This window comes from Miscanthus floridulus, chromosome 4 (assembly GCF_019320115.1).
Source record: "Miscanthus floridulus cultivar M001 chromosome 4, ASM1932011v1, whole genome shotgun sequence".
NCBI classification, from domain to species: domain Eukaryota; kingdom Viridiplantae; phylum Streptophyta; class Magnoliopsida; order Poales; family Poaceae; genus Miscanthus; species Miscanthus floridulus.
Window position 1 is genome coordinate 7,939,315 of NC_089583.1, and position 69,147 is coordinate 8,008,461.

Consider the following 69,147-nt stretch of genomic DNA (forward strand, 5'->3'; position numbering starts at 1 on the left):
GTAGCCCCACGTAGCCAAGGCAGTTAGTTTAGGGATCGAGCAAGATGGAGCTCGTGGATCCTGGCATCGGTGCAACCCGCATAGCCGAGGTAGTTAGTTTAGGGATCGAGCGAGACAGAGCTCATGGATCCTGATGTCGGTGCAGCCCGCGTAGCCGAGGCAGTTAGTTTAGGGATCGAGCGAGACGGAGCTCATGGATCCTAACGTCGGTGGAGCCCGTGTAGCCGAGGTAGTTAGTTAGGTGACTTGAGCCCCTGAGCCTTGTTGGGCTTGATAGGGGTCAGTTTGAGTTTTGTGCGTTACCCTGTCCTCGGTTTCTCACAACCGAAGGGGCTGAGCTTTGTCGCTTGCCTCGATTGCTCGGGCTCGAGTGACGCGCTCGGTGAGCTCGCTAGCGGGTATGATCGAGTGGAATCTAGATCCATCGTTCGTGACAGGGTCGGCATAGCCCTCTTGTGACATTCCACTGCTCCTTAACCTGTAACCCGGTAGATGCCTAGGTCATTCCAGAGACAGGCCTAGGTGACCCGCTGGCCTCTCCTCGATGGAGATTCTATGAGTTTGGCGAGGTTTAGAATTGAACGAGAAGGTTGAGATGACCCTGTCTGCTATGGGGCAGACTGGGCAAGGGCCGCACAGGGCTCATCTGCATTTTCTCCCCTGGCTCTGTTTGACGCGAGGCGGTGAAAGGTCCTAATATGGCTAGAGGGGGGGTGAATAGCCTATTTAAAAATCTACAAATCAACTAGAGCAATTTGATTAGTATGACAAATAGCGTAATGCAAACTTGCTCTAGCTCTACAAGGGTTGCAAGCCACCTATCCAATAATTCTAGATGCAATGAATACTTAGGCACACAAACTTGCTATGTAATTACTCACTAAGAGCTCTCAACCTTGCTACTCTAAAGAGCTCAACTAGATGAATGTAAATAATAAAGCAAGCTCTCAATTCTAATTATACTAAAGGGCTTGTATCAACTAGTTTGCAAGAATGTAATTGAGTGAGTAGAGTGATTATACCGACGTGTAGGGGATGAACCAATCACAAGATGAATATATAGCCAATCACCGGGAGAATGCCAAAGAAGTGAGACAATCGATTTTCTCCCGAGGTTCACGTGCTTGCCAACACGCTACGTCCCCGTTGTGTCGACCAACACTTGGTGGTTCGGCGGCTAAGAGGTGTTTCACAAACCTCGTCCACACGATCGGACACCGCAAGAACCGACCCACAAGTGAGGTAACTCAATGACACGAGCAATTTACTAGAGTTACCTTTCGGCACTCCGCCGGGGAAGGTACAACTCCCCTTACAATCACCGGAGACGGCCACGAACAATCACCAACTCGTGCCGATCCTCCACCGCTGCTCCAACCGTCTAGGTGGTGGCAACCACCAAGAGAAACAAGCGAAATCCGCAGCGCAACACGAATACCAAGTGCCTCTAGATGCAATTCACTCAAGCAATGCACTTGGATTCTCTCCCAATCTCACAATGATGATGGATCAATGATGGAGATGAGTGGGAGGACTTTGGCTAAGCTCACAAGGTTGCTATGTCAATGAAAATGTGCAAGAGTTATCCTTTGAGCCGGCCATGGGGCTATAAATAGAGCCCCCATCAAATAGAGCCGTTATACCCCTTCACTGGGCAAAACGCGCTCTGACCGGACGCTCCGGTCATACTGACCGGACGCTGGCCCTCAGCGTCCGGTCGCCCGATGGACGCCACGCGTCACCGGCTTCGAACGCTGTTCGTCAGATTTCAACGGCTACGAAGTTGACCGGACGCTCCGGTCAAAACTGACCGAACGCTGAAGCCTCAGCGTCCGGTCGTTTCCAGTAAGCTCCCCGAGGCATGTTTTTTCGACCGGACGCGTCCGGTCCACCTTGACCGGACGCAGACCAGCGTCCGGTGCTCAACCCTAGCGACTGTGCCGTCTGACAGCTCGACCGGACGCAGCCCTTCAGCGTCCGGTCGCTGAGTGACCCAGCGTCCGGTCAGTAGACCGACGCCAGCATCATTTCGACCAACTCCATTTCAACTCTAACTACTTCACCCTTACTCAAATGTGCCAACCACCAAGAATTTTGCATCCGGCGCAATAGAAAATAGACATTTCATTTTCCCATCTCAACCCTGCAAACACCTTGCGCACATGTGTTAGCCTTTTTTCACAAATATTTTCAAGGGTGTTAGCACTCCACTAGATCCTAAATGCATATGCAATGAGTTAGAGCATCTAGTGGCACTTTGATAATCAGCATTCCGATACGAGTTTCACTCCTCTTAATAGTACGGCTATCTATCCTAAATGTGATCACACTCACTAAGTGTCTTGATCACTAAAACAAAATGGCTCCTATATTTTATACCTTTGCCTTGAGCCTTTTGTTTTTCTCTTTCTTCTTTTCCAAGTTCAAGCATTTGATCATCACCATGCTATCACCATTGTCATGATCTTCGTCATTGCTTCATCACTTGGAGTAGTGCTACCTATCTCATAATCACTTTGATAAACTAGGTTAGCACTTAGGGTTTCATCAATTAACCAAAACCAAACTAGAGCTTTCAATCTCCCCCTTTTTGGTAATTGATGACAACCCTTATACAAAGATATGAATTAAAGTTCATTTGAATCCATGTTGCTTGCCCAAGCATATTTACCATGTGTAAAGGATATGGACAAGTTTCATGAACTCCATATGGTAGCAATTGCTCCCCCTACATATGTGCTAAGAGTTTGGATTGTAGCTTTGCACATATGCTTAGATAGGAAATATAGGAGTCAATTTCTACCAAATGATGCTAAGGTATAAGAGATGGACCTTTGAAGCGTGATACCAATCGGAGTGCACCAATATACCATCCTTAGCACCATTAGTAACTAGACATACACAAAAACTAGAATACCCCATGAGATCAACATTAAAAGCAAGGGTCTAGTTTTCATAATGTGAGCATGAGTCTAGTTACTTTTAGCCTATGCATGCTAGTTTTTCATTTCATCATTCAAACCTATAACTAGCATACACCACACAAGCATGGATGTTGAAACTTAGAATTTGTACCATGCGAGCAAATATATGAAATGTTCATTCAAATGCATCATACAAGTTTATGAGCTTGCTCCCCCTACTTGTGTGCTCAAAATTTTAATTGATCCCTTTCCTTTAGCATATCTCTCCCCTTATGTCCAATACTCCCCTATCACTCATATCTTTGTTTCTCTCCCCCTTTGTCAACAATTAGCACAAAAGGTGAGCTTAAATTATGGATAGGTTGGGGTGAAACCATGTGAAATAAGGATCATTTACTCAATTTTGGTTCAATCTAGATTACTTGCAAAAGATATTTAACTCGGTTTGATCCAAGGACAAGCTTCTTCACACCTCCAAATAAGGGTTATCTTGTACCATGTTGAGTTAAACACTTATAGCTCATTTTCTAAATCAAACACTAGGTTTACAAGCCCACAAACATGTCATATGCTACCACTAGATCATTTCAAACATACAAGCAATAGTGGTACCATATAAGCATCAAATTCATTTGATTTTCATGAATGAGCCTAGGACATGATAGGAATGACTAGATGCACTAAACAAGTCCTTAGTAATGAATGGATGACATGTCAATCAACTTTACCTTGCTTTGCTCGAAGGAGAGGCATGTCATATAATGGGGGTGCATCAACACATATTGGAGAAGTCAAGTATGTTCAATTCATTCCTTAGCTTGCAAAACCTCTTCTCATCAAGTGGCTTGGTGAATATGTCGGCAAGTTGATCTTCGGTGCCCACACTCTCTATGCAAATGTCCCCCTTTTGTTGGTGATCTCTTATGAAATGATGGCAGGACATCAATATGCTTTGTTCTTGAGTGTTGAATCGGGTTGTTGGTGAGCTTGACGGCACTTTCATTGTCACATAGCAATGGCACTTGCTTGAACTTGATTCCAAAGTCACTTAAGGTAGCCTTCATCCAAAGTAATTGAGCACAACAACTACCGGCCGAAATGTACTCCGCTTCGGCGGTTGAAAGTGCTACACTATTTTGCTTCTTTGATGACCAAGATACAAGTGATCTTCCCAATAGTTGACATGTGCCCGATGTGCTCTTTCTCTCAACTTTGCATCCCACATAATCGGAATCTGAATATCCAATCAACTCAAATCTTGCTCCTTTGGGATACCATAATCCAACATATTGTGTATGCTTCAAGTACCTCAATATTCTCTTTGTTGCCTTCAAATGACTTTCTCTTGGTGAGGCTTGAAATCTTGCACACATGCATACACTAAACATCACATCCGGTCTTGATGCGGTCACATAGAGTAGACTTCCAATCATAGACCGATACATCTTTTGATCCACCATGTTGCCACTAGCATCACTATCTAAGCTTCCACTTGTTCCCATTGGTGTACTAATAGCTTTGCTCTCATCCATTTCAAACTTCTTGAGCATGTCCTTGATATACTTGCCTTGACTCACAAATGTGCCATTCTTCATTTGCTTGATTTGAAGACCAAGGAAGTAACTAAGCTCTCTAATCATAGACATCTCAAACTCACTTGCCATCATCTTGCCAAACTCCTCACAAAATTCTTGATTTGTTGATCCAAAGATGATATCATCCACATAGATTTGCATGACAAACAAATCATTTCCAAGTTTCTTGGTGAAGAGAGTGGTGTCAACCTTTCCCTATCTTGAATCCCTTAGAGAGTAGGAAATCCCTCAATCTCTCATACCATGCTCTTGGTGCTTGTTTCAATCCATACAAAGCCTTTCTCAACTTGTAAACATGGTTGGGTTTCTTTTCATCTTCAAAACCGGGAGGTTGCTCAACATACACAAGCTCATTGATGTACCCATTGAGAAATGCACTCTTCACATCCATTTGATACAACTTGATGTTGTGGGCACATGCATAAGCTAGCAAGATCCTAATTGCTTCCAATCTTGCAACCGGGGCATATGTTTCTCCAAAGTCAAGACCTTCAACTTGAGTATAACCTTGAGCCACTAATCTTGCTTTGTTCCTTATCACTATCCCATCTTGATCTTGCTTGTTCCGAAAGACCCACTTGGTTCCAATCACATTATGACCCTTAGGCCTCTCAACTAACTCCCATACTTGGTTTCTTGTGAAGTTGTTTAGCTCTTCATGCATAGCATTGACCCAATCAACATCATTCAAAGCTTCATCTATCTTCTTAGGCTCAATAGGATGACACAAATGAGAAGTGCTCACAAAATGATGCCAATCTTGATCTTGTTTGCACACCTCTTGAAATATCACCAATGATAGTGTCCAATGGATGATCTCTTGCAACATTGGTTGGTTGAAGCACTTGCACTTGATTGCTAGCATTTGATTGATCACTTGATTGAGATGATGAACTAGCCATTTGTTGATCTTGCACATTGCCATTACTAGTGCTTGCTTGGATTTGATCATGAGAACCACTAGCTTGCACATTTGAGTTAGAGAGCACTTGATTCTTGTCATCTTCAATATCAATCACCTCTCTAGGCCTTATATCACCAATGTCCATGTTCTTCATTGCATTGACCAATTGAGTGCCTCTTACATCATCTAGATTCTCATCTTCCTCTTGGGAACCATTTGTTTCATCAAATTCCACATCATGAACCTCCTCAAGAGTACCACTAGCCAAATTCCAAACTCTATAAGCCTTGCTAGTAGTGGAGTAACCAAGCAAGAAGCCTTCATCACATTTCTTTTCAAACTTGCTCAATCTAGTGCCTTTCTTCAATATATAGCATTTACATCCAAAAACCCGAAAGTATGCTATGTTGGGCTTTCTTCCATTCAATAGCTCATAGGGTGTCTTCTCCATCATGGGGTGACAATAGAGTCGGTTGCTATAATAGCAAGCCGTGTTGATTGCTTCAGGCCCAAAATGAATGACTCACATTGTACTCACTCAACATTGATCTTGCCATATCAATCAAGGTTCTATTCTTTCTTTCAACTAGCCCATTTGATTGAGGAGTATACTTGGCCGAGAATTGATGTCTAATTCCAAATTCATCACATAACTCATCAACTCTAGTGTTCTTGAATTCACTACCATTGTCACTTCTAACTTTCTTGATTGTTGTTTCAAACTCATTGTGAATGCCTTGACAAATGATTTGAATGTTGCAAATACATCACTCTTATCAACAAGAAAGAACACCCATGTGTATCTAGTGAAATCATCCACAATCACAAATCCATATTTATTTCCACCAATGCTAGTGTATGTGGTTGGTCCAAACAAATCCATATGCATCAACTCAAATGCCTTAGATGTGCTCATCATACTCTTCTTAGGATGTGTATTACCAACTTGCTTTCCGGCTTGACATGCACTACATAGCTTATCCTTCTCAAATGTGACATCTTTCAAGCCTCTAACTAAGTCATGCTTAATCAATTTGTTCAATTGTTTTCATTCCAACATGACCAAGCCTTCTATGCCATAACCAACCCATGCTAGACTTAGTGATCAAACATGTTGACAATTGAGCTTCTCTAGCATTGAAATCAACTAAGTATAGATTCTCATATCTAAATCCTTTGAATATCAAGTTTGAGCCATCTACACTTATGATCTCTACATCATCCACACCAAATATGCATTTGAAACCAAGATCACACAATTGCGCTACCGACAATAGGTTGAAATTCAAGCTCTCTACTAGTAGCACATTGGAAATGCTCAAGTCATTGGATATTGCAATCTTACCAAGTCCCTTGACTTTGCCTTTGCCATTGTCACCAAATGTGATACTATCAATCCCATTGCTCTTGCTTTCATTGATTGAATTGAACATTCTTGAATCACCGGTCATGTGTTGTGTACACCCACTATCAAGCACCCAATGCCTTCCTCCGGCTTTATAATTTACCTACAAAAGAAGATCAATTCCTTTTAGGTACCCAAACTTGCTTGGGTCCTTGTAGGTTAGTCACCAAGGTCTTTGGTACCCAAATGGCCTTCTTCTTTGGGCCCATAATTAGTGTACCAATAAACTTAGCCTTCACACCATTGGCACCCTTATAAAGCATGTAACAAGAATCAAATTTGATTGAGGATACATTAGGTAGCTTGTTCTTGTTAGTCTTGCAATTTTGCTCTATATGCCCAACTTGCTTGTATCTATTGCAAAATCGACCATTGCCCTTCACAAAGCTAGCTTTGGGAGTGACAAAGGCCGCCTTGCCTTTCTTGGGGGTATAGCCTAAACCCTCTTTGTTGAGAGAAAACCTTTGGCTACCCAAGCACTTTAGCAAGCGGGCATCTCCACCATAGGCATTGCCTAAGGCACGAGTGAGCTCATTCACCTCCTTCTTGAGGGTTTCATTTTCCACCATTAGTGATGTATCATTCATAGGTGGAGTGGTAATGGTTGTGCTACAAGAAGTGTTAGTGGGAGCAACAATAATGGGTTCATGAAAAAATTCATCAATAAGATCACATGTTAGTCCCACATCACATGTTACTATCACTTGCTCCTTCTTGGCTTCCTCCTTCTTGACTTGCTCAATGAGAGAGGAAGTGAGCCTTTTCAAGCTTAGAGTGAGCTTTGCCAAGCTTCTCATGGGCATCCACTAGCCCCTCATGAGTGGCATTGAGCTCATCAAAGGATTGCTCAAGAAATTTTACTTTCTTGCGCAATTCTTTGCACTCCTTTCTCTTCATCTCATTGCAAGCGTGCACTTGCTCACACATGTCCATGAGCTCCTCCTTGGAGTACTCCTCATCTTCATTCATCACTCCTACAAGAATCACTTTCATCATCATCACTCTCATCATATTTTACCTTGGTAGGCTTAGCCATGAGGCATGTTGATGGAGTGTCGAAGATGGAGGGCTTGTCGTTGATGGCGATGCTTGCTAGTGCTTTCTTGATTGATTTCTTAGCCATCATCACTAGAGTCATCACTATCCGATGAGCCATCACTATCCCAAGTGACCACATAGCCTCCACCCTTCTTCTTCTTTTGAAATGTCATCCTCTTCTCCCTCTTCTCCTTCTTTTCTTTCTTGTCCTTCTTGTGTTTGTTCTTCTCATCTTCATCATTGTCACTATTGTAAGGACAATTGGCTACCACATGATCGGGACTCTTGCAATTATAGCATCTTCTCACATATTCTTTGCTCTTGGTATGATCTCTTCTTTTTCTTGCACCATAGCCTTTCTTCTTCATGAACTTGCCCATCTTGCGCACAAAGAGAGCCATAGCTTCATCATCAATATCACTAAGATCCTCATCATCACTTGACTCTTTCTTTGATTTGCCCTTGTTCTTGTATGATGATGAGCTAGCCTTGAATGCTACACTCTTCTTCTTCTTGTCCTCATCTTCCTTCTTGTCCTCCTTGTCATCCCCCTCCCTTTCCACACGGTATGTCTCTTGTGTCATGACTTCACCTAGTACTTGGTTGGGGGTGATCTCCTTTAATCCTCCTCTTATGATTAGCATTCTCAACATTTCAAACCTTGGAGGTAGACTCATCAAGAACCGATGAGAGACATCATCATTCTTGATCTTTTCTCCCAAGGCCTTCAAGTCATTGACAATGACTTGCAAGCGATGGAACATCTCCGGTATGCTCTCATCATCTTTCATCTTGAAACCTATCAACTTGTCCTTGAGAATATATAACTTGGCACTCTTCACCTCCGGTGTGCCCTCATAGGTTTCCTCCAATCTCCTCCACACTTCATTTGCTCTTTCACAATCCTTGATTTGCTCAAACACCTTTGGATCAAGGGCATTGTATAGGGTGTTGAGAGCCATTGTATTGCATTGCTTGTTAGACGTATCTTGGTTGGTGGGATTGTTGGGATTAATGATAGCATAATCATTCTCGGTTACATCCCATACTTGATCATTGATTGAACCAAGATACACACTTATCTTTCTCTTCCAATAATCATAGCTTGTGCCATCAAAGAATGGTGGTTTGCCCCCCACATGGTTGAACACAACTTGAGCCATAATTTGACACCGGGGTTGTTAAGCCTTCAATCAAACGGTGACCACGGCTCCGATACCACTTGAAAGGTCCTAATATGGCTAGAGGGGGGGTGAATAGCCTATTTAAAAATCTACAAATCAACTAGAGCAATTTGATTAGTATGACAAATAGCGTAATGCAAACTTGCTCTAGCTCTACAAGGGTTGCAAGCCATCTATCCAACAATTCTAGTTGCAATGAATACTTAGGCACACAAACTTGCTATGTAATTACTCACTAAGAGCTCTCAACCTTGCTACTCTAAAGAGCTCAACTAGATGAATGTAAATAATAAAGCAAGCTCTCAATTCTAATTACACTAAAGGGCTTGTATCAACTAGTTTGCAAGAATGTAATTGAGTGAGTAGAGTGATTATACCGACGTGTAGGGGATGAACCAATCACAAGATGAATATATAGCCAATCACCGGGAGAATGCCAAAGAAGTGAGACAATCGATTTTCTCCCGAAGTTCACGTGCTTGCCAACACGCTACGTCCCCGTTGTGTCGACCAACACTTGGTGGTTCGGCGGCTAAGAGGTGTTTCACAAACCTCGTCCACACGATCGGACACCGCAAGAACCGACCCACAAGTGAGGTAACTCAATGACACGAGCAATTTACTAGAGTTACCTTTCGGCACTCCGCCGGGGAAGGTACAACTCCCCTTACAATCACCGGAGACGGCCACGAACAATCACCAACTCGTGCCGATCCTCCACCGCTGCTCCAACCGTCTAGGTGGTGGCAACCACCAAGAGAAACAAGCGAAATCCGCAGCGCAACACGAATACCAAGTGCCTCTAGATGCAATCACTCAAGCAATGCACTTGGATTCTCTCCCAATCTCACAATGATGATGGATCAATGATGGAGATGAGTGGGAGGACTTTGGCTAAGCTCACAAGGTTGCTATGTCAATGAAAATGTGCAAGAGTTATCCTTTAAGCCGGCCATGGGGCTATAAATAGAGCCCCCATCAAATAGAGCCGTTATACCCCTTCACTGGGCAAAACGCGCTCTGACCGGACGCTCCGGTCATACTGACCGGACGCTGGCCCTCAGCGTCCGGTCGCCCGATGGACGCCACGCGTCACCGGCTTTGAACGCTGTTCGTCAGATTTCAACGGCTACAAAGTTGACCGGACGCTCCGGTCAAAACTGACCGGACGCTGAAGCCTCAGCGTCCGGTCGTTTCCAGTAAGCTCCCCGAGGCATGTTTTTTCGACCGGACGCGTCCGGTCCACCTTGACCGGACGCAGACCAGCGTCTGGTGCTCAACCCTAGCGACTGTGCCGTCTGACAGCTCGACCGGACGCAGCCCTTCAGCGTCCGGTCGCTGAGTGACCCAGCGTCCGGTCAGTAGACCGACGCCAGCATCATTTTGACCAACTCCATTTCAACTCTAACTACTTCACCCTTACTCAAATGTGCCAACCACCAAGAATTTTGCATCCGGCGCAATAGAAAATAGACATTTCATTTTCCCATCTCAACCCTGCAAACACCTTGCGCACATGTGTTAGCCTTTTTTCACAAATATTTTCAAGGGTGTTAGCACTCCACTAGATCCTAAATGCATATGCAATGAGTTAGAGCATCTAGTGGCACTTTGATAATCGCATTCCGATACGAGTTTCACTCCTCTTAATAGTACGGCTATCTATCCTAAATGTGATCACACTCACTAAGTGTCTTGATCACTAAAACAAAATGGCTCCTACATTTTATACCTTTGCCTTGAGCCTTTTGTTTTTCTCTTTCTTCTTTTCCAAGTTCAAGCATTTGATCATCACCATGCTATCACCATTGTCATGATCTTTGTCATTGCTTCATCACTTGGAGTAGTGCTACCTATCTCATAATCACTTTGATAAACTAGGTTAGCACTTAGGGTTTCATCAATTAACCAAAACCAAACTAGAGCTTTCAGGCGGCCTTGAGCCCTTCATGGGCCGGCCTTCAAACCCCAGTCGGTCGTTGCTCATTTTGAATGAGGCAACTGCCGCTTCGTGACGCAACACGAAGCGTTGTGACGCGTTTAGCCACATGTGCGATGCCTTAGTTCCCGAGCCCATTAACGCAACACGGAAGGCACGTCGAAAACCCACTTGCGTGTGGGGAAGGCCCGAGGCTATCTACAGAGTTACCCGACTGGGAGCTTGGCCCTTACGAGGGATTCCTTACGAGGGGCTCCAACGAGGACTAGGGGAAGCTTGTGCGCTTCTCGATACCTCGGTAAAAATATCGGTGTCGTCGACGGGAGTTTGCATCCCTACCTTGCTCTTTAGCTTCCGCATTTACATTGATTGTATTACTCTTTTTGCGGTAGAGATAGCAACACACTAGCAAAACCATAGTTGCACATTTAGATAGTTTATCTATTGCATAGGTTTTGCTAGGGTTAGAAATAGAGGCCATAGTTTAGAGTTAGATTTTTAAGTTGCCTAGTTCACCCCCCCTCTTAGGCGTCATGGTCCCCTTTAGGGAGGACACTCAAGATCTTTCTTACAACATCGGATAGTTGTATTTGTGTAAGTCCAAGCCTATTGACTTCCTCTATAAGAACATTCAAGTGTGAGTACATTTCATTAGCACTCTCTTTAGGAAGCATCTCAAAAGAATTAAGCTTTTTTATTACAAGATGATAGCGTTCCTCACGCTCGCTCTTAGTTCCCTCATGGAGCGCACAAATGTCCAACCATAGTGCATGGGTGTCCTTATTGTTCCTCACCTGGTTAAACACATCTTTGTAAAGGCCTCTAAAGATGGTGTTTTTATCCTTTGCATTCCATTTTTCATAGTTCACTTCATTGCCTTGAAGATGTGTGGGATCCTGGGGTTTTGGAAATCCTTGTGAGGCAGCTCTAAGTATTCCAACATCTAGAGCTTCTAAATACGCCTCCATGCGGATTTTTCAATAAGAAAAATCATCTCCCTCAAAGATAGGAGGAGGACCATCCCCGTGAGACATTTTTCTCTAGGCGGTTAAGCCTAAATACTTGAGCACAAGGCTCTGATATTAATTAAAATGATCAAGATGCCCAAGAGGGGGGAGGGTGAATTGGGCTAATTCTAAAATTCTTTGCAATAGTTAAACCCTACACTTAGCCCACTTCACCCCTTATGCCTAGAAAGTGTTTCTAATGTTCTACCGCATAAAAGTTTTGTAACCTAAGTTCCAATCCTACTCTAGCATGATAATTCTATGAATGTAAAGACAAGAATTGAATTGCTCAAAGTAAATGCTTAAAGTAAAGAAAGGAGGAGGAACACGGTGATGTTTTACTGAGGTATCAGAGAGTCGCCACTCCCCACTAGTCCTCGTTGGAGCACCCGCGCAAGGGTGTAGCTCCCCCTAGATCCACGCAAGGATCAAGTGCTCTCTATAGGTTGATTCTTCGACACTCTGTCACGGTGAATCACCCACAACCGCTCACAACTTGAGTTGGGTCATCCACAAGCTCCGTCGGATGATCACCAAGCTCCCAATCACCACCAAAGGTGTCTAAGTGATGACGATCACCAAGAGTAACAAGCAGGAACTCTCACTTGACCACGACAAGCCTAATGAGAAGGGTGGATGCACACTTTCCTACTCTTGCTTTCACTAATGAGGCCTCTCTCTTGGATTCTCAAATCTCAATCACCTCACTAGGACCTTGCTCTCCTTTGGCAATCTCAAGGATGTTTCTCAACTGTTGAAATGAGCAAAAGTGATCCCTTAAGTGAATAGATGAAGTATTTATAACCCGTCTTTCAAAACAAACCGTTATGTGCCTCTGCGGGGTGATCGGATGCTCCGGTTAGTTCTCCCCCATCACCGAGCAGTTAAGTTGTGACCGAACACTAACCAGCGTCCTGTCACAAAAACTGCTCTCTGAAACCTTACTGATGTTGATCGGACTCTAGCACCCAGCGTCTAGTCACTTTGCTGCTCAACGTCCGGTCAGTAGCCGGAACCTGACCAGCGTCCGGTCAGCACTGACCGATCGCGTCCGATTAGGATTCTCCCTCTCTTGAACCTTACTAGAGTTGACCGGACTCTAGCACCCAGCGTCCGGTCACAACCAGACGACTTCACCTTGATTAAATGAACTGATCGAACTCTGCTCCAGCGTCCGGTCACACCGAAATCAGCGTCCGGTCAATATTTGACCATCCATTCACTTCCAACTCAAAAACATATGTGAATGAAGTTTGCTCCAATTGATTTAAGGGCTATTTAGGAGCTACCTAGTGCTAGATTTGATAAGTGTGCACCACACCTAACCCACTAGACTCACCTAGATCAAGCTACTCGTCCATACCCCCGTTAATAGTATGGCCAAAGAAAAAATAAAGTCCTAAACTACTCTAAGTGTCTCTTCAACACCAAACGACACTTAGAACTAGTCCATCCTTAACCTTTTCATCCATCCTTTGAAAACCGAAACGGTTTCCATCGTAGGGGCATGATAACCATGATTGCCCAATCAATTGTCATTACCATGACCTAACTTAATTGCCTCTACAAAACACACGTTAGTCATAGTAATCTCGTATTGTCATTAATCACCGAAATTCAACTAGAGGCCTAGATACTTTCATCACCAAATGATGGTGGAATTCAAATAGAGGTACCAAGGATGTAGATCTGTAGCTACACAACCTTGAGAATAAACCCTTCTTAATCTATAGCAAGATCTCCTCTCGGATCTCCCTCTTCTCCGTCTCTTTTTCTTCTCTCTTGGAGGCTCTCTCTAGTGCTCGAAGGGGCTCAACTGAATAGTTGTTTCCCCATCCCTTCTATTGCAAGCCAAGTTGCAAATACTAGATGTACACGAGATTGGTCCACTTTCTTGAGCTACATCTATAATGTGTGGGCCTACTCACTAAGAGCAATTGCTCTCCTCAATGCCCACTCATGAGGAGGATTTCCCAACAGTTAGTTGGCAAGCAACAAGTTGAGCACACGAGGCTATACAGTGGCGGGCCTAGATATCAAGTGAATGTAAAGTGGATTATGAAAGAGAAAATGAGACATTGGTAAAAACAACAATAAAAAAGTTTTTATAGACAAATAAAGACAACTATTGTATAGTTTGACTATTACAACTTGACTAGCTTGCCAAATACTTGGCTCTGTTACTGGACTTGCCCTTACTATCATTTCTGCATGACTAAAGAATGAGCCATATTTTTTACAGGTTTCAAGGATGTCAGCGAAGGTTGCTGCGGTAGCACAGTGTTAAATGCCGCCATATTCATTGCATATCAGAGTGCATGTCCAAATGTAATTGATTATATTTTTTTGGACGGCTTCCATTCTACTGAGAAGGCCTACAAAATTGTAGTGGACTAGTCCATTACGCCCGCCCTCGCGCGCGCCGGCAAATCACCTGGTTACGGCACAGGTAAAAAATATGTTTAATCTTTGCATGCAGTGCATACATATCAAAGAATGGATGCAGCATAAATTTGTTTGTGCTGATCATCAGGTAATTGAAATAGATGAGGAACTTGTAGCTTGCAATTGTTAATTATGCACCTTCCTTAATACGAAAAACAGATAATGTACCTCTCTTCAACAGTGTGATGGTACTTGATCAGCATCTGTATTTTGCCAATAAATGTCGAAGATAGCCAATGACAGGCAACACCATTATTGAACCACCACCATTTAGACCACCAGAAGGCATGCACAGGCGAGATGGAATAGGAACTAGACTGGAACAATTTTTTAGCTGAGATGAAGCCCAGGGAGCATCTAGAAGTTGTCATGCTGCATAAACCTCATAGGATATAGCAGGTGATTAGATCGTAAAAGTTAGGCGGCCATGTAGTCCCGATAATTTGTAGAAGTTGCAGTGATCGATATATAATAAATTTTAGGTAAAATGTAAATTAAGCATGTATGCATGAAGTAGGCAAGATCTTTTGTAGCCTGCTGAATATCACTTTGTGCCTATTCTTTTTTCAATCAATTTGCAGATAAAAAAACTTTATGACCATTTAGAAGTTGTCAACCTGCACAAACTCTTGATAACCAACAGTAGGTGCTGAAAGCATCAGAATGGATGCATCTGTTGTACCAGCTCGTAGAACGTCTATTGATTGACATGTGATTTTCAGAGAGCATCTGAATTTACAGGTAAAATGGAGGCGTACTTCCTCCATTTCTGTTTTACAACCTGGGATGTAAGGCAGGTATCATATGCAAGCTTGAACTGCGCGGCTACGCCATATCTATTTTACACATCCTAAAAATACCTATAGATTTGTGAAATGGATTACAGACTAAGGAGAAATAACTGCTGTACGTACGGGTCTTTATTCTAAAAATAGAACGCGCGAATAAACCAAAAAGAGGACAGGAAGCAGATGGCAACAATATGCATAGCACAGTCGCAGCTCGTTAGATTAAGCAAGAAAGAGGGCATTACAAAATTGGACAGGTCAAGAGGTCTCACAAATTTTGATTGAAAATTAACACAAGAGTAGGATGCATATCTGAACTGATAAGGAAAAAAGCAGGCAAGAAGGTCCAGCTCGGCATCGATCCTCACTATACAGGCTGCAGTAATGTGCAAATGCTAAACATAAGCTACATTTAAACAGGCCGGCCAAACAACCTGCAGTCTCATTTGACGCACGGAAAAGGATAGAGAGTTACACATGGAGCAGGGCGTAGACCTGAATTTTATGGAAGACGTGATCATGCCGTGGCACCGCACCGCAGCGGTGCTGTTTTGCACCAGCCTATACAATTCAAGACGAATACAAAGAACGATATTGGTTACAAAAGTTTATCTGTGCATATATACTTTGGTAAAAAAAACGAGACCTCAAACTACTCAACCTGCATGTGCAAATAGGTTTGAGATTCATTCATGAGCCAAAAGATCAGAGTGAGGCAGTCCTCTATGGGTTCTTGGACCTGCACACAATAGGAGCAAGTGAGGTTGTCAATCAATCACTTATCCCAGCCGGAAAAGGGAGTAAAATTGGGGAATCGAATGTCGGTCACATGGATGGTTACCATACCTGAGGCTGCCTGAGCTAGAAAGGGCGAGGGCAAGAGGGAAAGGAGGTGGCAGCATAGGTGGCCATCGACGCCGTTCAGGGGAGGAGATGTGATGAAGGGGCTGATGTAGGTCGGCGCCACCGCCATTCGAGGGACCACCTGGCCGTCCTCCACCCCTGAGACCTGAGGAGCAGAATGGATCAAGATTGAACAGACGATTGAGATAGAGAGGGCTGTTTGAAGTGATAATGAGCATAAAAAATCACAAAGATCACATCAATGTAGAAGCCGCAGGATCCCTCATATAGATTGGTACCACCACATTATTTTTACTGGATCATGCATTGACCTTTTGTTTTGTTTCAGTAAGTTATGCCAAAACATACATTATTGCCAAACCATCAAGATTGTTGTTGCTGACAAAAGCAGGGACGCTTCACTGTTAGTAAATGCTAATGCAACATCCCAAAAAATTGCTTCTAGTAAGAACCTGCTATGAACAGGATAGTCATACATGTAAGTAAGTTCAGTGGATCTGATTTTTTTTTGTGCAATAAAAAGTTTCCAAAGCTTCCATGCACATATATCATGTTTTGACAACTGAACATATATGATGGCACTTCTTCCAAATCATTTTGCAGTGGTCAGAAGCGCCATGGCAGACATGTCATGCCAGAGGCCTCGTACATGGCAACCACGAGAAGCAAGGCAGGCTTCTGTAGAGAAGCAACAGGAGAAACAAAATGACAGAGCACAGAGCAGACCAACCTGCACGGTTGCCATGAGGAACGCAAGAAAGCAGTCAGGCAGCCGAGGGGCATCCCGATGAATAAAACAGCTAGGTCTTCACTGTGATGTGGCACACGTTGACAAAATTCATGGCAACACATATGACTATTTCTTCTTTTACTGGCAGCTGCTCCAGCACCTGCATATTTACCGACTACGTATGGAACCTGTATTAATTTCAGAAGTACTGTAATTTTTAGGAATACAACTAACCTAATGTGCTCACGCTATCTCAAACAAATGTGGCCTATACTATCTACAATATCTGATAAAGTAACTTTGGATCATTCATTTCAAAGTGAAGTGCACGAAGAATTCCAAATCCCAAGCTCTCTGGCCCTGTAATGTAAGTAGTGACATTAAGAACATGTGAGGAACCTAACCAAATAAAAAAAATGCAAACCATCCCTGCTATCATGGATAAACAACAGCACAACACAAACATGTAGGAAGTCACTAAGATAATGTAACAACACGTACGACAAGCAATGCTCTCAGGAACCAAGTAGTTAATCTTGTGCTTGAAGAGTGAATATAAAGAGAAAAGTATAATGGGGGATATAGAGGAGGAATACGAATTGGATGTTACCTTGCCTGCTAAATGAGAACCTGAAGCACTCCAATTATATTTTTCCCAGTCGCATATGGTGGCCATAAAAACAAACGGAAGTATTAGGCCAAGTAAAATACAGTTAGAAAAACAATGGGAATCATGGCTCAATATGATATATCATGTGCAACTAAATAAAATTAATTGTAAAATAGAAGAGAGGAGGCAAGGAAAATAAGAAAAGAGAATGCTAATCATAGCTGCAGCGGCCATGGTGGTTATTTATTTTGAGAAGCATTCATACCCTTGCAAAGTGGTGGCATAGTAAGAACTCATCCACATTTAAGCATTAGCTTACTGTGCCAAATATCTCATATTTACGTAGATCCCCATAAAGGCAAGGGCACCTGTATCAACTTACATAGCACGGCAAAAACATATATCCTCTAAAAAAAGAAAATATGAGAAATCTACGAACAATCCAACCTATGTATATAATAGAGAGGGCACTGAGTAATTTAGCAGGTCTACATAGAACCTAAATTGAGTTGGTAACACATCCAAATGTTAAACTATTAGTAGTAATCAAACACGATGCGTGGACGAACAGTAAAGAGGAAGAACACATAGTGTCAGCCGCCGCCGGTATAATCTAGCTGATGACCACAGGGACAGATACGCGGGAGTACAACATGGAATAAAACCTGAATCAAAACGAAAGATGAGAAGCGTGGGGAAATTACCAGGGGTCGGCAATGAGGAACACGAGGCAGGGGCGATGCTGGATCGGAGAACCTTCGAAGACGGACCAGCACCAGCAGACCAAGACGGAGCAAACGCAGGTCCTGGCCCCCGGCGCGTGGAGCTGGCAAATGATCCCACCTCCGGCACGAACTCAGGAAGGGCACAGGTGAGGGGACCCTGAGCATGGCGCCCGCGATACCTAGGGTTTCGGCGGACTGTGCGCTCGGGTCCTGCACGGGGGCAGCGAGGCCCCGGCTGCTGCGCGTGCAGCGCGCGGGTGGCGCCTCGCGCTCCGGCGATGCCGCGAGGCGAGGAGGGAAGCAGAGAGGGAGGAAGGGGCAGCGGCGGTCGTCGTGTCGGAGACAGCGCGACGCGAGACGTGAAGGAGAGAGCGATGGGGAGAGAGAGGAGGGGGCGACGAGAAGACTCAGGAAACAGAAGCGGAAGCACGGGGAGTATATATTTGCTTTTGTGGATTCGGTGGATAAGCCGGAGAATCCGAGAAGAAACGATGAAAAGCCGGATAAGCTAAGGAGAAGCACGAGGAGCCGCTTCAGACGAAATTTGATTCAATAGATCTGGACCGCAGGACCAAAGATCGAACGGACGAGGGAATTCCAGGTGACGTGGATGGTCTGAGCGACGGCCGAGGCTCGTCGGCTTAATGATAGTAAATAAGCTCGTTCAGGAAGCTTCGAAGTACCTGCTGAGGTGAAGAAATTGTTGTTGCACGCTCTACAATAGTTTTAATGCTCCCATAGAACAACCTGACCATTTCCACATTTCAATGCCACTTGCCAAATGTACGAAACATATAACATTTGACATGTTCGACTTACTCTATATTCAGCTTGTTCAGCTTCTTTTTTCAGCCAAAACAGTATTTTTTCTCATAATAATTCAACTGAAACAATATTTTTCAATCAGTTTCAACCAAATTTCAGATCAACAAACGGGACCATTTACTCCTGAACACCTAATGAAAGGCTCCCTCCTCCGCATGTCTACACCGACAGTTACTATTCACTCGAACATCGCTGTTCACGCGCTAATTATTGTTTGCCCGTCAGTCACTGTGCAACGTCTGCTTCAAATACGGTTCGACACTGTTTAGGACTGTTGTTTTATTGTTCCAAACGCCTTTTACTGCTCGCGTCACTGCTCACGTACCTTCCTCCCTGTGCACGTGCAGCGAAGCGCTCGTTCTCAACCTGGTACACATTGTGCGTCAATTCTATACAGATAATTCATAATGTTCAGCTCAAAAATCCTTACAACTATGTTGTACAGAACGACGACAGATCTGTAACTAGTTGTAACAACAATCAGTTCAATATACATTCTTTGCTACGGTTACCCTATTGGTAGTTACCTGTGACTTTTGTGAGGTATAAAAACGTGAGAAATCATCCTTGGTCATGCCCTGTTTGGATTCATATTGGTAATAATTAGCAACTAAAAAAATGGAAAGAGTGACTTCAAACTAGCCTTTTACTATGGCCTTCATTAAAATATAGGATTACGTATTAATATTTAGACAGAAATAGGAAAAACATAGAATTGAAATGACTATGCAATTGAAATTCTATAAGAATCTAGAATGCAGGAAACTGACAATAGCAAGATCATAGGATTCCTAAGACACAAAGGAAAAGAAAACACGCTTATTTTGCCCCAAAATTCGTATCCAAAATTTTATCTTTTTGTTTTGTTTTTTTTAGGGGAATGACCTACCACGGGCGGCATCAAGTGTTTAATGGGCCTTGTTAGTGTGTGTTGCTGGGCTGTGCAAGTCGCTGGCAAAAATAATAGCACGCTGGTATGGGTCGTTTACTCGTTTAGTAGTCTATCATGAGGTAATGAAGAACCGATGGAGGGTTTTTTAAGGAAGAACTGCCGATTGGAAAGATGGCAGCACGAGACCGAACGAGGAATCGTGTGTCAACGATGGAGCCATTTGGATCAACAACAGGTCGTGGACGCACATCCAAAACAAACGGCAAAGATTTGGGATCAGCTACTTCCCCAGATTGCGCTAGACACGTTTCCTTCCTTCCCCTTGGTCGTTTGGGGTGCCTTGCCTGCTTCTAAACGTCGTGTAGCTCATCCTCACCAGGAACAAGCCATGTGGCAGGAGAAGAGGCATTCAGGGGGATCGAATAGAACAAAACGACGGGGGCGACAACGACGCAGGCTTATCATAGTGCGAATCGAGCATATTTCGTGTAGATGTAATAATAGATACTAATATAATTGTGATGAAAGGGGCCCGTGCTGAGCGTGGTAGGGCAGGGAGGATTTTGTCCTGCCACCGGTGGCAGCCAGCGTGTGTCGATCGGACCACCAAACAGACCCATGGCGTAACAAGAGTAAACGGGCGTTGAATCCACCTGCAGACGCTTGACATTTGGAGCACCAATGGTTTGTAGTACTTTACACTACGGTGACAACGAAACGCATGTCATCTTATCTGAGTCCAAGTAAACTGAAGGAGCACAAGACTCTCAGCTGAGTGCAAGACTGTAGCAGTGGCAGGTTTCAGAGAAGGGGATCTGATCTGCATAACCATCCATGTGAAAACCAACAGGGGAGCTGGGAATAAACTTAAGTTAATCCCAGGTGGAGGCAACAGCTAGAGGTAGAATTTGACCTGTTTGCCATGGACGTCCGTTGTTTTTTTACCATGGACCTGCCCGCAGCACCTAGTGCAATATCTCCACACCACACGTGTGATCAAGAGAAGGCAGCTGGCAAACATACAAAGTACAAGACCTGCAGTAGATACACACAAAAGTGCTCAGTAAACTAAGGTCCGGAGTTCTTACCAGTGCTGTCAGTAACATCAGCGCGTAACACGAGCCCAGACGGAACGGAGCGGCGCTCTCTCTTTCTCCTGCCACCAAGTGACGTGCAAACCAACAAACGCAAGCAGGCTGGGAACGCAGACTGCAGAGGCCCTCCTCCGGCACAGCCAAGTAAACAACTCTGCCGTCGCGGCATTGGACACAGCACGCGCGTGCGGACAGCCGCCCTCCGAATTTCCCCCCGCGGTCGCTCCGTCGTCTTCCTCCTCCCCGTCCCTTTCGCCTCGGCTAGACATCCACGGCGACCTAATACGTACATATATGGAGCAGTGGGTGGCCTGGCCGAGCAAAAGCATTGATTCTTCTTCTTCAGCTCACCTCAGCTGCATACTAGCAGAAGCTCACCTCAGCCACCAACTAGCAGAGCAGTTGGTGGCCTGGCCGGAGAAGATTCTTCTTCTTCTCCTCCTTCTCGAGGGGTCCCCTTCTCTTTCCTTTTCCAGTGTGTAGGCCAGGGAGTGCTTAGGCAGAGAGGGATCGAGATGCAGCGGCACACGGGGCGGGACATGTGGGACGTGGACGAGTGCCAGAGCCCGCGCATGGGCAGCGTCATCCTCGGCGTCGACGGCGGCGCCAGCAACACCGTCTGCGTCTGCATCCCCGCCGCCATGCCCTTCAACGACCCGCTCCCGGTCCTCTCCCGCACCGTCGCCGGCTGCTCCAACCACAACTCCGTCGGAGGTAACACCACCTGGACTCGCTCAACGATCGCAGCTCCATGCTCTGCACAAGTTTCCTGCAGTGACGAGTAATGATCGAGATGGATAACAAACCAGTAAACGATCCTGTGGGATTTTCCTGCTGGTTAAAATAAAAAAATGTAAAAGTACTAAAAGAAGCTGTTGTTTACTTTTCTTGTTCCGATTGTTCAGAGGACAGGGCAAGGGAGACACTGGAGAGAGTGATGTCACAGGCGCTGCTAAAGGCGCGCCGGCGACGATCAAATGTCTGCGCCGTCTGCTTGGCCGTAGCAGGCGTCAACCATCCGATCGATCAGCAGAGAATGCTGGATTGGCTCAGGTCAGTCTAGTATATATATATACCCAATTTAGCAAAACATTATAATTCAGACAGTTATCAACTGAAACTGCAGTCTATTTTTCAGTTAAGTTCCTCTCCGACTGAGTGCAGGTAAACTCTTTTTCAGGGACATATTTCCAAGCCATGTCAAGCTGTTCGTGGAGAACGATGCGGTGGCGGCGTTGGCCAGTGGAACCATGGGCAAGCTGCACGGATGCGTGCTGATCGCAGGGACAGGGACCATAGCTTATGGGTTCACCAGTGATGGCAGGGAAGCCCGAGCAGCAGGTGCAGGGCCGGTTCTAGGTGATTGGGGCAGGTTAGTCAAAAAGGACTATGTTTTCTAATCCATGACAGTAACTTTAATACAAGAGAATTGAATCAGTTAGTGGAAGCTGGTTCATATATATAGTCTATGTCAATGTGGCTGCCATTGGTGGATTTGTTTGACCGGTTTACATGGCATCTCACATGCAGTGGATATGGGATTTCTGCCCAGGCATTGACAGCAGTGGTGAGAGCTTATGATGGCCGGGGCCCTGAAACGGTGCTTACAAACAACATGCTTGACTTCCTTGGACTGGCATCGCCAGACGAATTGATAGGGTAATCCATCTTCGCTCGCTGAACTTACTGTTTCAGCTTTACATAGAAAGACCAACCTGAAAATAGTTCAACAAACAATTTAAACACTTCTATAGCGCAGTTTCACCAAACGGATTAAGAGATCAATCTAGTTTGACTACTGACTGGCCCTATTTTAAGTAGAGGAGCATATTCCATAGTCTAGGATTGGTAAGTCGATAAAAACTTGTCAAGTTACGATAACCATTTTGTTACAAGGTACAAGTGACAACTTCTACTTACCTGTTCATTGTTCTGTCAACAGATGGACATATGAAGACCAATCATGGGCTCGTATCGCTGACCTTCTTCCAGTTGTGGTAGAATCAGCTGAAAGTGGTGATGAGGTGGCAAACAAGATCCTACACAATTCAGTTGGGGAACTAGCTTCCAGTGTCAAGGCTGTAGTGCAAAGGCTTGACCTTGGCGGTGAAGGTGACACAAGAATCCTCTCTGATTTTTTGCCCCCTGAAATACATGTATAGTTTGCATATATATCTAATAATAGAGTTATCTCATTATAAAAAAAAATGACTTTTGGTAAAGAAAACAGTTGTTATATAGAACTAAACAAGACCGTCAAAGTTGCATTTACTAGAAGGCCTCATGGAAGAATTTCTTAAGATGTTTCTACTTCACAGATGGCAAGCATCCATTTCCACTTGTTATGGTTGGTAAAGTTCTTGAGGCAAACAAAAGGTGGGACATTGGGAAAGAAGTGATCGATTGTGTTACCAAGAATTACCCAGGTGCCTATCCAATACATCCCAAGGTGAGCAGAATATAACAAATATTCTTCAGATTAGCAATCTTCAAGAACTAATTAGCTGAATAGTGGAAACAAATATCTCAGAGAAGATTTAGTGGGGAAGCAAAAAACTGATCTGTGTATATGCTTGAACAATATCGGATATAGACAGTTTACAAACTGATACATGCTCAGATCCTACTACAAAATTTGCCAAATTAGTATTTATGAGGTCTGTATCTGCTTGTACCTGCAGGTGGAGCCAGCTGTTGGTGCAGCTTTATTAGCCTGGAATGCTATAGCAAGCGAATTAGATGGCGATATTAGAACTGTTCAATAATGAAACATCCTACAAATTATTGTATATTATGTTTTAGTGCTGAATCATCACCTAGCCTTTTGCATTTGCTGTAACAGATTGCTTGAAAAGGTTGTAATCTTCTCGAAAAAGAAAGGTTTACAACAAGGAATTTGATTTAGTGGTAGTTTCTTTCGATAAAAATAGAATAACAGAAAGAAAATGTGTGTCAATATACGTGATTTGTTCTGGTGAAATTTGAAATAGTCATCAAATCTGTGATAGCAAGCATGATAGCAAGCAAAAGTAACTCCACTTACCACAGTTTCTGTCATCTGCTGCTCATGCAAACAACCAAGCAATGGCAACAGTAAGTTATAGCAATCAGCCATGCATACATCACTCAAATGCTCAATTCAATTTCTTTTAAAGAAACTACTAATGAAGTTTTAATCATAAATATAGATCAAGCAACTTGAGATAACTATGTATACAAAATCTATTTCATTGCCCTAGAAAGGTTTGTTTCCTCGAAAATGGACAAATGTTGTACATAAGATCTGTACAGGTTTACAAGACCATTAGTACAAACCAGGACACCAAAATTTATAAGTTACACTATGCTTACAATATGACTAGAGCTTGTATAACAGCTAAGTTATATCTATATAGGCTGACGATAAAAATGCGATCACCCTCACAAAATTTGAACTATCATAATTTGTACATTAGAAGGTGTATTCACTTCTACATACATCATACAGGACATGAATCCGATCATCTGCAGAGTGAGCAGCGACAGTATAACTGCATCCATTACCAAATGATGTTTAGAAAAATGCATTGCTACAGTTTAGAAATATATTACAGCTCAATGGCCTTGAAATGCATAGCCTAGGTTTCAAAACTCAGTCGAATGGACTACCTCAGCTTTTTTCTGGCTGCAGATTTGCGGTGTTAATTTGGCCACGGATCAATTTCATAGCCTTGCAATGGTATGCTGTTCCTCCACCATGAAATTAATCTCTCTCATGTCCCTTAAGCCACTCTAAACTAAAATCCCCAATAAGGAAATAATCAGTCATCGCACTTCATAAAAAAAAAAAATCTGCTCTAAAGGAAACATAAAACATTCAATCAAGCATAGTGTTGAAAGAGTAGCATATATGCATGTCTGAGGTTGCGAGTCATATATGCACATACATTTTGTGGCATGTGCACAGTGCCGGCCCTAAGGGGTGGGCAGGAGGTGCGACGGCCGAGGGCCCTCGCGGGATGGGGGCCTAAGCCCAAGTATATAATACTCCATACCCTTTAGCTATAGTCCATTAGGATTTAAGATTAATGGGAAGATGCAGCGGCCCATCAGCAAAAGGAGTCGTCGGCCTCTTTCTTTCCGGGAGGCAAGGAGCCGAGCTGCAAACACCCGCACACGCGCACATAGCGATCGCGAGTCGCGACTTTCGGACTTCTGGCGAGACGGGAGACTGCGAGAGACGCAGCGCCGATCACCAGTTCACCACGCGATCACCAGCGCAGATCACCGAGACACCGATGCTCGAGTTCCAGTCTTCCAGAAGCCAGACGACGACGTTCCAGACGACGGCGGCGACCAGGCAGCTGAAGCAGGGCTCGACGAAGACGACGACATCTGATCTTGGTTATTGCCTTCTGCCCTTTTTGTGATTTGTGAATCTTGGTTCTGAATAAGTTCGTATCCAAATTGTCTAGGCCCTAGGGTTTTTTTTCCTTGTTCAATTTTTGTCTAGTACTTTGTACTCATATAGTTATGTTTTTCATGTAATTTAGGTCAGGTGTTAGAATTTTAGAATGTTACCTAAGAAACATTTGTCGAGAGGGGCCGTCGCGACAAGTTCGCCAGAGGGCCTCAAAATCCTAGGACCGGCACTGCATGTGCATATTCTTGATGGAGGATTTCATCAATGTGATGACAATACAATGCCGCATCAGTAATTAAATATAGAGTAGCATATGGGGATTTTTAGGTAGCTTATTGGTTAAACTACTCAGACCAAACCCACCAGAAGTAGGATGCCACACCTTCATCGGTGGTTACAAGTAACTGCTTTTTGCTTTCCTCTAAGAAGAGTTATGTAATCACAATGTGGTATGAATATGAATGAATATAACTTTTTGCATATAATTTGTAATGGATGTTTAGCAAAAGTACAGGTACAAGGTAGCGTTGTGGTATCAAAATATAGGAGTTCACATCACAATAATTTTTCATGAACATTTGGCAATATCAGAAATGCATCCAACTGGGTTGGAGCCTTGCTTCTATGAAAAATACAACTTGAAGGTATTCATATAGTGATTGATAAGAAAGTACCAGCTCACCTTGCTGCTCCAACTTATGTTGTATCTTGTAAGTCCTCTTTTTGTCTGCTTCTTATACCTGCAACAAGCTTGCATGTCTTCAAGAAAGCATCCAATAGCTGCATGCACAGCATCAATTATGAATTATACTCTGCCCTTCTGATATGAATGAATCATCATAAGAGACCACGTACAAGCATCTCAATATGAACAGAAGAATCATATTGTGAGTTCTCAGGTATAATAGAGAAAATACAAAATAAAATACAGTTGCAAAGTTTTTGTTTTAAAAAAAAGGCACTTCACATGTAAAGAAGCACCAGTCGAATGATTAAGAACTAGGGAAGATAGGAGAAATTAAAATATTGACACTTGAGAGAATTACCACAGGATGATGCTGAAAAACAGGAGAGTAGTGCTCAAGAGTTACGTATATCTTTTGAACAAGACTCAAGAGTGCATTAACCTTGTCTCCCATAATGTCGACCTAAATAACAACAACAACAACAACAAAGTCTTTAAGTCTCAAACAAGTTGGAGTAGGCTAGAGTTGAAACCCAGCAGAAGCAATCAAGGTTCAGGCACGTGAATAGCTGTTTTCCAAGCACTCCTATCTAAGGCTAAGTCTTTAGATATATTCCATCCTTTCAAGTCTCCTTTTATTGCCTCTACCCAAGTCAACTTCGGTCTTCCTCTGCCTCTCTTCATGTTACTATCCTGGCTTAGGATTCCACTACGCACCGGTGCCTCTGAAGGTCTCCGTTGGACATGTCCAAACCATCTCAATCGGTGTTGAACAAGCTTTTCTTCAATTGATGCTACCCCTAATCTATCACGTATATCATCGTTCCGAACTCGATCCCTTCTTGTATGACCGCAAATTCAACACAACATACGAATTTCCGCGACACTTATCTGTTGAACATGTCGTCTTTTCGTAGGCCAACATTCTGCACCATACAACATAACAGGTCTAATCGCCGTCCTATAAAACTTGCCTTTTAGTTTATGTGGTAACCTTTTGTCACATAGGACACCAGAACAAAACATTTAAACAAGTTGCAATGTTAATTTGAAACAACATGTGTTCTTGTAGTCTAATAGAAGCATAGTCCAACAACAACCGATCAGGGATAAATATCAAAGCAGAAGGGGTTCAAATCAACAGTGACTCACTTGCATGCTATCAGAATATCTAATTGACATCATCTTGCTTTTCAATTAAAATTACCATGCTGATTAAAAAGATAATGAATGAACATCCTGCCTAAACATCTATGAGAATTACTTTATAATGTGCAATTTACTACAGAAATGAAAAAGGCACATAATGGACCAAATAAATTCAATGCACCTAGCAGATTACTCAAATTGATCTGATCTGTTTCTAAAAATAAGCAGAGCTGAGAGTATTCTGTCTTTATGGTGTGAGTGGGTTCTAATGTGTACAGGTTCTAAAGCCTTTGTCTTCTTAATATAATGATATGCAGTTATCCTACGTGTTCCAGAAACAAAAAGGAGTATTCTATCTTGCTCAAACTTCATTGTTTGCAGTCTTAAACTCCTAAATGCAGCTATTTGACACATGAATGAGCATGAGCCTTGGATGAGATCCTTGAATATTTGCATGCATGTCGAACAGAGAGAAATCACTTTGTGCTGGACTGTAAGCAAAAAAAAAAAAAAAAAAAAAAAAAAAAAAAAAAAAAAAAAAAAACTGTACAAAGAAGTAAATAATTTGAGCACGTATGGAAAACATACCTCAGATTCAGCTTTTCGAAGCTCAGAACGTCTTGTGTCAAGCATTTGCTTATACCACAGGCCCTTCTTTGTCAGTACGATGGCCTGTTGTACCATATGGTTGCATCGATCATTCAGATTTTCAGTCCTGAATGCAACAACAATCTTTTATCAGTTTGTGCTAGCATCAAGAGTATGGATTATTCGACAACAAAAAGGATTTTTACAAGCACTATTTTGCATCCAACCTAAAACACAAGCCAGGTTCTCAAAAAAAGAAGTCAATAGTCATACCAGTCATAAAAAAAACATGCTGAAATATTTTATTTTGCATTCTGAAAGCAAAAAGAAAAAGGGCGTGCAATAGTTTTCAGAAGGGGGGTGCTAGATGCGCATACTTTTTCTCGTTTCCTTTTATATCTTCTGGCATTCTATGCTCAATCTCCACAAATTCTTTTGACAAATCCATGATAGATACCAGGATGCAATCAAGCTGTTTTTCTTGCTCTCTTTTACCTAGGATATCACTGTGATTCAACCTTTTTGTTTCCATTTCCTTTACGGTAGTTGAGGCAATTTCTAAAACCTGATTCAGCTTGATGAGCTCTTCATACTGTATATCTGGATCAGAAATCTCACATGACCTTTGTGGCTCCATCTCAATATCACGGAGAATCATTTCCTCACTGTCTTGCTTGATTAGCTCTAGATCTTGCTGATTATTTTGGATGGAATGCTCTTTTTCTAGCATTGACAACTTTTCCTTTAGCTTCTGGTTTTCTTCATTAGATAAACACAATGCCTTGCCCTTTTCTGAGAGCGCGGCTTCAAGTGAGGACACTTTTGCACGGAAACTTTGCGCAATATCCTCCAAGGCATTCCTATGACTATCAACCAATTTTCTCGTAACAGTTTGGTAAATTTCATCTCTGATAGTACTTTCAACGAAAAGATCCTCATATTCTACTTTAGTGCTGTTGATTTGTCTCAAAAGTTGTTTTTCTAACGAATATTGAAGTGACATTTTCCTGGTGGCATCAGATATTTGGCTCGATAATTCCTGAATATTCTTTGTCTCCTCTGCAAGCAAACACCGAAGATGTTGGTTTTCACGGTATAGCGAATCAATTCTACTGTTCAATTTGCTCCTTTCATCAAGTGCATCACTGTTACTGCAGATTGTAGGTGCTGCTGCTGCCATTCCATTGGACATGATTTGGTCAAATCTTGAAATGACCTCAGGGAATTTCCTCCTTAAAGGCTCAAATTCTACATCATATTTAAGAGCCAATGACCATTTCTCTCGTTTGAATTTGAACAGTTCTTCTGTTTTCTCTTGCAAATCCAACTCATGCAGCCTTTTTAATTTACTGATCTCGGATCTGAAATAGTTAAGCATTTCTTGTCTAGTCATGCCCTTCAGATGTCGGAAGTCAGATCTTTCTGATATAACTTCACTGGGACTTATAGATTTCTGTGTTGCAGAATTCTGGCTTTCCCCGGAAGACAGAGAGTGATCCTGGTGTGTTCGCTTTCTGAAAAATCTGAACTTCCATCTGTCGCTCCAGTTACCCAAACTTTCATGCCTACAGAGGGAAATTTGTGGTTCCTCTTCAGAAGGTAACAGAATATTAGAAATAGCAATCAGGTCTTCACGTATGGAAGCACACCGCACCACAGTTTCCTGCCAGTTTTTTCTTAGACTGTTCACCATGGAACTGTGCTCATACAGTTTCCTCTCGAGTTCACCCCGAAGACCTCTAACACAGTCTCCAATAATAATGCCGGTAACTTCTAACTGTAACTCATGCTCCCACTGAAGATCATTGATTGAAGAAATGACCACTGTGAGCATCTCTCTAATTTGTCGGAACACCACAACCAGCAGCAACTTCAAGCTGTTGAACCCATCATCTATCTCAGCTAGCTTCCCAACATGGCATACTGTACAGCATGAACCATTTGCATCAGATTTGTGAGCCAAGTTATAGCTTTTGAAGACCCTTATGTCCTCGGAGAGCTTATTAAGCTGTTGATCAACTTCCACTTTCATCAAATCTAAGTATTCTGTATAAGAAACTTCTACATTTGCATCCAGAAGGTGCTGATGTAACCTTGAAACTACAGTTGCAAATTCTTCAAAGTTGTTTGCGACATCAGAGCAGCAATTGTGGGACAACAAACCTGACGACAGCACAATTGCTTCCTTGAACTCGTTAAAAGGCCCGTTGAACAAGGACAGGCCACTCTGAGCAGTACACCAGGATTGGTTAATGGTGGCCGGTCTAGTCAATCTACCAAGAAAGGGGTCCATTCTTTCATCCACCACCTGCAACATATATTGTTTAAGATTTGTCAGTCGATAGTAAACTTAGAACGCCAACTCTAATATGAATGTACAAACTGAGGCAAATAAATTTGATGCCTCTCATGAAAACAAGATATACTTGATTTCATAGGAAATGAGATTAGTAACTTAACCATGCAAGTTTCTCTCTTGGTTAAAAGAAAATAGTTCATGATAGTAGATACCCAATAGATCTACCAGAGGTGGTTCGTTACTAACATTGTAAATGGAATTATGGAAATAAGTAAATCTATGTGAAAGTAAGGCACAGGCACACAATAACTAATCATGGATTAAGTCACAAAGTCAAATGGGATTAGAAAAATGCCGATGATGGAATGATGCCTCAACTAGACCTTAACAACACGAACGAGTCAACTAGGCATGTTACCATTTTTCTGTACCTTTTTTTTGCTGACATGTTATAAGTTACCTTATTCATTATCCAAAAAAAATAAGGTACCTAACCAAAGAAAAAACAGAACACTTATTATGATCCATGCTTCAGCGAAACACCCAAAAATGCGCAACCTGATGTTGAATGTTTAAGCGATGTTGAATTATAGTTGAATATGCAACAGATGTAAAACTTGCGTGACATACTATCTGTAACATTGCTCCAGGATTAGCGTAATAATAACTAGCAAGTAGCAACTGAAATGCATCACTGTTCTCAAATTCACTAACCGGAAGTATTTACCATCCAGTAGAGCTAACGCAGAGTAGAGGAACTCTGGTGACAGATGAGAAGTAATAGGATTGCAGGACGGGAACAGAACACCAGTACCAGATAATTATTCCATTCCTCTCTCACTCACAGCCACGGCCACAACCAGCCGCGGTAAAAACGTGCCGATGTAACCAACAGCAGTGAAGTACTGGACACTGCAAGCTGAGCAGAGCAATTCACCCCGGTGCTGCTCCTCTCCGCCCCAAAACCCCACGCCCTCCCGCACCAAAAGCAGAGCACGCTCAGAAGCAATGAAGCCACCGGACTCCGCGCGTCCACCTCGATCCTCCAGAACGGCAAGCAAAACCCTAGCGAACACGCCCGCGAATTGTCTCAAGCTACAGCCACGAAGCATGACAGCGTCGACCATCCCCGCTCCGAACCGCGCCAGCCAATTCGAGCAGCCCAAACCCCAACAAACCACCACGAAATTCCGAACGCACAAGCACGGCGGCACGGAGCGACTTACAGGCTGGATCCGCGCCATTGGGAGGAGCCGGGGAGGCCGCTTCAGCGCCCCGTACGTCGGGGCCGTCGCGGACAGCGGCGGGGGGTGGTGTTCAGCTGCTGCTCCCCGCCCAGCGCGTGCCGGGCTGGGGATATCGGCGGCAGTAGAAGAGGAGGGGTGGGGTGGTGGTGGTGAATCGGAGCCCTGGCGGTAACGAATTGGCTTGGATTTGACCGGTGATGGCGACGAGGAAGACGACGACGCGGCCGCTGCGGTGCGCTCACTTGCGGCCAAACGAACCGAGAGCCGAGAGGAGAAGCGGAGAACGAGTCACCTCAGCACGCCTGGAAGAGGAGGGTCAAACGGGCATCGGGCCGGGCGCGGAGTAACGGCGGGATGGGGGCGGCGCCGAGGCGTGCCGGAGCGGTCGCTGTACCGTGGGCCCGCGAGAGGATGGACCCGCGCGGCGGTGGGGGTAGTTGGGCCGGTGGGACGTGCGGTAATGCGGGATGGGGTACGTGGGGCCCGGGCGTCGGCGGTGGTGGGAGCCCGTGCGGTGCTGAGCTGGATGGCGAGCGCCTCAAGATGCGTGCGGGATTTGAGGGTGGCCGTCGGATCGGTCCTCGGGCCTGGACAAGTGGACAGCTGGTTTTTGTTGCTTCCGATGATTCCATGCCCATGGCTTTTTTTTTTTTTTTAAATACGGGGGAGTCTCTCGGATACTCGTAAGAAAGGAGGTGGGCGCCGGGTTCGAGCCCGGGTGGTGTCGCTCTCACCTGGAGCGCTCGACCAAATGAGCTAGCGCTCGTTCCCCATGCCCATGGCTTTTGCCGTTAGCATTTTGTGAACTACAATTCTCTCTATAAAAATAGATGATATACAATTTCAAAAAAAAAAAGAAGAAATAGATGATATACTGCATTTTTAAAGAAATACTATGAAAGATCATTTCAGGAGCTTCTTTTTTCACATCGGCCGACAGCCTGTTTGTTTGGCTGTGGCTTGTCGTAAACGATCGTAAATTTCCAGCCGGAACAGTATTTTTCTCTCGCACAAACCAGCCAGCAGTATTTTTTTATGAACCAGCAACGATACGAACCAGCCAACCGAACAGGCTGTGAGCAGGTGCGGCAGAGAGAAACCATGTGGCTTCTTTCATTGCGCAAAGCTTGGGCAGCAAATGTACGCGCATTTGTCATCAAGAGCCTTCACTCAGTCACCAATAACTCTTAGGCTAAATCAACTACTCTAGCTAGGCCTTGTTTAGATCACCTCCAAATTCTAAGTTTTTTCACTCTCTCTCCATCACATCAATTTTTAGCCGTTTGTATGGAGCATTAAATGTAGGTAAAAAAAATAACTAATTGCACAGTTTAGTTGGAAATCACGAGATGAATCTTTTGAGCTTAGTTGGTCCACGATTGGACAATATTTACCAAATAAAACGAAAGCGTTACTATTCATCGGGTTACAATTTTTTGCAATCTAAACATGGCCCTACTACCTTAGTGAAATAGACAGGACACAGCATTTGAAGCATGATAACAACGGGTGTCCGTGTCACGTTCTGCACGTATTATCACTCCAGCGGTGATGTGATGTGTTTCACGAGATCTGCACCAAGCAGCCTGAAAATGTAGGGCACCTGTAGAAAGTAGAAACACCTGAAACCTGTAACTGGACGGGATCCTTTACAGATCACGGACACGCAAACTTTATAGATCATGCGATGTGTACTGGAGTCAGGTGAACAGAAGCTCTTCTTTTTGTCACGTCTCCTGTGCCTGCATACAAAGGTTTCAGTTGCATGTCGAGGAGGACAGCGGAAAAGGTGATGTAAAGGCAGCGAGCCCACTGAAACCGAACAGCTCCTCTTTTTACAATTTTACCCGAAATGGCTGCAGATGGTTTGGAGCGGGAGGGTGGACCGTGGACCAGACAAGCATGAAGCAACCATAACTGAAGCGGCAATCATGCGGGAATGCAGGACCGTAAGATTAGCATATATTAATTCTTTTCCCCAGCAGAATAAAGGGAGACAGTGGAGATGATAGCCTCTGCTTTTCTCAGAAAAAAAAAACAATTCATCCTTTGATTGGAGGCCAAAGTTGACTGGGCTAGGATAGTGATATACTCCTACATCCCAATGGTCAGTACAATTAAATAATGCATCTCAGATAAGCAGTCAGAATATGCATCAAGCAAGGACATGTACCCTTGAAATTTGAAAATAGCTTACCAACCAGTGTGAAACGAGAAAAAAAAAAACTGCACTGGCAGTGCTCTCCGATAAATGGTGCAGTAACAATTAAAAACCGTGTGCTTCATTTTATTCACCATTTGGAGCAGAAGCTTATGAATAAGAGGCCTCAATGAATAAAGTCCACAATGTTACATCACAGCCACAATCGTTCAAAACTATGTCCAGTTACTCACCTCAGTCGCGAAACAATCACAATCACTGGCGTTTCATAACCTAGTAAACCTCCACGTGCCACTGCTTGTTCTTTTTCAGCTGTGATAGCTTCTGGTCCCAACTCTCACCTCTTTGCTCAGCCACCCTCTTGAGCGTGTCCTGGATCCCTGGCATCATCCCCTTCAAACCGCAGAAGTAGATGTGCGCACCGCCATCTAGTAGCTTGAAGATTTCATCGCTGTACTCCTCAATCTTGTCCTGCACGTACATCTTGTCGCCGTTCTTGTTCTTCTGCTCCCTGCTTAGTGCTTTGTCATACCTGCAACGTCACCAACACTTGGTTGAGCTCAACAATAACAGCTAAGCTTTACTTCACCATGATCAAAAGAACAAAGCTTTAGACTAGCTCTCTCAGTTATATCACTAGGAGTCTAGGATTGAATGAAAAAATATGTTAAAGCATGATGAACTCTCAAAACCTGAAATTGTCTGGATACTGCTGAAGGTAGTTTGTGAACTCTTCATCATAGAGAAGGCTGTCAGAGTTCGCAACACCAAGGAAGAGCCAAGCCAAACCACCAAATTTGAAAGTTGGGACATCTTCCATGAACATACGACGTAAGTAGCCACGGTAAGGAGCAACACCAGTCCCTGTGGCAATCATTATATGAGTCGCATTTGGATCATCCTCGGGAAGAAGCATTATTTTGCCTGAGGGGCCTGCCGGAAGAGAAACAGTTATGAGATGCTTAAGGAAGGGATAGCCAGCATATAACAGAAGACAAAATAAAAGATGATCAAGCTAAATATCCCCTCTACATGTGACCATATTGAACATGTTTTAACAACAAATTTTACGACTCATGTGGACAACAACAACAACAACAAAGGCCTTTAAGTCAGTCAGTTGGGGTAGGCTAGAGTTGATGAACAACCAACAAAAAAGGAAAAAGAAAGAAAAATAAAACAAGAGTACATAAGGCATTAATGGAGGAAAAAATTAAAACCAAATGTGCTCGGGTGTGTGTTGTAAGGGTTCTTCCCCCTTTTTTCTTATTATAATCAACAACAAGAAAAAAATTATAATAAAAAAGAATGGTATTAAGACAAAACCTGAACTGCAGCCAACAAAAAGAAACATCAAGAAGAAAACATGTCATAAAGGAGGGGAAAAGGCATCCGTTCAGTGCATACTATTCAGTTAAATCCTTAGTCCTTACCATGGTAAGGACACCACATAAGATTGACCTCATTTTGAATGTCCGCTTTGGATGACAGAACAAGGCCTTTTCTTAGTTCAAACCATGTTAGTGCCTTCTGCAAATTTGAGATTTAGCTAAAAAAAAAAATCTACTGTAGTCACCACTCACCACAAATTTTACATCCTATAGGTAATCAATTAATAGCAGTCTGTCTAACTGTTGTTCTCGAGAATATACAATATCCTTTATATGTGACAAATACATGTCACACACCTCTCAGATGAGCAATAAACAACCAGACTCAGCTACCATGGCAGGACACCAGGCCAACATTTTTGTCAATCACGGATCAGATTTGCATATCTTCGTGATCTCAAAATCTATGAAAATAAATCTAAAAAACACATAGGCAAAAGTTTCAAAGGGCTAGAAATGATTAGGATGTAAATGTGATGCGCAGTCAGGAGATTCTACGATCCATATTTTTTTAATGGAATGGAGTGAATCAGATACCAAGAAATTTGGTATTCACAAAGACCTAAACAAGCTTCTCGGCACAACTTAAAGAAAGCTGCACCAGGAGTACCAATGCAAAAGGTCTCATCATAAGTACCTGTCACATTTCATCATTTTCATCTCCATTCCACATGTATGATTACTACAGCAAATTAAACAGTTGGTATTTTAAACGCAGAAAAAAGGAGGAACGAGAGTTGCACCTTGATCAACGATGAAGAAATAATTGTGATGTAGAATAAAATGTTGAAAGGTCTATTGTGCAGTTAGAGGCTATAATTTAGTGTTGGAATACACATAACAATGTTTTTTACATGCCATTTGAGATCAGTTCCATACCTGTGATCTGAACTTTGTCCCCTGGTTTTGAGTCACACAGGAAGTTACTGCAGATACCTTTCTTTGAGGGGTCTTCCTCTCCAGTTTCAGGATCATAATAAACAGCACGACGAACACAAGCTTGTTGTCTTTCCATCAAAAGAATCACCATACCTAGTAGAAGCAATTGAATAGAGCCTAACAGTATTTGGAGATCCAGGTTTTTTTGGATTCTCTCCCTGACAACAAATTATATGTTATTGTCTGTGAGAAACAACGGTATTAGATACAGTAAAAGCAGATGCAGATAAAAAAGGAAAAAATTGAACCAAAAATACAGCGGGGAGGCCCCCACTGTAAAATTTTATTAAAATAAAGAGGAGCTCAACAACTGTTCGAAAACAACAGGGAGGGAAACTGTACAAGAGCAGGAAGAAGGAAGGGGGTCCGAGGTGGACCAGAGAGCTACGACAGCCCAAGGGGGGAGAAAGCCAACAACACTAGACTAGGACTGCTAAAAGGGATAGGAAAATAGATCTTTTAGAGTCTATGAGCCTGTTAGCTAGTCTTCTCTGCACAAAAAGGCCTACATATTTTTATGTCTTGCTAACAGCAACCGAGCTAGGATTTCCCAGCAATTTTTGACAAGGACCTTACAAGTCATAGTTAGGTTTTAACATTGTTTGCCGTCACTATCAACAGTCACAGAATTGGAAATATTGGATACGCTGTATACAGACGATTTTCTAACGAGATTTAACCATAATATCAAGAGCATATATTTGAATAATACTATCTTATTTATAGCAAAAATTATCAATAAAGAATCATATAACAATAAAAAAAGCATACAAACTGCAGACTATGAAGTGACCAGTGCACACTTGCCAACAATGGAAGGACAAAAGGTATGAAAATTCAAGGAAAAAACTATAGAAATATTGCATTATGCTTGGCAGGACTAGGGAGGAGATGCTTACAGGAGGAATGACACCATAACTCTGTCCTTCCCAGTATGGAACATTGCCACCATGATCAATGACAATGTGGCATGTCTCACCTGGAGCTTTGGGTCCTACAATCCTCTCAACTGAGACAATTGTGGCCGTGTAAGGTTCCTTTGGTTTGTATAAGTTGAGTGGTGGCTCCTTTGCATTCTCCGGCTCAAATGGTTTAACAGCGACTTTGCTTCTGCTTGCTTGTTGAACCGACATGCAGAAGACCTTGTTCAGATGTCGTGGTTGCTGGGTCTTATTTTTCCATGCTAATGCCATCCCAACGCATGGTTTGTTCCGGAAGTTTATATTACTGCTACCCTGAATAGAACAAGTGAAACCTGTAAGGCTACTATCATACATCACAAGGAGCACATAAATGCAGGAACCAAATCATCACAGCCCTCTCAGGAAGGAATGTTGCAATACTACATGTGTGCCAATAATATCAACAAATACTATGCTTGTGTGACAGACAATTCAGCAGGAATCAGCTGCTCATCCATAAGTCGCAGTGGCTGAAAACAGCAAATATCCAAACTAGCACAAACTTCTTAGCACCTAAATAAGTTACTGACTAGGGAATCTGGCTACTGGCTGTAGAATCAAACTGACAGTATCACTGACAAATCTGAGCAGCTCAAGTGAATTGCAGATGTCGCTAGCAACAAAATAAGGCCATCAGTGGCACGCATTTCGCTTCAAATACCATTGGTATTTACAATTCTTCACCAGAAATATAAAAGAAAAAATCAAACACCCCGTCCCACTGAATAATGTTCTACAGTGACAATACGGACCGAGCCACGAGATTCCCCAAATGAAGGGGACCAGGCTCTGGCTTCAGTACGCTACGCACCTTGAGCGCGGTGCCCTTGACGAAAGAGTCCGAACCGACGGACACCGGGGCTGCGGTGGCCACCTGCACGGAACGAGAGAGAGCGAAACGTAATCAGAGAGCATGCGGCAAAAGACGGGCCGGCATCGCGCGCGCGCGGAGTGGCCGTCCGTACCTGAGATCCGAGCGCGGGGGAAGCCATGTCCGACCGACCGAGCCGCGTGGGAGGAGGGGTTTGCTAGGGTTTTGATCTGCGGGAGGGAACTGAACTTTGGGGAGGGGAGGCGAGGCGAGCGACGGGGAGGAGAGGGACGGGCTTGTTGACCGTTTGGAAAAGAGAACACTCTTCTCTTTCCCAAGTAGCCTCATCCTCTGTATAACGATTCCACTGCACCTTGCACATCTTTACTGTTCGGCTTCTCGTAACTCTTTCGGCAGTTTCCAAAATCTTTATCGGGTACTCTTCATAAGTAAGATCTTCCTTGACAACAAGTTCTTCCAAAAGAATTTGTTCTTCTGGTACCCTCAAACACTTTTTCAACTGGGAAACATGGAACACGTCGTGCACACCGGACAAGCTCTCAGGCAGTTCCAACTGATAAGCTACTTCTCCACGTCTCTCTAGGATCTTAAAAGGTCCTATATACCTTGGGGCTAACTTTCCTTTCATATTGAATCTTCTCACACTTCTCATTGGTGACACTTTCAGGTACACATAATCACCAATCTCGAAAGTCAGCTCTCTTCTACGGGTATCAGCGTAACTCTTCTGTCGAGACTGAGCTACTCTCAAATTGTCTCTAATCATTCTCACTTGTTCTTCCGCTTCTCTAAGGACATCGGGACCAAACACTTGAGTTTCTCCAGTCTAATTCCAGAACAAAGGCGTTCTACACTTACGTCCATACAATGCCTCGAAAGGTGCCATCTTGAGGCTCTTTTGATAACTGTTGTTGTACGAGAACTCTGCGTAAGGCAGACTCTTATCCCAACTATCACCATACTGAAGTGCACAGGCTCTCAACATATCTTCTAAAATCTGGTTGATCCTTTCAGTCTGTCCATCAGTTTGCGGGTGGTAAGCAGAACTGAAATTCAACTTTGTTCCCAACGATCTATGTACTTTATGCTAGAATTGCGATGTAAATTGGGTGCCTCTATCCGACACAATTTTCTTGGAAACACCATGTAAGCACACTATTCGTTCCATGTATAACTCTGCTAATCTTGCACCATTGTAAGTAGTCTTGACTGGTAAAAAGTGAGCGACCTTGGTGAGTCGATCCACTATTACTCATATTGAATCATAACCTCTTTGAGTGCGGGGTAATCCTACAATAAAATCTATGCCAACTTCTTCCCATTTCCATTCAGGGATCTTCATTGGTTGTAGTAACCCTGCAGGTCTTTGATGCTCAGCTTTCACCCTTTGGCAAGTGTCACACAAAGCCACGTATTCCGCCACATCTCTCTTCAAACCATACCACCAATACTTTTCTTTGAGATCCAAGTACATCTTGGTACTTCCGGGATGTATAGAATAAGCAGACTCATGGGCCTCTTGCAGAATTGCATCACGGATAGCTTTCACTTCCGGTACACATATCCTTTTCCCGAACCAAAGGGTTCCATTCTCATCCCTTCTGAATCCGGGTGCCTTTCCAAGCACTACATTCTCTGCTATCTCTTTAAGTTTTTCATCCCCCAATTGACCTTTGCGTATCTCCTGTTCCAGTGTAGGCTCTATTACCAATTCCATTGCATTAGTGACCAAGCTCAAGTTGAGATACTCCATTTCAGCACACAACTCTGCTGACATAGGTGTTGTCTGAATTTCATTGGCGTAGCTCTTTCTGCTAAGTGCATCAGCTACTACGTTTGCCTTTCCCGGGTGATAATGCACTTCCAAATCATAGTCTTTGATCAATTTCAACCAACGACGTTGTCTTAAATTCAGATCTGATTGGGTGAAGATATACTTCAAACTTTTATGATCAGTATAGATATCACTCTTATGTTCAATCAGATAATGTCTCCAGATCTTCAAAGCATGAACCACAGCTGCCAATTCCAAGTCATGAGTAGGATAATTCAACTCATGCTTTCTTAGTTGTCTGGATGCATATGCAACCACTCTTCCTTCTTGCATAAGCACACATCCAAGACCCAAACGGGATGCATCACAATATATAGAGAAGTTCTTGTTTAAATCGGGCAAAATTAATACTGGAGCTGTAGTCAATCTCTTCTTTAGCTCTTCAAAGTTTGCCTGGCATTTATCTGACCATACATACTTAGCATTCTTTTCCAACAAAGCTGTCATAGGCTTGGCTAGCTTGGAAAAAACCTTCAATGAACCTTCGGTAATAACCAGCCAATCCCAAAAAGCTTCGAATCTCACTTACAGTAGTTGGTGGTTTCCAATTCAGTACATCCTGCACTTTGCCTGGATCCACTGCTATTCCACCATTGGAGACAACATGACCCAGAAAAGAGACTTCCTTTAACCAAAACTCACACTTGCTCTGCTTAGCGTACAACTTATGTTCTCTAAGCTTTTGCAAGACCATCCTTAAGTGTTTCGCATGTTCTTCTTCAGTCTTGGAGAATATTAGTATGTCATCTATGAATACTACCACAAATTTATCCAGAAACTCCATGAACACCTTATTCATCAAATACATGAAGTATGCAGGTGCATTGGTCAATCCAAAAGACATAACGGTGTACTCATATAATCCATACCGTGTAGTGAATGCTGTCTTAGGTATATCCGAGTTCCGAATCTTAAGCTGATGATATCTAGATCGGAGATCAATCTTGGAGAACACATGAGCTCCTCTCAACTGATCAAACAAATCATCTATCCTAGGCAAAGGGTATTTATTCTTGATGGTAACCTCATTAAGTGAGCGGTAATCCACACACATCCGTTGACTACCATCCTTCTTATCCACAAAGATCACAGGTGCCCCCCACGGGGAAGAACTGGGGCGTATGAAACCTTTTTCTTGCAACTCTTTTAGTTGTTTCTTAAGCTCTTCTAATTCATTAACTCCCATTCTATATGGACGTTTAGCTATTGGTGCAGTTCCAGGTAATAGTTCAATAATGAATTCAATGTCTTGGTCAGGTGGCATACCTGGCAAGTCATCGGGGAAGACATCCGGAAACTCCTCCACGACACGATCTTGTTCATTGATTTCACCATCTAGCTGATTCACTGTGGCTGTAGGCTGAGCTTGCACTACTACTTCTACACAGATTCTATCCCCTTTGAGTGATGTCACAACCATAGATTTTTCCTGACACTGTATCACTGCCCGGTGTTGTTTCATCCAATCCATTCCCAGGATAAGGTCAATTCCCGCCGTTCTCAAAACAATAGGCTTCACCTTGAAGTCTACCCCCCTTAAGGAAATGCTAGTTGAGGGGCTCCAATAAGAAGCGGGCATACTACCTCCCGGGGAATTCACTAGTATTGGGTTTTTCATGGCACACAAAGGTATGCTATGCATTCTAACAAAAGCTTGGGAGATAAAAGAATGCGAAGCACCAGAATCAAAAAGTACGGTAGCAGAAATAGAGTTGACACTGAACGTACCCAACATGACCTCAGGCATCTCCTGAGCTGCATTAGATGACACATAGTTCACCTTCGCTGTGAGAGGTGGTCGGGCGTTGAACTTCTGATTGTTGGCCTAGTTCTGAGGTGCTTGTTGGTTCTGCTTCTTAGGACACTGATGAGCATAGTGACCTACTTCTCCACATCGGTAACAGGCATTGGAATTGTTGGGTGCACCACTCTTCACAGGAGCATTGTTAGGCACTCCCTGGCGTGTTGCAGGATTGCCATTCTGTTGCGGGGGACGCTGATTTCCAAACTGTTGCTGAAACTGAGGGCGTTGCTGGAACTGGTTCCGCTGAGGATACTGACCACGGTTTCCCTGATGAGTTGGTCCTTGATTCCTCTGCTGGAAACCTTGCTGGGGATAAGCACGCGGGCGAGTGTTGCTTCCAGAAGCTTGCCCTTGGAGCCTTCTCTTCTTAGCTTCCATCTCCTTGCGCTTATCATCAATCACGATTGCGCGATTCACCAAAGACTGGAAGTTAGGATAAGTATTAGACATCAGCTGGAGCTGCAGCCCATCATAGAGTCCCTTGAGGAAACGGCGCTGCTTATCCTTGTCATCTGCCACATCATTAGGAGCGTAGCGAGATAGTTGTGCAAACTTGTCCCGATATTCCGCCACAGTCATTGATCCTTGCTTGAGAGATCTGAATTCTTCCTGCTTCAGTTCCACTAGTCCATCAGGAATATGGTATGATCGGAAACTGTCCTTAAATTCCTGCCAAGTGATATCAGGAGCATTGTTGGGACGTCCAAACTGAAATGATTCCCACCAATCCTGAGCAGCTCCTTGGAGTTGCCCGGAAGCATACAACACTTTCTCCAGGTCATTGCATTGTGCTATGTTCAGTTGTTTCTCCACAGCACGCAACCAGTCATCGGCCTCCATAGGGTCTATGGCATGTGTGAACACCGGTGGACGACCTTTCATAAACTCTCCACGCTTATCTCTAACCTGGACCGGCGGTGGACCTCTTGCATGTTCATTGTCCAAACGCTGCATCATAGCTTGCATCAGCTGCGCTTGCATACCCATGATCTGCTCCATGGTCACAGGTGGCGGTGGCGGATTCATAAGAGCATCACGCCCACGACCACGGCATCTGCCTCTTCCTCCTCTTGCGGCCATCTGTTTTCCAACAAATGTGCAAAATTTAGGGATTTTTTCCAATTATAGAGAACTTACAAGAGATAAGAAACAATGCTGAAAATTTTCTGGGCAAGATTCAAACTCAGCAGTTCAGTAAAACTGTTATAACTCGAGTTTCAGAGATCCAACAGAGGTGCACCAAGATTCGTTAGAAAGCTTAGGACATCAGCTACAACTTTCATTTAGACCATTTTTGCAGATTCGAACTCACACATAGTCAAAAATAGAGCTAAACCGAAACTATTCTGAGTTCCAGACAGCGCAGGAACATCAACTCGTGCCAATTATATCTCCCAAACCTGAATAGCTATTGACGTGATTCCAAAGACACTTGAGAGATACAGAGGTCCAGTTATCTCCACAAAAATTTCAGAATTTTTATCATCCTAGATTTCGAGTTACCAGATAAAGAACACAGGCTGCTCCAGAAGTCAGCACAGCAGAGATAAGATAAAATGATACTTCTGCATTAAGATTTCATTCTAAAATTTAAAGTTCCAATCTAAGGAAGTTGTGGACATGCCCACAAACTTCCAGCAATCAAGCAAAATACCAACTCAACCAAGTTCACAAATCAAACATCTAAACAACCAAGTTCACAAGACCAACAAGACTAAATAAGGACACGAACTAACGACGTGATAATCTAGATCAAGGCACCTAACACCTATGGAGCGGTGTCAATCATGGTGAAAGAACGGCGCTTCTTCTTGTAGATTGAAGGCTGTCCCAGCTGTGCTCGAAGTTCATCCACTTGTTTCTAAAGACATCTCTGCGCCCTCTGAGATGCACGTAGTTCTCCTTTGACCTCATCATCCACTCCCTGCATAGCGTGGACATGCTGCACCGTTGCCTCCAAGGTGGGGTCATTCTCTGGTGGAGCCAAAACTTGCCAAACACCCTCATGATCATTTCGAGGAAGGAACCTGAAGCGATCCTCCCTCATGGCCTCGAAGCGACGACCATGGTAGTGGATGTAGGCATTCTGTGCTGCATCCTCCATGCCATCCAAAGCATGGGCTCTCCTGGCAGGGGCACTGTGGACAGTCTCCACCTCATGTCCTTTGATGATATCATTCCATGCGGTGACCACCAGCTCTACCTTCCAGAAGGTAGCCTCCAGTGGGTGCTTGTACTCGGCGCAGTGATAGCTGATGGAGGCGTGCAAGTCGGGGAAGTAGTCGTCCAGCACGTGGGTGAGAAGAGTGTGGTAGTAGGCTGTCTCTGGAGCTGGCTTGAAGTAGTACTTGCACTTCCAGCCAATCTCCTCGTCCTCCACGGGGGCAGCTGGGGCGGGTGCAGGTGTGGGGGAAGTAGCCGTTGACTCCTCAGGTGTAGCTACCACGGGGTAGATGGGCACAGCGACTGGTGTAGGAGTAGGTGTAGGCGTCGGTGTAGCCATCTCCTCGTCGTCGGAGATGATCACAACCTCCCTCTCCGCTGGTGGGGCACGCAGGGTGAACATGGCACGATAGCCGGCGGTGCTGAGTCGAGCAGTCTTCGGATTATGAGACATCTATAGATTTAAAGTGAGATGTAATTAGAATCAACAATTTTAAATAATAGATTAAGGTATGAAAGCATAAATGTTTTAATAAAATAACAAGGATAAGTCAGTAAGCAAGAAACCAAAGGAGCAAAGCTGCTAAAACGACCTTTTTCTAACTAGGCTTGCGTCCTACAGTCAACACGGCTCTGATACCAATTTGTCACACCCAATTTTAAGGATAAAATTGAATGCACTAAACTCGTGTGTGCCCAGGATTCAATCACACACACAAGCTGACAAATTACAATAGTATCATCACAGTGTCACATACATCAGAGTTATAATCGAACTTAGTCTCATACATCACAGCGGAATAATAAAAATAGAATAAACTCTCATGGCCGTCATCACAGGGAAGGTCAACTGGTTGACCACAAGCCTAATAATCCTCCGAGAAATCCTCATACCCGTTGTCATCTGTTACCCATCCGGGATTTTTATCCAAGTAAAGAAAATAAACAAGTGTAAGTACATTCCGTACTTAGCAAGCTAACATGGGGTTATGAAGCTCAAAAGGATAGACTCTGGTTTACTGCAGTTAGCATTTTTAGTAGGTCAAACTTTTATTCTCAAGTATTATCAAGTTATGCTTAAGCTCCCAATTAATTCCCATAAGAACATATAACGGGGTCAAGATTACCATAATTCATCATAGAACAACTTAATTGATCGTCATCAAGCATCCAATTATTCTGTGAGTTTTCCGGGCCGCTCGTAACCATGAGCACGGCTGTTATAACAGTTTGTTACCCTCTGCAGAGGTGGTGCACATTCACCGCGAGTCGTGATCCCCATATGCCCGGGTTAATTACTCCCATGTCACTTCCAAGGTGAACGGGCAGGGTACACTATGAAGCCATTTCATAGGTTTCCCTAACAAGTTAGGGCCGCTAGGTTTTCTTGGCAGGCAGATGTAGGGACCCCCCTTTCCTATGGCACAAATCCATCGCGGCTATACTCATAGGAACAGAGGCAGCCCTATACCCAAAGTGGCAAGCCCCATTTGCACCAAAAAAAAGGTAACCTCTAACTAGTTAGGAAAGATCCTATTACTGAGCTAAAGTCAGAGCCATATGACTCTCCCGGTTGCACTGTCAGTCCCAGCTTTTGCCGACAGATAAGTCCTTATGGAGGGCCGGGAGCAACATGAACAAAGGTCATTTGCACTTTCGCCCTATGGAACAGTTGTTATAATTCATGTTACTCACTTTGTTCCATAGTATTATTCATCAATATGTATATCATGTTCAGTTAGAGCACTAGCCATCTACCCATATGCATTTAACCCATAGGAGACAAGAAACAGGATAACAATCACTAGGATGTCCTTACGGGTATCAAATTTAGACACATGCAAATGAGTAATTGATTAAAGTGAAATAGGACATCAAGGAAGGCCCATGTTATACTTGCCTTGGTTCACAAACTCGTGCTGGTCCTGCTGGTCGTCGAAGAGTTCTTGGTCTCCAACGTTTTCCTCACCGTCTGAATGCGACCAACACGGCAACATACAATATTCCAAAAGCATTCATGCAAGGCAAACACTCCTATCATTAGAACAGTACACCAACAGTATTGAAATCAAAATAAAATGTTTATAAAACTAATCTACGTTTCGCTACGATCACGTCAACGCGAAGTTCACGAAAAACGGAGCTAAAATGCGAAAGTTATGATTAAAACGGGTTTTCCTATAGCCCTATATTTAATTAAATCTAAACATGAAATTAAAAAGTTCCAAACTTGACTAACAGTAGCTCCAACATGTAGCTTATGAAATTACGAAGCTAACGCGATTTGAATGGATCAATTCGGAGTTAAAACGACAATTCTATAAGCGAAACAGTTCGAATGGCATTTATGTAAATACTGAAAGCGTACTTTAGACTAAACCAGTGAACTATACGCTTTCAAAACGAGAAGGCGTACTCGAGGAAATACGCTAAGGACGGCGGGTCCAATTTATCCGAAGGCGAGGGACTCTTTAGCAAGATTCCGCGCGAAAGGGTAACTTCTAATCCTGGCCGTAGATCAAGAGATGGACGGCTGTTGATGCTTGGGGGAGAGAGAGAAGGGGGGGGGGCTGGCCGAAATAGTGACTCCGGCGAGGCAAGCCTTGCCCGTTGGCGTGAAGCTCACTGGCGCGTGCGGTTCCGGGGCTAGGGGCCACGGTTCGGAAATCCGGAGGCACCGGGAGAAAGCTGGGGAGAAGGGGAACTCGCGCAGGCCATCACGACGGCCGGAGGAGGAAGCCGAGGCGACGGGCGCCATGGTCGGCGGCCAAAGCTCGCGGACGCACGCGAATAGGGCCCCAAACGGCCACGGAAAGCCAAAATGAAAGCACAGAGGGAAGGAGGGGAGTACGGCGAAGCTTACCGCGACTTCAAACGGAGACGAACGCGACTCGGGGACGACGTTTCGCGCGGAGGTGAGCACGGTGGCCGGCGGAACTCTTCCGTGCGATGGTTGTGGCCTCCGAGGCTTGAACGTGAGAGAGAAAATGGAGTGGGGAGGGTAGGGGAGTGCGCGGGGGGAGGCTCGGCTTCTTTTTATCGAAGCCGAGGAGCGGGGGGAATGCTCCCACGACGCCGGGAGCGTGGGCGGCGGTTGCTCAAGCGCTCGCGCGGGCGGTTGCCGAGCCACGCGGAGGAAGGGGATGGCGCTGACACGCGGGCCCGGGCGGTCAGCGGCTGCAGGCGCGAGGATGATGCGGCGGCGGTTGCGCGCGAGATGGGCCGGCGCGTTGCGGGCGGGCGGTGCTGGGCCGGCTGGGCTGAGCGGCCGATGCGGCGGCGGTTGCTGGAGCATGTTGGGCCAGCGGGGAAAGAAAGGCTGGCGGGCTGAAACCGAGGAAGGAAGGAAAGAGAATGGAAAAATCCTTTTTTCTTTTTGTTTTTAGAGTTTTTCAAAAGTATTTTCAAATGGATTTTGAATTCATTTGAACTTTGAATCAAGACCAATCATTCACAAAGTAATTTGCAGCGGCATGAATGCACATACATGTTGCTACTTTTTGATAAATTTTAAATTCATGAGAAATTTATTTATTTTCCTACATTTCATGAGCACAAAATACATAATTAAATCATTTTAAACCTATTTTCCAAAAGAGGCAAATTTTAGGGTGTTACAAGAGAGTACGTATGCTACTAAGTCTTATTGCCCATGCCATCGGGTTCAAGATGATGGTAGGCGCCATAATACTGTTTAATGTCAGATACACGTGGGAGGCTACGTCGTCTTCTTCTGGTATGGCAGACGTCAGTGCTCGCCATACTGTTGATGCCCAGAGGCATGCAAGGGGTTTTACCATGCTCATTCGGTATGGCAGATGTTGTGGGTGCCCACAACACTGTAGGTCAAATGTCGGCACCTACAACACTATTCTGGCATGCCTAGAAGTCTATAGGGCAATCCTCTGACATATCCTATCGGTACTGTCCTATAGGTGTACAGGGTATGGCCCCTAGTCTTGTGGTTGACTTGAGTGCCCTACCTTACCTTCTCCGTCCATTTCCTGGTCCTTACCGTGCGGGCATCCCTGGTCGGTTGGTCCTACTCGGCTCTGATTGCGTCAATCAGAGAGGAGTTGTAAGCAAGGGTTTGGTGCATTCCTGGTCGAAGAAGCGGGTCAGAGCCGAAAGTGGTGTTTGGCTAGGCCTTCCATTCGGAGAGTCCATACAGAGGTAGGCCAGAGTCGGAAGCGAGGCCTTCCGGTTGAAGAGGCGGGCCGGAGTCGGAAGCGGACACCGTTCCTCCTCGGCTAGGCCTTTTGGTTGGAGATTAGATCATCCTTCCATCCTATTTGTTAGGTTTTTGGGCCGGCCTAGGAGTTACACGTTGTTCGCAACATTGTCCACTGGGTCGAGCCTTTGCTGGAAAGCTGGTCCATGAAGGACCCGGGTTTATGAACCCGACAGGAGCCCCCGAGCCCCTAGGCGATTCGGGTAGAATCGTCTGGGTGGTTTTTCGTGTTGCTAGCGGGGAAAGTTTTTGTTTTATCAGCGGGTGCACGCGAGCGCACCCGCGGGTGTAGCCCACGAGCCCCCGGGTGATTCGGGCAGGATCGCCTAGGGGTTTTTGTCAGTGGGCGTGTGTGCGTGTGTTTTTTAGTCAAGATAGTTAGTTTATGGATTGGGTGAGATGGAGCTCGCGGATCCTGGCATCGGTGTAGCCCCACGTAGCCAAGGCAGTTAGTTTAGGGATCGAGCAAGATGGAGCTCGTGGATCCTGGCATCGGTGCAACCCGCATAGCCGAGGTAGTTAGTTTAGGGATCGAGCGAGACAGAGCTCATGGATCCTGACGTCGGTGCAGCCCGCGTAGCCGAGGCAGTTAGTTTAGGGATCGAGCGAGACGGAGCTCGCGGATCCTAGCGTCGGTGGAGCCCGTGTAGCCGAGGTAGTTAGTTAGGTGACTTGAGCCCCTAAGCCTTGTTAGGCTTGGTAGGGGTCGGTTTGAGTTTTGTGCGTTACCCTGTCCTCGGTTTCTCACAACCGGAGGGGCTGAGCTTTGTCGCTTGCCTCGATTGCTCGGGCTCGAGTGACGCGCTCGGTGAGCTCGCTAGCGGGTATGATCGAGTGGAATCTGGATCCATCGTTCGTGACAGGGTCGGCATAGCCCTCTTGTGACATTCCACTGCTCCTTAACCTATAACCCGGTAGATGCCTAGGTCATTCCGGAGACCGGCCTAGGTGACCCGCTGGCCTCTCCTCGATGGAGATTCTATGAGTTTGGCGAGGTTTAGAATTGAACGAGAAGGTTGAGATGACCCTGTCTGCTATGGGGCAGACTGGGCAAGGGCCGCACAGGGCTCATCTGCATTTTCTCCCCTGGCTCTGTTTGACGCGAGGCGGCCTTGAGCCCTTCATGGGCCGGCCTTCAAACCCCAGTCGGTCGTTGCTCATTTTGAATGAGGCAACTGCCGCTTCGTGACGCAACACAAAGCGTTGTGACGCGTTTAGCCACATGTGCGATGCCTTAGTTCCCGAGCCCATTAACGCAACACGGAAGGCACGTCGAAGACCCACTTGCGTGTGGGGAAGGCCCGAGGCTATCTACAGAGTTACCCGACTAGGAGCTTGGCCCTTACGAGGGATTCCTTACGAGGGGCTCCAACGAGGACTAGGGGGAAGCTTGTGCGCTTCTCGATACCTCGGTAAAAATATCGGTGTCATCGACGGGAGTTTGCATATCTCTACCTTGCTTTTTAGCTTCCGCATTTACATTGATTGTATTACTCCTTTTGCGGTAGAGATAGCAACACACTAGCAAAACCATAGTTGCACATTTAGATAGTTTATCTATTGCATAGGTTTTGCTAGGGTTAGAAATAGAGGCCATAGTTTAGAGTTAGATTTTTAAGTTGCCTAGTTCATCCCCCCCTCTTAGGCGTCATGGTCCCCTTTAGGGAGGACACTCAAGATCTTTCTTACAATATCGGATAGTTGTATTTGTGTAAGTCCAAGCCTATTGACTTCCTCTATAAGAACATTCAAGTGTGAGTACATTTTATTAGCACTCTCTTTAGGAAGCATCTCAAAAGAATTAAGCTTTTTTATTATAAGATGATAGCGTTCCTCACGCTCGCTCTTAGTTCCCTCATGGAGCGCACAAATATCCAACCATAGTACATGGGTGTCCTTATGGTTCCTCACCCGGTTAAACACATCTTTGTAAAGGCCTCTAAAGATGGTGTTTTTAGCCTTTGCATTCCATTTTTCATAGTTCACTTCATTGCCTTGAAGATGTGTGGGATCCTGGGGTTTTGGAAATCCTTGTGAGGCAGCTCTAAGTATTCCAACATCTAGAGCTTCTAAATACGCCTCCATGCGGATTTTCCAATAAGAAAAATCATCTCCCTCAAAGATAGGAGAAGAACCATCCCCGTGAGACATTTTTCTCTAGGCGGTTAAGCCTAAATACTTGAGCACAAGGCTCTGATATCAATTGAAAGGATCAAGATGCCCAAGAGGGGGGGTGAATTGGGCTAATTCTAAAATTCTTTGCAATAGTTAAACCCTACACTTAGCCCACTTCATCCCTTATGCCTAGAAAGTGTTTCTAATGTTCTACCGCATAAAAGTTTTGTAACCTAAGTTTCAATCCTACTCTAGCATGACAATTCTATGAATGTAAAGACAAGAATTAAATTGCTCAAAGTAAATGCTTAAAGTAAAGAAAGGAGGAGGAACACGACGATGTTTTACTGAGGTATCAGAGAGTCGCCACTCCCCACTAGTCCTCGTTGGAGCACCCGCGCAAGGGTGTAGCTCCCCCTAGATCCACGCAAGGATCAAGTGCTCTCTATAGGTTGATTCTTCGACACTCTATCACGGTGAATCACCCACAACCGCTCACAACTTGAGTTGGGTCATCCACAAGCTCCGTCGGATGATCACCAAGCTCCTAATCACCACCAAAGGTGTCTAAGTGATGACGATCACCAAGAGTAACAAGCAGGAACTCTCACTTGACCACGACAAGCCTAATGAGAAGGGTGGATGCACACTTTCCTACTCTTGCTTTCACTAATGAGGCCTCTCTCTTGGATTCTCAAATCTCAATCACCTCACTAGGACCTTGCTCTCCTTTGGCAATCTCAAGGATGTTTCTCAACTGTTGAAATGAGCAAAAGTGATCCCTTGAGTGAATAGATGAAGTATTTATAACCCGTCTTTCAAAACAAACCGTTATATGCCTCTACGGGGTGATCGGATGCTCCGATTAGTTCTCCCCATCACCGAGCAGTTAAGTTGTGACCGGACACTAACCAACGTCCGGTCACAAAAACTGCTCTCTGAAACCTTACTGATGTTGATCGGACTCTAGCACCCAGCGTCTGGTCACTTTGCTGCTCAACGTCCGGTCAGTAGCTGGAACCTGACCAGCGTCCAGTCAGCACTGACCGATCGCGTCCGATTAGGATTCTCCCTCTCTTGAACCTTACTGGAGTTGACCGGACTCTAGCACCCAGCGTCCGGTCACAACCAGACGACTTTACCTTGATTAAATGAACTGATCGGACTCTGCTCCAGCGTCCGATCACACCGAAATCAGCGTCCGGTCAATATTTGACCATCCATTCACTTCCAACTCAAAAACATATGTGAATGAAGTTTGCTCCAATTGATTTAAGGGCTATTTAGGAGCTACCTAGTGCTAGATTTGATAAGTGTGCACTACACCTAACCCACTAGACTCACCTAGATCAAGCTACTCGTCCATACCCCGTTAATAGTATGGCCAAAGGAAAAATAAAGTCCTAAACTACTCTAAGTGTCTCTTCAACACCAAACGACATTTAGAACTAGTCCATCCTTAACCTTTTCATCCATCCTTTGAAAACCGAAACGGTTTCCATCGTAGGGGCATGACAACCATGATTGCCCAATCAATTGTCATTACCATGACCTAACTTAATTGCCTCTACAAAACACACGTTAGTCATAGTAATCTCGTATTGTCATTAATCACCGAAACCCAACTAGAGGCCTAGATACTTTCATCACCAAATGATGGTGGAATTCAAATAGAGGTACCAAGGATGTAGATCTGTAGCTACACAACCTTGAGAATAAACCCTTCTTGATCTATAGCAAGATCTCCTCTCGGATCTCCCTCTTCTCCGTCTCTTTTTCTTCTCTTGGAGGCTCTCTCTAGTGCAAGAAGGGGCTCAACTGAATAGTTGTTTCCCCATCCCTTCTATTGCAAGCCAAGTTGCAAATACTAGATGTACACGAGATTGGTCCACTTTCTTGAGCTACATCTATAATGTGTGGGCCTACTCACTAAGAGCAATTGCTCTCCTCAATGCCCACTCATGAGGAGGATTTCCCAACAGTTAGTTGGCAAGCAACAAGTTGAGCACACAAGGCTATACAGTGGCGGGCCTAGATATCAAGTGAATGTAAAGTGGATTATGAAAGAGAAAATGAGACATTGGTAAAAACAACAATAAAAAAGTTTTTATAGACAAATAAAGACAACTATTGTATAGTTTGACTATTACAACTTGACTAGCTTGCCAAATACTTGGCTCTGTTACTGGACTTGCCCTTACTATCATTTCTGCATGACTAAAGAATGAGCCATATTTTTTACAGGTTTCAAGGATGTCAGCGAAGGTTGCTGCGGTAGCACAGTGTTAAATGGAATGCCGCCATATTCATTGCATATCAGAGTGCATGTCCAAATGTAATTGATTATATTTTTTGGGACGGCTTCCATTCTACTGAGAAGGCCTACAAAATTGTAGTGGACTAATCCATTACGCCCGCCCTCGCGCGCGCCGGCAAATCACCTGGTTACGGCACAGGTAAAAAAATATGTTTAATCTTTGCATGCAGTGCATACATATCAAAGAATGGATGCAGCATAAATTTGTTTGTGCTGATCATCAGGTAATTGAAATAGATGAGGAACTTGTAGCTGCAATTGTTAATTATGCGCCTTCCTTAATACAAAAACAGATTATATACCTCTCTTCTACAGTGTGATGGTACCTGATCAGCATCTGTATTTTGCCAATAAATGTCGAAGATAGCCAATGACAGGCAACACCATTATTGAACCACCACCATTTAGACCACCAGAAGGCATGCACAGGCGAGATGGAATAGGAACTAGACTAGAACAATTTTTTAGCTAAGATGAAGCCCAGGGGGCATCTAGAAGTTGTCATGCTGCATAAACCTCATAGGATATAGCAGGTGATTAGATCGTAAAAGTTAGGCGGCCATGTAGTCCCAATAATTTGTAGAAGTTGCAGTGATCGATATATAATAAATTTTAGGTAAAATGTAAATTAAGCATGTATGCATGAAGTAGGCAAGATCTTTTGTAGCCTGCTGAATATCACTTTGTGCCTATTCTTTTTTCAATCAATTTGCAGATAAAAAAACTTTATGACCATTTAGAAGTTGTCAACCTGCACAAACTCTTGATAACCAACAGCAGGTGCTGAAAGCATCAGAATGGATGCATCTATTGTACCAGCTCGTCGAACGTCTATTGATTGACATGTGATTTTCAGAGAGCATCTGAATTTACAGGTAAAATGGAGACGTACTTCCTCCATTTCTGTTTTACAACCTGGGATGTAAGGCAGGTATCATATGCAAGCTTGAACTGCGCGGCTACGCCATATCTATTTTACACATCCTAAAAATACCTATAGATTTGTGAAATGGATTACAGACTAAGGAGAAATAACTGATGTACGTACGGGTCTTTATTCTAAAAATAGAACGCGCGAATAAACCAAAAAGAGGACAGGAAGCAGATGGCAACAATATGCATAGCACAGTCGCAGCTCGTTAGATTAAGCAAGAAAGAGGGCATTACAAAATTGGACAGGTCAATAGGTCTCACAAATTTTGATTGAAAATTAACACAAGAGTAGGATGCATATCTGAACTGATAAGGAAAAAAGCAGGCAAGAAGTTCCAGCTCGGCATCGATCCTCACTATACAGGCTGCAGTAATGTGCAAATGCTAAACATAAGCTACATTTAAACAGGCCGGCCAAACAACCTGCAGTCTCATTTGACGCACGGAAAAGGATAGAGAGTTACACATGGAGCAGGGCGTAGACCTGAATTTATGGAAGACGTGATCATGCCGTGGCACCGCACCGCAGCGGTGCTGTTTTGCACCAGCCTATACAATTCAAGACGAATACAAAGAACGATATTGGTTACAAAAGTTTATCTGTGCATATATACTTTGGTAAAAAAAACGAGACCTCAAACTACTCAACCTGCATGTGCAAATAGGTTTGAGATTCATCCATGAGCCAAAAGATCAGAGTGAGGCAGTCCTCTATGGGTTCTTGGACCTGCACACAATAGGAGCAAGTGAGGTTGTCAATCAATCACTTATCCCAGCCGGAAAAGGGAGTAAAATTGGGGAATTGAATGTCGGTCACATGGATGGTTACCATACCTGAGGCTGCCTGAGCTAGAAAGGGCGAGGGCAAGAGGGAAAGGAGGTGACAGCATAGGTGGCCATCGACGCCGTTCAGGGGAGGAGATGTGATGAAGGGGCTGATGTAGGTCGGCGCCACCAACATTCGAGGGACCACCTAGCCGTCCTCCACCCCTGAGACCTGAGGACAGAATGGATCAAGATTGAACAGACGATTGAGATAGACGAGGGCTGTTTGAAGTGATAATGAGCATAAAAAATCACAAAGATCACATCAATGTAGAAGCCGCAGCATCCCTCATATAGACTGGTACCACCACATTATTTTTACTGGATCATGCATTGACCTTTTGTTTTGTTTCAGTAAGTTATGCCAAAACATACATTATTGCCAAACCATCAAGATTGTTGTTGCTGACAAAAGCAGGGACGCTTCACTGTTAGTAAATGCTAATGCAACATCCCAAAAAATTGCTTCTAGTAAGAACCTGCTATGAACAGGATAGTCATACATGTAAGTAAGTTCAATGGATCTGTTTTTTTTTGTGCAATTAAAAAGTTTCCAAAGCTTCCATGCACATATATCATGTTTTGACAACTGAACATATATGATGGCACTTCTTCCAAATCATTTTTGCAGTGGTCAGAAGCGCCATGGCAGACATGTCATGCCAGAGGCCTCGTACATGGCAACCACGAGAAGCAAGGCAGGCTTCTGTAGAGAAGCAACAGGAGAAACAAAATGACAGAGCACAGAGCAGACCAACCTGCACGTTTGCCATGAGGAACGCAAGAAGCAGTCAGGCAGCTGAGGGGCATCCCGATGAATAAAACAGCTAGGTCTTCACTGTGATGTGGCACACGTTGACAAAATTCATGGCAACACATATGACTATTTCTTCTTTTACTGGCAGCTGCTCCAGCACCTGCATATTTACCGACTACGTATGGAACCTGTATTAATTTCAGAAGTACTGTAATTTTTAGGAATACAACTAACCTAATGTGCTCACGCTATCTCAAACAAATGTGGCCTATACTATCTACAATATCTGATAAAGTAACTTTGGATCATTCATTTCAAAGTGAAGTGCACGAAGAATTCCAAATCCCAGGCTCTCTGGCCCTGTAATGTAAGTAGTGACATTAAGAACATGTGAGGAACCTAACCAAATAAAAAAAATGCAAACCATCCCTGCTATCATGGATAAACAACAGCACAACACAAACATGTAGGAAGTCACTAAGATAATGTAACAACACGTACGACAACAATGCTCTCAGAACCAAGTAATTAATCTTGTGCTTGAAGAGTGAATATAAAGAGAAAAGTATAATGGGGGATATAGAGGAGGAATACGAATTGGATGTTACCTTGCCTGCTAAATGAGAACCGAAGCACTCCAATTATATTTTTCCCAGTCGCATATGGTGGCCAGTTCCCAGTCGCATATTTGGCACAGTAAGCTAATGCTTAAATGTGGATGAGTTCTTACTATGCCACCACTTTGCAAGGGTATGAATGCTTCTCAAAATAAATAACCACCATGGCCGCTGCAGCTATTAATTTTACAATTAATTTTATTTAGTTGCACATGATATATCATATTGAGCCATGATTCCCATTGTTTTTCTAACTGTATTTTACTTGGCTTAATACTTCCGTTTGTTTTTATGGCCACCATATGCAACAACAACAACAACAACAACAAAGCCTTGTTTGGGACTTAAAGGCTTTGTTGTTGTTGTTGTTGTTGTTGCATATGGTGGCCATAAAAACAAACGGAAGTATTAAGCCAAGTAAAATACAGTTAGAAAAACAATGGGAATCATGGCTCAATATGATATATCATGTGCAACTAAATAAAATTAATTGTAAAATTAATAGCTGCAGCGGCCATGGTGGTTATTTATTTTGAGAAGCATTCATACCTTGCAAAGTGGTGGCATAGTAAGAACTCATCCACATTTAAGCATTAGCTTACTGTGCCAAATATCTCATATTTACGTAGATCCCCATAAAGGCAAGGGCACCTGTATCAACTTACATAGCACGGCAAAAACATATATCCTCTAAAAAAAGAAAATATGAGAAATCTACGAACAATCCAACCTATGTATATAATAGAGAGGGCACTGAGTAATTTAGCAGGTCTACATAGAACCTAAATTGAGTTGGTAACACATCCAAATGCTAAACTATTAGTAGTAATCAAACACGATGCGTGGACGAACAGTAATGAGGAAGAACACATAGTGTCAGCCGCCGCCGGTATAATCTAGCTGATGACCACAGGGACAGATACGCGGGAGTACAACATGGAATAAAACCTGAATCAAAACGAAAGATGAGAAGCGTGGGGAAATTACCAGGGGTCGGCAATGAGGAACACGAGGCAGGGGCGATGCTGGATCGGAGAACCTTCGAAGACGGACCAGCAGACCAAGACGGAGCAAACGCAGGTCCTGGCCCCCGGCGCGTGGAGCTGGCAAATGATCCCACCTCCGGCACGAACTCAGGAAGGCCACAGGTGAGGGGACCCTGAGCATGGCGCCCGCGATACCTAGGGTTTCGGCGGACTGTGCGCTCGGGTCCTGCACGGGGACAGCGAGGCCCCGGCTGCTGCGCGTGCAGCGCGCGGGTGGCGCCTCGCGCTCCGGCGATGCCGCGAGGCGAGGAGGGAAGCAGAGAGGGAGGAAGGGGCAGCGGCGGTCGTCGTGTCGGAGACGGCGCGACGCGAGACGTGAAGGAGAGAGCGATGGGGAGAGAGAGGAGGGGGCGACGAGAAGACTCAGGAAACAGAAGCGGAAGCACGCGGAGTATATATTTGCTTTTGTGGATTCGGTGGATAAGCCGGAGAATCCGAGAAGAAACGATGAAAAGCCGGATAAGCTAAGGAGAAGCACGAGGAGCCGCTTCAGACGAAATTTGATTCAATAGATCTGGACCGCAGGACCAAAGATCGAACGGACGAGGGAATTTCGGATGACGTGGATAGTCTGAGCGACGGCCTAGGCTCATCGGCTTAATGATAGTAAATAAGCTCGTTCAGGAAGCTTCGAAGTACCTGCTGAGGTGAAGAAATTGTTGTTGCACGCTCTACAATAGTTTTAATGCTCCCATAGAACAACCTGACCATTTCCACATTTCAATGCCACTTGCCAAATGTACGAAACATATAACATTTGGTCTGTTTGGCTTACTTTATATTCAGCTTGTTCGGCTTCTTTTTTTCAACTGAAACAGTATTTTTTCTCATAATAATTCAACTGAAACAATATTTTTCAGCCAGTTTTAACTTTCAGATCAACGAACGGGACCATTTACTCCTAAACACCTAATGAAAGGCTCCCTCCTCCGCATGTCTACACCGACAGTTACTATTCACTCGAACATCGCTGTTCACGCGCTAATTATTGTTTGTCCGCCAGTCACTGTGCAACGTCTGCTTCAAATACGGTTCGACACTGTTTAGGACTGTTGTTTTATTGTTCCAAACGCCTTTTACTGCTCGCGTCACTGCTCACGTACCTTCCTCCCTGTGCACGTGCAGCGAAGCGCTCGTTCTCAACCTGGTACACATTGTGCGCCAATTCTATACAGATAATTCATAATGTTCAGCTCAAAAATCCTTACAACTATGTTGTACAGAACGACGACAGATCTGTAACTAGTTGTAACAACAATCAGTTCAATATACATTCTTTGCTACGGTTACCCTATTGGTAGTTACCTGTGACTTTTGTGAGGTATAAAAACGTGAGAAATCATCCTTCGTCATGCCCTGTTTGGATTCATATTGGTAATAATTAGCAACTAAAAAAATAGAAAGAGTGACTTCAAACTAGCCTTTTACTATGGCCTTCATTAAAATATAGGATTACGTATTAATATTTAGACAGAAATAGGAAAAACATAGAATTGAAATGACTATGCAATTGAAATTCTATAAGAATCTAGAATGCAGGAAACTGACAATAGCAAGATCATAGGATTCCTAAGACACAAAGGAAAAGAAAACACGCTTATTTTGCCCCAAAATTCGTATCCAAAATTTTATCTTTTTGTTTTGTTTTTTTTAGGGGAATGACCTACCACGGGCGGCATCAAGTGTTTAATGGGCCTTGTTAGTGTGTGTTGCTGGGCTGTGCAAGTCGCTGGCAAAAATAATAGCACGCTGGTATGGGTCGTTTACTCGTTTAGTAGTCTATCATGAGGTAATGAAGAACCGATGGAGGTTTTTTTAAGGAAGAACTGCCGATTGGAAAGATGGCAGCACGAGACCGAACGAGGAATCGTGTGTCAGCGATGGAGCCATTTGGATCAACATCAGGTCGTGGACGCACATCCAAAACAAACAGCAAAGATTTGGGATCAGCTACTTCCCCAGATTGCGCTAGACACGTTTCCTTCCTTCCCCTTGGTCGTTTGGGGTCTCCCGATGTCAGCTGCAGGGTCCCTTGCCTGCTTCTAAACGTCGTGTAGCTCATCCTCACCAGGAACAAGCCATATGGCAGGAGAAGAGGCATTCAGGGGGATCGAATAGAACAAAACGACGGGGGCGACAACGACGCAGGCTTATCATAGTGCGAATCGAGCATATTTCGTGTAGATGTAATAATAGATACTAATATAATTGTGATGAAAGGGGCCCGTGCTGAGCGTGGTAGGGCAGGGAGGATTTTGTCCTGCCACCGGTGGCAGCCAGCGTGTGTCGATCGGACCACCAAACAGACCCATGGCGTAACAAGAGTAAACGGGCGTTGAATCCACCTGCAGACGCTTGACATTTGGAGCACCAATGGTTTGTAGTACTTTACACTACGGTGACAACGAAACGCATGTCATCTTATCTGAGTCCAAGTAAACTGAAGGAGCACAAAACTCTCAGCTGAGTGCAAGACTGTAGCAGTGGCAGGTTTCAGAGAAGGGGATCTGATCTGCATAACCATCCATGTGAAAACCAACAGGGGAGCTGGGAATAAACTTAAGTTAATCCCAGGTGGAGGCAACAGCTAGAGGTAGAATTTGACCTGTTTGCCATGGACGTCCGTTGTTTTTTTACCATGGACCTGCCCGCAGCACCTAGTGCAATATCTCCACACCACACGTGTGATCAAGAGAAGGCAGCTGGCAAACATACAAAGTACAAGACCTGCAGTAGATACACACAAAAGTGCTCGGTCCGGAGTTCTTACCAGTGCTGTCAGTAACATCAGCGCGTAACACGAGCCCAGACGGAACGGAGCGGCGCTCTCTCTTTCTCCTGCCACCAAGTGACGTGCAAACCAACAAACGCAAGCAGGCTGGGAACGCAGACTGCAGAGGCCCTCCTCCGGCACAGCCAAGTAAACAACTCTGCCGTCGCGGCATTGGACACAGCACGCGCGTGCGGACAGCCGCCCTCCGAATTTCCCCCCGCGGTCGCTCCGTCGTCTTCCTCCTCCCCGTCCCTTTCGCCTCGGCTAGACATCCACGGCGACCTAATACGTACATATATGGAGCAGTGGGTGGCCTGGCCGAGCAAAAGCATTGATTCTTCTTCTTCAGCTCACCTCAGCTGCATACTAGCAGAAGCTCACCTCAGCCACCAACTAGCAGAGCAGTTGGTGGCCTGGCCGGAGAAGATTCTTCTTCTTCTCCTCCTTCTCGAGGGGTCCCCTTCTCTTTCCTTTTCCAGTGTGTAGGCCAGGGAGTGCTTAGGCAGAGAGGATCGAGATGCAGCGGCACACGGGGCGGGACATGTGGGACGTGGACGAGTGCCAGAGCCCGCGCATGGGCAGCGTCATCCTCGGCGTCGACGGCGGCGCCAGCAACACCGTCTGCGTCTGCATCCCCGCCGCCATGCCCTTCAACGACCCGCTCCCGGTCCTCTCCCGCACCGTCGCCGGCTGCTCCAACCACAACTCCGTCGGAGGTAACACCACCTGGACTCGCTCAACGATCGCAGCTCCATGCTCTGCACAAGTTTCCTGCAGTGACGAGTAATGATCGAGATGGATAACAAACCAGTAAACGATCCTGTGGGATTTTCCTGCTGGTTAAAATAAAAAAAAATGTAAAAGTACTAAAAGAAGCTGTTGTTTACTTTTCTTGTTCCGATTGTTCAGAGGACAGGGCAAGGGAGACACTGGAGAGAGTGATGTCACAGGCGCTGCTAAAGGCGCGCCGGCGACGATCAAATGTCTGCGCCGTCTGCTTGGCCGTAGCAGGCGTCAACCATCCGATCGATCAGCAGAGAATGCTGGATTGGCTCAGGTCAGTCTAGTATATATACACACACCCAATTTAGCAAAACATTATAATTCAGACAGTTGTCAACTGAAACTGCAGTCTATTTTTCAGTTAAGTTCCTCTCCGACTGAGTGCAGGCAAACACTCTTTTTCAGGGACATATTTCCAAGCCATGTCAAGCTGTTCGTGGAGAACGATGCGGTGGCGGCGTTGGCCAGTGGAACCATGGGCAAGCTGCACGGATGCGTGCTGATCGCAGGGACAGGGACCATAGCTTATGGGTTCACCAGTGATGGCAGGGAAGCCCGAGCAGCAGGTGCAGGGCCGGTTCTAGGTGATTGGGGCAGGTTAGTCAAAAAGGACTATGTTTTCTAATCCATGACAGTAACTTTAATACAAGAGAATTGAATCAGTTAGTGGAAGCTGGTTCATATATATAGTCTATGTCAATGTGGCTGCCATTGGTGGATTTGTTTGACCGGTTTGCATGGCATCTCACATGCAGTGGATATGGGATTTCTGCCCAGGCATTGACAGCAGTGGTGAGAGCTTATGATGGCCGGGGCCCTGAAACGGTGCTTACAAACAACATGCTTGACTTCCTTGGACTGGCATCGCCAGACGAATTGATAGGGTAATCCATCTTCGCTCGCTGAACTTACTGTTTCAGCTTTACATAGAAAGACCAACCTGAAAATAGTTCAACAAACAAATCTAAACACTTCTATAGCGCAGTTTCACCAAACGGATTAAGATATCAATCTAGTTTGACTACTGACTGGCCCTATTTTAAGTAGAGGAGCATATTCCATAGTCTAGGATTGGTAAGTCGATAAAAAACTTGTCAAGTTACGATAACCATTTTGTTACAAGGTACAAGTGACAACTTCTACTTACCTGTTCATTGTTCTGACAACAGATGGACATATGAAGACCAATCATGGGCTCGTATTGCTGACCTTCTTCCAGTTGTGGTAGAATCAGCTGAAAGTGGTGATGAGGTGGCAAACAAGATCCTACACAATTCAGTTGGGGAACTAGCTTCCAGTGTCAAGGCTGTAGTGCAAAGGCTTGACCTTGGTGGTGAAGGTGACACAAGAATCCTCTCTGATTTTTTGCCCCCTGAAATACATGTATAGTTTGCATATATATCTAATAATAGAGTTATCTCATTATAAAAAAAATGATTTTTGGTAAAGAAAACAGTTGTTATATAGAACTAAACAAGACCGTCAAAGTTGCATTTACTAGAAGGCCTCATGGAAGAATTTCTTAAGATGTTTCTACTTCGCAGATGGCAAGCATCCATTTCCACTTGTTATGGTTGGTAAAGTTCTTGAGGCAAACAAAAGGTGGGACATTGGGAAAGAAGTGATCGATTGTGTTACCAAGAATTACCCAGGTGCCTATCCAATACATCCCAAGGTGAGCAGAATATAACAAATATTCTTCAGATTAGCAATCTTCAAGAACTAATTAGCTGAATAGTGGAAACAAATATCTCAGAGAAGATTTAGTGGGGAAGCAAAAAACTGATCTGTGTATATGCTTGAACAATATCGGATATAGACAGTTTACAAACTGATACATGCTCAGATCCTACTACAAAATTTGCCAAATTAGTATTTATGAGGTCTGTATCTGCTTGTACCTGCAGGTGGAGCCAGCTGTTGGTGCAGCTTTATTAGCCTGGAATGCTATAGCAAGCGAATTAGATGGCGATATTAGAACTGTTCAATAATGAAACATCCTACAAATTATTGTATATTATGTTTTAGTGCTGAATCATCACCTAGCCTTTTGCATTTGCTGTAACAGATTGCTTGAAAAGGTTGTAATCTTCTCGAAAAAGAAAGGTTTACAACAAGGAATTTGATTTAGTGGTAATTTCTTTCGATAAAAATAGAATAACAGAAATAAAATGTGTGTCAATATACGTGATTTGTTCTGGTGAAATTTGAAATAGTCATCAAATCTGTGATAGCAAGCATGATAGCAAGCAAGTAACTCCACTTACCACAGTTTCTGTCTTCTGCTGCTCATGCAAACAACCAAGCAATGGCAACAGTAAGTTATAGCAATCAGCCATGCATACATCACTCAAATGCTCAATCACTATGGAATTTCAATTTCTTTTAAAGAAACTACTAATGAAGTTTTAGTCATAAATATAGATCAAGCAACTTGAGATAACTATGTATACAAAATCTATTTCATTGCCCTAGAAAGGTTTGTTTCCTCGAAAATGGACAAATGTTGTACATAAGATCTGTACAGGTTTACAAGACCATTAGTACAAACCAGGACACCAAAATTTATAAGTTACTATGCTTACAATATGACTAGAGCTTGTAGCTAAGTTATATCTATATAGGCTGCCGATTAAAATGCGATCACCCTCACAAAATTTGAACTATCATAATTTGTACATTAGAAGGTGTATTCACTTCTACATACATCATACAGGACGTGAATCCGATCATCTGCAGAGTGAGCAGCGACAGTATAACTGCATCCATTACCAAATGATGTTTAGAAAAATGCATTGCTACAGTTAGAAATATATTACAGCTCAATGCCCTTGAAATGCATAGCCTAGGTTTCAAAATTCAGTCGAATGGACTACCTCAGCTTTTTTCTGGCTGCAGATTTGCGGTGTTAATTTGGCCACGGATCAATTTCATAGCCTTGCAATGGTATGCTGTTCCTCCACCATGAAATTAATATCTCTCATGTCCCTTAAGCCACTATAAACTAAAATCCCCAATAAGGAAATAATCAGTCATCGCACTTCATAAAAAAAAATCTGCTCTAAAGGAAACATAAAACATTCAATCAAGCATAGTGTTGAAAGAGTAGCATATATGCATGTCTGAGGTTGTGAGTCATATATGCACATACATTTTGTGGCATGTGCATATTCTTGATGGAGGATTTCATCAATGTGATGACAATACAATGCCGCATCAGTAATTAAATATAGAGTAGCATATGGGGATTTTTAGGTAGCTTATTGGTTAAACTACTCAGACCAAACCCACCAGAAGTAGGATGCCACACCTTCATTGGTGGTTACGAGTAACTGCTTTTTGCCTTCCTCTAAGAAGAGTTATGTAATCACAATGTGGTATGAATATGAATGAATATAATTTTTTGCATATAATTTGTAATGGATGTTTAGCAAAAGTACAGGTACAAGGTAGCGTTGTGGTATCAAAATATAGGAGTTCACATCACAATAATTTTTCATGAACATTTGGCAATATCAGAAATGCATCCAACTGGGTTGGAGCCTTGCTTCTATGAAAAATACAGCTTGAAGGTATTCATATAGTGATTGATAAGAAAGTACCAGCTCACCTTGCTGCTCCAACTTATGTTGTATCTTGTAAGTCCTCTTTTTGTCTGCTTCTTATACCTGCAACAAGCTTGCATGTCTTCAAGAAAGCATCCAATAGCTGCATGCACAGCATCAATTATGAATTATACTCTGCCCTTCTGATATGAATGAATCATCATAAGAGACCACGTACAAGCATCTCAATATGAACAGAAGAATCATATTGTGAGTTCTCAGGTATAATAGAGAAAATACAAAATAAATACAGTTGCAAAGTTTTTGTTTTAAAAAAAAGGCACTTCACATGTAAAGAAGCACCAGTCGAATGATTAAGAACTAGGGAAGATAGGAGAAATTAAAATATTGACACTTGAGAGAATTACCACAGGATGATGCTGAAAAACAGGAGAGTAGTGCTCAAGAGTTACGTATATCTTTTGAACAAGACTCAAGAGTGCATTAACCTTGTCTCCCATAATGTCGACCTAAATAACAACAACAACAACAACAACAAAGCCTTTAAGTCTCAAACAAGTTGGGGTAGGCTAGAGTTGAAACCCAGCAGAAGCAATCAAGGTTCAGACACGTGAATAGCTGTTTTCCAAGCACTCCTATCTGAGGCTAAGTCTTTAGGTATATTCCATCATTTCAAGTCTCATTTTATTGCCTCTACCTAAGTCAACTTCGGTCTTCCTCTGCCTCTCTTCACGTTACTATCCTGGCTTAGGATTCCACTACGCACCGGTGCCTCTGAAGGTCTCCATTAGACATGTCCAAACCATCTCAATCGGTGTTGGACAAGCTTTTCTTCAATTGGTGCTACCCCTAATCTATCACGTATATCATCGTTCCAAACTCGATCCCTTCTTGTATGACCGCAAATTCAACGCAACATACGAATTTCCGCGACACTTATCTGTTGAACATGTCGTCTTTTCGTAGGCCAACATTCTGCACCATACAACATAGCTTTTGTGGTACCCTTTTGTCACATAGGACACCAGAACAAAACATTTAAGCAAGTTGCGATGTTAATTTGAAACAGCATGTGTTCTTGTAGTCTAATAGAAGCATAGTCCAACAACAACCGATCAGGGATAAATATCAAAGCAGAAGGGGTTCAAATCAACAGTGACTCACTTGCATGCTATCAGAATATCTAATTGACATCATCTTGCTTTTCAATTAAAATTACCATGCTGATTAAAAAGATAATGAATGAACATCCTGCCTAAACATCTATGAGAATTACTTTATAATGTGCACTTTACTACAGAAATGAAAAAGGCACATAATGGACCAAATAAATTCAATGCACCTAGCAGATTACTCAAATTGATCTGATCTGTTTCTAAAAATAAGCAAAGCTGAGAGTATTCTGTCTTTATGGTGTGAGTGGGTTCTAATGTGTACAGGTTCTAAAGCCTTTGTCTTCTTAATATAATGATATGCAGTTATCCTACGTGTTCCAGAAACAAAAAGGAGTATTCTATCTTGCTCAAACTTCATTGTTTGCAGTCTTAAACTCCTAAATGCAGCTATTTGACACATGAATGAGCATGAGCCTTGGATGAGATCCTTGAATATTTGCATGCATGTCAAACAGAGAGAAATCACTTTGTGCTGGACTGTAAAAAAAAAAAAAAAAAAAAAAAAAAAAAAAAAAAAAAAAAAAAACTGTACAAAGAAGTAAATAATTTGAGCACGTATGGAAAACATACCTCAGATTCAGCTTTTCGAAGCTCAGAACGTCTTGTGTCAAGCATTTGCTTATACCACAGGCCCTTCTTTGTCAGTACGATGGCCTGTTGTACCATATGGTTGCATCGATCATTCAGATTTTCAGTCCTGAATGCAACAACAATCTTTTATCAGTTTGTGCTAGCATCAAGAGTATGGATTATTCGACAACAAAAAGGATTTTTACAAGCACTATTTTGCATCCAACCTAAAACACAAGCCAGGTTCTCAAAAAAAGAAGTCAATAGTCATACCACAGTCATAAAAAAAACATGCTGAAATATTTTATTTTGCATTCTGAAAGCAAAAAGAAAAAGGGCGTGCAATAGTTTTCAGAAGGGGGGTGCTAGATGCGCATACTTTTTCTCGTTTCCTTTTATATCTTCTGGCATTCTATGCTCAATCTCCACAAATTCTTTTGACAAATCCATGATAGATACCAGGATGCAATCAAGCTGTTTTTCTTGCTCTCTTTTACCTAGGATATCACTGTGATTCAACCTTTTTGTTTCCATTTCCTTTACGGTGGTTGAGGCAATTTCTAAAACCTGATTCAGCTTGATGAGCTCTTCATACTGTATATCTGGATCAGAAATCTCACATGATCTTTGTGGCTCCATCTCAATATCACGGAGAATCATTTCCTCACTGTCTTGCTTGATTAGCTCTAGATCTTGCTGATTATTTTGGATGGAATGCTCTTTTTCTAGCATTGACAACTTTTCCTTTCGCTTCTGGTTTTCTTCATTAGATAAACACAATGCCTTGCCCTTTTCTGAGAGCGCGGCTTCAAGTGAGGACACTTTTGCACGGAAACTTTGCGCAATATCCTCCAAGGCATTCCTATGACTATCAACCAATTTTCTCGTAACAGTTTGGTAAATTTCATCTCTGATAGTACTTTCAACGAAAAGATCCTCATATTCTACTTTAGTGCTGTTGATTTGTCTCAAAAGTTGTTTTTCTAATGAATATTGAAGTGACATTTTCCTGGTGGCATCAGATATTTGGCTCGATAATTCCTGAATATTCTTTGTCTCCTCTGCAAGCAAACACCGAAGATGCTGGTTTTCACGGTATAGCGAATCAATTCTACTGTTCAATTTGCTCCTTTCATCAAGTGCATCATTGTTACTGCAGATTGTAGGTGCTGCTGCTGCCATTCCATTGGACATGATTTGGTCAAATCTTGAAATGACCTCAGGGAATTTCCTCCTTAAAGGCTCAAATTCTACATCATATTTAAGAGACAATGACCATTTCTCTCGTTTGAATTTGAACAGTTCTTCTGTTTTCTCTTGCAAATCCAACTCATGCAGCCTTTTTAATTTACTGATCTCAGATCTGAAATAGTTAAGCATTTCTTGTCTAGTCATGCCCTTCAGATGTCGGAAGTCAGATCTTTCTGATATAACTTCACTGAGACTTATAGATTTCTGTGTTGCAGAATTCTGGCTTTCCCCGGAAGACAGAGAGTGATCCTGGTGTGTTCGCTTTCTGAAAAATCTGAACTTCCATCTGTCGCTCCAGTTACCCAAACTTTCATGCCTACAGAGGGAAATTTGTGGTTCCTCTTCAGAAGGTAACAGAATATTAGAAATAGCAATCAGATCTTCACGTATGGAAGCACACCGCACCACAGTTTCCTGCCAGTTTTTTCTTAGACTGTTCACCATGGAACTGTGCTCATACAGTTTCCTCTCGAGTTCACCCCGAAGACCTCTAACACAGTCTCCAATAATAATGCCGGTGACTTCTAACTGTAACTCATGCTCCCACTGAAGATCATTGATTGAAGAAATGACCACTGTGAGCATCTCTCTAATTTGTCGGAACACCACAACCAGCAGCAACTTCAAGCTGTTGAACCCATCATCTTTCTCAGCTAGCTTCCCAACATGGCATACTGTACAGCATGAACCATTTGCATCAGATTTGTGAGCCAAGTTATAGCTTTTGAAGACCCTTATGTCCTCGGAGAGCTTATTAAGCTGTCGATCAACTTCCACTTTCATCAAATCTAAGTATTCTGTATAAGAAACTTCTACATTTGCATCCAGAAGGTGCTGATGTAACCTTGAAACTACAGTTGCAAATTCTTCAAAGTTGTTTGCGACATCAGAGCAGCAATTGTGAGACAACAAACCTGACGACAGCACAATTGCATCCTTGAACTCGTTAAAAGGCCCGTTGAACAAGGACAGGCCACTCTGAGCAGTACACCAGGATTGGTTAATGGTGGCCGGTCTAGTCAATCTACCAAGAAAGGGGTCCATTCTTTCATCCACCACCTGCAACATATATTGTTTAAGATTTGTCAGTCGATAGTAAACTTAGAACGCCAACTCTAATATGAATGTACAAACTGAGGCAAATAAATTTGATGCCTCTCATGAAAACAAGATATACTTGATTTCATAGGAAATGAGATTAGTAACTTAACCATGCAAGTTTCTCTCTTGGTTAAAAGAAAATAGTTCATGATAGTAGATACCCAATAGATCTACCAGAGGTGGTTCGTTACTAACATTGTAAATGGAATTATGGAAATAAGTAAATCTATGTGAAAGTAAGGCACAGGCACACAATAACTAATCATGGATTAAGTCACAAAGTCAAATGGGATTAGAAAAATACCGATGATGGAATGATGCCTCAACTAGACCTTAACAACATGAACGAGTCAACTAGGCATGTTACTATTTTTCTGTACCTTTTTTTTGCTGACATGTTATAAGTTACCTTATTCATTATCCAAAAAAAATAAGGTACCTAACCAAAGAAAAAACAGAACACTTACTATGATCCATGCTTCAGCGAAACACCCAAAAATGCACAACCTGATGTTGAATGTTTAAGCGATGTTGAATTATAGTTGAATATGCAACAGATGTAAAACTTGCGTGGCATACTATCTGTAACATTGCTCCAGGATTAGCGTAATAATAACTAGCAAGTAGCAACTGAAATGCATCACTGTTCTCAAATTCACTAACCGGAAGTATTTACCATCCAGTAGAGCTAACGCAGAGTAGAGGAACTCTGGTGACAGATGAGAAGTAATAGGATTGCAGGACGGGAACAGAACACCAGTACCAGATAATTATTCCATTCCTCCTCTCTCACTCACAGCCACGGCCACAACCAGCCGCGGTAAAAACGTGCCGATGTAACCAACAGCAGTGAAGTACTGGACACTGCAAGCTGAGCAGAGCAATTCACCCCGGTGCTGCTCCTCTCCGCCCCAAAACCCCACGCCCTCCCGCACCAAAAGCAGAGCACGCTCAGAAGCAATGAAGCCACCGGACTCCGCGCGTCCACCTCGATCCTCCAGAACGGCAAGCAAAACCCTAGCGAACACGCCCGCGAATTGTCTCAAGCTACAGCCACGAAGCATGACAGCGTCGACCATCCCCGCTCCGAACCGCGCCAGCCAATTCGAGCAGCCCAAACCCCAACAAACCACCACGAAATTCCGAACGCACAAGCACGGAGCGACTTACAGGCTGGATCCGCGCCATTGGGAGGAGCCGGGGAGGCCGCTTCAGCGCCCCGTACGTCGGGGCCGTGGCGGACAGCGGCGGGGGGTGGTGTTCAGCTGCTGCTCCCCGCCCAGCGCGTGCCGGGCTGGGGATATCGGCGGCAGTAGAAGAGGAGGGGTGGGGTGGTGGTGGTGAATCGGAGCCCTGGCGGTAACGAATTGGCTTGGATTTGATCGGTGATCGCGACGAGGAAGACGACGACGCGGCCGCTGCGGTGCGCTCACTTGCGGCCAAACGAACCGAGAGGAGAAGCGGAGAACGAGTCACCTCAGCACGCCTGGAAGAGGAGGGTCAAACAGGCATCGGGCCGAGCGCGGAGTAACGGCGGGATGGGGGCGGCGCCGAGGCGTGCCGGAGCGGTCGCTGTACCGTGGGCCCGCGAGAGGATGGACCCGCGCGGCGGTGGGGGTAGTTGGGCCGGTGGGACGTGCGGTAATGCGGGATGGGGTACGT

General features: G+C 43.9%; 7 protein-coding genes and 1 pseudogene across 17 annotated transcripts; 2 read left to right on the forward strand and 6 right to left on the reverse strand.

The window, feature by feature from the left end:
* Positions 1 to 14,068: 14,068 nt before the first annotated feature.
* Positions 14,069 to 19,558, reverse strand: LOC136548013 (uncharacterized). The gene is made up of 9 exons (XM_066539675.1): positions 19,511 to 19,558; positions 19,309 to 19,349; positions 18,842 to 18,905; positions 18,138 to 18,689; positions 17,434 to 17,452; positions 16,076 to 16,238; positions 15,891 to 15,968; positions 14,634 to 15,790; positions 14,069 to 14,430 (listed from the first exon to the last, which is right to left on the reverse strand). The coding sequence occupies exons 1-7, from the start codon at positions 19,556 to 19,558 to the stop codon at positions 15,953 to 15,955; spliced, it is 903 nt and encodes a 300-aa protein (XP_066395772.1). The 3' UTR covers positions 14,069 to 14,430; positions 14,634 to 15,790; positions 15,891 to 15,952.
* A 1,321-nt stretch (positions 19,559 to 20,879) lies between these two features.
* LOC136549376 (uncharacterized) lies at positions 20,880 to 23,864 on the forward strand. Its single transcript, XM_066540623.1, has 7 exons — positions 20,880 to 21,683; positions 21,875 to 22,022; positions 22,150 to 22,341; positions 22,500 to 22,628; positions 22,912 to 23,081; positions 23,288 to 23,418; positions 23,651 to 23,864. Exons 1-7 carry the CDS (start codon positions 21,485 to 21,487, stop codon positions 23,732 to 23,734), a joined length of 1,053 nt encoding a protein of 350 aa, XP_066396720.1. The 5' UTR covers positions 20,880 to 21,484; the 3' UTR covers positions 23,735 to 23,864.
* LOC136549375 (WPP domain-associated protein-like) lies at positions 21,574 to 31,622 on the reverse strand. Of its 6 annotated transcripts, XR_010781885.1 has the most exons (11): positions 31,319 to 31,622; positions 28,171 to 30,101; positions 27,794 to 27,920; positions 26,418 to 26,519; positions 26,054 to 26,151; positions 24,618 to 24,745; positions 23,645 to 23,690; positions 22,890 to 23,114; positions 22,578 to 22,684; positions 21,853 to 22,008; positions 21,574 to 21,738 (listed from the first exon to the last, which is right to left on the reverse strand). XR_010781885.1 is itself a non-coding variant. In XM_066540622.1 (6 exons), exons 1-5 carry the CDS (start codon positions 31,334 to 31,336, stop codon positions 26,068 to 26,070), a joined length of 2,262 nt encoding a protein of 753 aa, XP_066396719.1. In that variant the 5' UTR covers positions 31,337 to 31,622; the 3' UTR covers positions 23,430 to 23,690; positions 26,054 to 26,067. The 6 variants fall into 6 exon arrangements, 2 of the variants coding, with proteins under 2 accessions (XP_066396719.1, XP_066396718.1); XR_010781886.1 differs by lacking the exon at positions 24,618 to 24,745; XR_010781883.1 differs by lacking the exons at positions 21,574 to 21,738; positions 21,853 to 22,008 and having other exon boundaries at positions 22,408 to 22,684; positions 23,645 to 24,745.
* A 1,974-nt stretch (positions 31,623 to 33,596) lies between these two features.
* On the reverse strand, positions 33,597 to 37,919 carry LOC136550888 (ferredoxin--NADP reductase, embryo isozyme, chloroplastic-like; annotated as a pseudogene).
* Positions 37,920 to 42,715: 4,796 nt separating this feature from the next.
* LOC136548015 (vegetative cell wall protein gp1-like) lies at positions 42,716 to 46,720 on the reverse strand. The gene is made up of 3 exons (XM_066539676.1): positions 46,052 to 46,720; positions 43,611 to 43,879; positions 42,716 to 42,782 (listed from the first exon to the last, which is right to left on the reverse strand). The coding sequence occupies exons 1-3, from the start codon at positions 46,718 to 46,720 to the stop codon at positions 42,716 to 42,718; spliced, it is 1,005 nt and encodes a 334-aa protein (XP_066395773.1).
* A 5,135-nt stretch (positions 46,721 to 51,855) lies between these two features.
* Positions 51,856 to 57,619, reverse strand: LOC136548016 (uncharacterized). Its single transcript, XM_066539677.1, has 9 exons — positions 57,598 to 57,619; positions 57,370 to 57,433; positions 56,906 to 56,969; positions 56,208 to 56,753; positions 55,212 to 55,230; positions 54,605 to 54,763; positions 53,856 to 54,018; positions 53,671 to 53,748; positions 51,856 to 53,570 (listed from the first exon to the last, which is right to left on the reverse strand). Exons 1-8 carry the CDS (start codon positions 57,617 to 57,619, stop codon positions 53,733 to 53,735), a joined length of 1,053 nt encoding a protein of 350 aa, XP_066395774.1. The 3' UTR covers positions 51,856 to 53,570; positions 53,671 to 53,732.
* A 1,343-nt stretch (positions 57,620 to 58,962) lies between these two features.
* On the forward strand, positions 58,963 to 61,943 carry LOC136549379 (uncharacterized). The gene is made up of 7 exons (XM_066540625.1): positions 58,963 to 59,755; positions 59,949 to 60,096; positions 60,228 to 60,419; positions 60,578 to 60,706; positions 60,992 to 61,161; positions 61,367 to 61,497; positions 61,730 to 61,943. Exons 1-7 carry the CDS (start codon positions 59,557 to 59,559, stop codon positions 61,811 to 61,813), a joined length of 1,053 nt encoding a protein of 350 aa, XP_066396722.1. The 5' UTR covers positions 58,963 to 59,556; the 3' UTR covers positions 61,814 to 61,943.
* LOC136549377 (WPP domain-associated protein-like) lies at positions 61,066 to 68,960 on the reverse strand. 6 transcript variants are annotated; one of them, XR_010781891.1, is made up of 9 exons: positions 68,656 to 68,960; positions 68,149 to 68,502; positions 67,953 to 68,067; positions 65,513 to 67,443; positions 65,134 to 65,260; positions 63,796 to 63,897; positions 63,433 to 63,530; positions 62,699 to 62,826; positions 62,096 to 62,581 (listed from the first exon to the last, which is right to left on the reverse strand). XR_010781891.1 is itself a non-coding variant. In XM_066540624.1 (6 exons), the coding sequence occupies exons 1-5, from the start codon at positions 68,671 to 68,673 to the stop codon at positions 63,447 to 63,449; spliced, it is 2,262 nt and encodes a 753-aa protein (XP_066396721.1). In that variant the 5' UTR covers positions 68,674 to 68,960; the 3' UTR covers positions 61,528 to 61,769; positions 63,433 to 63,446. The 6 variants fall into 6 exon arrangements, 1 of the variants encoding a protein (XP_066396721.1); XR_010781890.1 differs by lacking the exons at positions 62,096 to 62,581; positions 62,699 to 62,826; positions 67,953 to 68,067; positions 68,149 to 68,502 and adding exons at positions 61,066 to 61,194; positions 61,724 to 61,761; XR_010781889.1 differs by lacking the exons at positions 62,096 to 62,581; positions 62,699 to 62,826; positions 67,953 to 68,067; positions 68,149 to 68,502 and adding exons at positions 61,066 to 61,194; positions 61,724 to 61,769.
* Positions 68,961 to 69,147: the final 187 nt, after the last annotated feature.

Bases quoted from the DNA above. Each gene is read 5' to 3' on its own strand.
- LOC136549376 (XM_066540623.1), top strand. From the start codon at position 21,485: ATGCAGCGGCACACGGGGCGGGACATGTGGGACGTGGACGAGTGCCAG. The intron at 21,684-21,874 runs GTAACACCACCT...CCGATTGTTCAG, and splicing joins CAACCACAACTCCGTCGGAG to AGGACAGGGCAAGGGAGACA. The intron at 23,082-23,287 runs GTGACACAAGAA...TCTACTTCACAG, and splicing joins GCTTGACCTTGGCGGTGAAG to ATGGCAAGCATCCATTTCCA.
- LOC136548013 (XM_066539675.1), bottom strand. From the start codon at position 19,558: ATGACCAAGGATGATTTCTCACGTTTTTATACCTCACAAAAGTCACAG. The intron at 18,906-19,308 runs GTACGTGAGCAG...GGAAATGGTCAG, and splicing joins GCACGTGCACAGGGAGGAAG to GTTGTTCTATGGGAGCATTA. The intron at 18,690-18,841 runs GTACTTCGAAGC...TTTCGTCTGAAG, and splicing joins CAATTTCTTCACCTCAGCAG to CGGCTCCTCGTGCTTCTCCT.
- LOC136548016 (XM_066539677.1), bottom strand. From the start codon at position 57,619: ATGACGAAGGATGATTTCTCAC. The intron at 56,970-57,369 runs GTACGTGAGCAG...GGAAATGGTCAG, and splicing joins GCACGTGCACAGGGAGGAAG to GTTGTTCTATGGGAGCATTA. The intron at 56,754-56,905 runs GTACTTCGAAGC...TTTCGTCTGAAG, and splicing joins CAATTTCTTCACCTCAGCAG to CGGCTCCTCGTGCTTCTCCT.
- LOC136549375 (XM_066540622.1), bottom strand. The intron at 27,921-28,170 runs GTATGCGCATCT...TGTTGCATTCAG, and splicing joins ATAAAAGGAAACGAGAAAAA to GACTGAAAATCTGAATGATC. The intron at 26,152-26,417 runs GTAATTCTCTCA...CTGTGCATGCAG, and splicing joins TTTTTCAGCATCATCCTGTG to CTATTGGATGCTTTCTTGAA.
- LOC136548015 (XM_066539676.1), bottom strand. From the start codon at position 46,720: ATGCTCCAGCAACCGCCGCCGCATCGGCCGCTCAGCCCAGCCGGCCCA. The intron at 43,880-46,051 runs GTGAGCTTCACG...TTAAATCTATAG, and splicing joins CCCCGGAACCGCACGCGCCA to ATGTCTCATAATCCGAAGAC. The intron at 42,783-43,610 runs GTACTACTTCAA...CTTCTGGAGCAG, and splicing joins GAGATTGGCTGGAAGTGCAA to CCTGTGTTCTTTATCTGGTA.
- LOC136549379 (XM_066540625.1), top strand. From the start codon at position 59,557: ATGCAGCGGCACACGGGGCGGGACATGTGGGACGTGGACGAGTGCCAG. The intron at 60,420-60,577 runs GTTAGTCAAAAA...TCTCACATGCAG, and splicing joins GTTCTAGGTGATTGGGGCAG to TGGATATGGGATTTCTGCCC. The intron at 61,162-61,366 runs GTGACACAAGAA...TCTACTTCGCAG, and splicing joins GCTTGACCTTGGTGGTGAAG to ATGGCAAGCATCCATTTCCA.
- LOC136549377 (XM_066540624.1), bottom strand. The intron at 65,261-65,512 runs GTATGCGCATCT...TGTTGCATTCAG, and splicing joins ATAAAAGGAAACGAGAAAAA to GACTGAAAATCTGAATGATC. The intron at 63,531-63,795 runs GTAATTCTCTCA...CTGTGCATGCAG, and splicing joins TTTTTCAGCATCATCCTGTG to CTATTGGATGCTTTCTTGAA.